Source organism: Brachycentrus maculatus, unplaced genomic scaffold (assembly GCF_059751285.1).
Source record: "Brachycentrus maculatus isolate JH-2025_06_01 unplaced genomic scaffold, ASM5975128v1 h1tg000633l, whole genome shotgun sequence".
Lineage (NCBI taxonomy): Eukaryota > Metazoa > Arthropoda > Insecta > Trichoptera > Brachycentridae > Brachycentrus > Brachycentrus maculatus.
In genome coordinates, this window is record NW_028281369.1 from 94105 (window position 1) to 166193 (window position 72089).

At 32.1% G+C, this 72089-nt stretch overlaps 1 long non-coding RNA gene across 1 annotated transcript; it reads right to left on the minus strand.

Moving 5' to 3' along the window:
- Window positions 1–12174: 12174 nt before the first annotated feature.
- LOC148300917 (uncharacterized) lies at window positions 12175–53024 on the minus strand. The gene is made up of 3 exons (XR_015838874.1): window positions 52913–53024; window positions 43932–44212; window positions 12175–12697 (listed from the first exon to the last, which is right to left on the minus strand). It is a non-coding gene; the product is annotated as an uncharacterized LOC148300917 (long non-coding RNA).
- Window positions 53025–72089: the final 19065 nt, after the last annotated feature.

Below are 72089 nucleotides of genomic sequence, written 5' to 3' on the forward strand. Positions count from 1 at the left end.
CTACCCCGCTCACCTACACACCCTATTCACAGTGTGCTGTCTCCATTTGACATTTGTCAGAAAAGCGGCGTAACTCTATACCCAGTGGACTAGCGGCAGATGGTCAGTTTGGTTGACAGGAATGCGTAAATGGACCGTAGGAAAAAACACAATACCGATGGTTTAGAACATAGATTCCCAAACTGGGCTATATCGATGATGAAGGTATCTTGGTGGGCAGCGCAGTTCATTCCATAAAGACTATATGTTAGACATTAATTACCTATGTTTGTTTCGATTTAAAATTTTGCTTAAATTATTTATTGAAAAAACAGATCTAAGTTCATTTTTCTTTTAAACGTATAGCTCATATTTTCATTTTTATCTTCTTGATTTTTTTGTTTTTTGTTAAAATCAAATATTTGTATTTCTTGAATGTTTTTCGCAGATGCTTTGTAGCACATTTTATAAACTTTATAAAATAAAACAACTTTGTTTTAACCACTTTTATTGGTACACTTTTTCCAACCGGTTTCGGCAAGAACCTTGTCATCATCAGGATTTATGTACTAATTCTAAAACATTGAAATACTCATAGTTAGGTTATAATAAATTACCCTTCCCTTACGATACCAAAAACTTCCACACACTCCGTACACCATTTGAAAACATGATTTAAAACTAACTAACTAACCATCACGCCGCTTCCCCGCAGGGGTAGGCAGAGAGAATAGAGCGCCACACCACTCTGTCCTTGCAAACATTCTCGCCACTTCCACGTTCATGCATCTCCTCATACATACCCGCCGATTGTTACGACTCCTAACCTGACCACTTTCAAGTATTTGTCATACCTGATCGTGCCATGTTTTTCTCGGTCTTCCTCTGGTTCTTTTCCCGCTAACATTCGCCTCATAAATTTGTTTTACCGTTCTTTCCTCACTCATTCGTTCTACATGTCCAAACCATCTCAACACAACTTTCTTAATTTTATCGATAATGCTTATCTCAGCTATGATTTAAAAAAATCCTATATATTTCTATTGCTGCTTATCTCAGCTATGATTTAAAAAATTCCTATTTATTTCTAGTTTATATTTTGTACATTAAAAGTATTGATAACTTTGTAGTATGGTTATAAAACACTCAGTATTTGTAGTTTATATTATCACTTTTAATCTAATTTTATTTCTGATAACATCTACTGTATTCTTGCCAGTGCCCTTTAGTATAACCTAAAATATAATGTATACACAGGCCATGCCTTTATGGGATGTTTTTTTTATATTTTTTGTACTTGTATTTATATTATATTGTGAAATGAAAATGAATTTAAGATAAAGAAAAAAAAGATACTGGGTTTTGCACTAGCCTTCAAAAGTGCACAGTCCATAGAAAACGGAAAGGTGAGATTCTTTTTGATTTCAGTTTTTTTAAGGCGGATTCTCCGCGCGTGTCTGTGGCGCCCGCAGGTGGTCGGAGCCGAGCAAGGCTGCCATAAATTAGGCCCTTTTCACGTGCACTATAGTGCCTTTCCTTTGTAATGCCATCCCTCGTGCGCCCTACAGCCAAAGAAGGACTAACGCGAAATGACCAGTGTGTACAAATTGTTGAGCTGTTTGGTTATGAGAGAAACTTAGGCTCTTTTTATACAATAAAATTAAAAATAAAACATATTATTTGTTGACATCTCAACATAGACGAAGAAGAATATGGAAATCTAGGCATTTATGTGGCTGATGATCGTCATATGCTGTTCTCCGTGCTTATATTTATTCAATATTACCCTTGACTGGTACCTGAAGCGGAGGGCTGATCACCTTTCCTTCGTGTGTTAACTATCATGATAACACTGCGCTTATAAGATGCAGTGCCCTATGCACCATCGGATGCGGAAAAAGGTTTTTTTTAAAGTGGTATTACACAAAGTGAACGATGAATGATAAGGAGAGTGTTATATTACCACACCACAAAGTAAACAATGCTTTTAAAATACAAAATATTTTATTTGATGCATTGGATTTGTAATTTCATATTTTAGTCCCAAGAATTAACAATAAATATGGGAGTCGAACACTGCAATATATCGTTCCGGACATTTTTAATTTGTTGCCGACGGATGTTAGAGGTCAAAATAAAATATGGAACAAAGGCAAAATAAAGGAATGGGTAAATGATCAAGAGTTAATTTTATGAAAATTGTAAAATGTTTATATTCTTAATTTTTTTTCTCTTTTTTGTGTGCACATTAGGTTAAAATCGTTTGAAACAATTAAAAAAAGTATTAAAAAGAACTCCACCGACAAGACACACAAGGTGGCTTGGTGGGTTTCTGCAAAAAAAAGTTCTAAATTTGGAAATATTGTGATTTAAATAAAAGTATACAAATAAAATAATAAAAAAATAAAAAAAGAGAATGTTTAATGAATTTATTCTGTATTTTCTCAATAATTTAGCTTCTATACCCTCCACACTATCATTCCTACCCTTCCTCGTCTCGCCATCGTCTTCCATTCGTCACATTTCCTATTATTAGTCAGTTTGTTGAACCCTTCGCGTTTGCTGGTCTCCTAGACACCGAACCACTCCGAGTTATGCATTTCAATATCATGGTTCCTTTTATACTAGGAAAACATACAACTGCATAAAGCGCGCTGCATTCTACAGGGTGGCGCAAAATAAATCACCCTATCGGAAGATGTTGTAATTTTTGCAAATGGTGTCGTACGACAGTCATATTTGACACAAGCTAGGACACAAAATGACGAACCCTCTTCTAGTGGAACGGAAGGCCTGTTGACGACAGTCAGGAGTCTGGCTTCTCTTGAGGAGTGCAACGTGGTTTCCTCCCAGCAATGAGCAAATGCTGACAAGGTCCTGATTGGCCCACAACTAGATTATTCTTCCTATTTATTTAGTTAGAAGAAACAAAAATCCACTTAATGATCTATAAACCTTAATAATAAATGCAATTAAACTAAAAGGTTATTTGAACTAAAATATTTGAATTTAAAAAAAAGTTTATCTTCGAGATTCTTAAATGATTTTTAAACTCCAAAATGCAATATTAAGCAATTTCAACAAAACTTCAAATATTTGGGAATTAAATATTTCAATAATAATAATAATAATAATAAAACCCTTATCCACACCCCAATGGTGCATAGGGCACTGCATCATATAAACGCAGTGTTATCTTGATCGTTTTACACATGAAGGAAAGGTGATCAGCCCCCCGTTTCAGGTACCAGTCCAGGGTAATATTGAATAAATATGACAGTGAAAAAATCACTTATATTTTTTTTACCCCCCTTGGGAAACGAACCCGGGACCTCCAGAACGGTAGCCGAGCGTGCTGACCATTACACTACGGAGGCGGACCTTTCAATAAACCCCCTTAAAAATTAAAAAAAATAGAAGATCTTGATAGATATAAATCTTGAAAAAATATATATTTAAAAAGACTTTTATACCATTAATTTTATAAAACATTTAACCTTGAGTGTGAGTCCCTCTCCAAGCACAAGAGCTCAGTCTCTTTTTTGGAGAGGCACAGCGAATCTAAAACTATAAGTTTGACATATGTATAAATGTTTGGAAAATGTATTACTTAAAAATGTAACTATATTAAATAGATCAAAAAAATCCTTACTCAAAAAAAAACATTTTTGACAATTGCATCATACAAACAGATTGATAAAATGAGTACAGATGTGTATCAACACTGGCGGCAGCCACTTTATGGATATCATATTTTGCACTTAACAAAAAAATATATAAAGGTTCTCATAAATATTTTCACTACTCAAAAACTTTTTTTTAAATTTAGTAAAAAGGTTATTCAAAAACAAAATTGAATGATTATTTTTGCGCCACCCTATACTAGGAAAATACACAACTGCATACAGCCCGCTGCATTCAGTATGCGAGTGGCAACTGTACAAATATATCGCTCCACAAATAGAATTCCAGCGTAGTGGACAATGAAAAAATTACGAAAAACCCAACTAATTTTAAGTATTCAATTAAGATTTTAGACTACATTTTCATGGGGCCAGGTCCTGGCATAGGCTGGATCAAGTGATCACTTTATACACTTAAAAATATATGAGTAAGGGGTAACAAGGTAAGCGCCCATGAGGTAGTAATTTTACGAAAATATATTTTTTTAATTGACTCTGAAATAACGTCCAATTGACTCTGAAATTTACCTACGGCTTACGCAACACTCATTATTATTTTATCGATCTGATACTTAGTTCCGTATTTTATAAACTTGGTAAAATAAAACCCAAACATTGGATTTAATGACTTGTATTTTTGGTATATATATATATATATATATATATATATATATATATATATATATATATATATATATATATATATATATATATATATATTTATATATATATATTTATATATACACACATAGTATTACTATAATAAATTTAATGCCTTTTATACATGTCAATTGAAAAAAAAACAATAAAAAATAATAAGAGAAAAAAAAGTATTATCATTAGTTAAGAATAAACAATAAACATTGAGTGTAAGTCCCTCTCCAAGCACAAGAGCTTAGTTATGTTAAAATAGAAATGTCTAGTAAATGAATATATGAATATATATATATATATATATATATATATATATATATATATATATATATATATATATATATATATATATATATATATATATATATATATATATGTATGTATGTATGTATGTATATATGTATATATATATATATATATATATATATATATATATATATATATATATATATATATATATATATATATATGTAAACCATATAATTGATACGTTATTTCATGCACGAGTTCTTGGCAGCATCTATGATTGATTTGAGTAAGCTTATTTTTATTTTGATAAATAAAAAAAACCCTTATTTTTAAATGTTTGCAAAATTCTACTAAAATATTTGTAATCATCGATATTGAGATTTCAAATAAATAAAATAACTCCCAAGTGGAGAGACCGATTTGTGTACAAGGATTTGAACTCACCCAAAATGTTTTAAATTTATCGTGATTTACGACGTTTAATCAAAATGCATCTCTTAAGTGCATCTCAAATGCGTCGCTGAATTGATCAATAGTTAAGTATGTCCGAACAGCGCTTAGAGCGTCAATCATCACTTAACTCCGCTGACACGAGGGAGATTAGTTAAGTGAGTGATTAGTTAAGTGAAAGGTTTTGGATAAGAAAACGACTGGATGAAATCGATCAATAAACTGATTAATGTGGATATTACGATACCTCAACATAGACGAAGAAAATATGAATGCCTTGGTAGTTACAGGCCTTTGACGACTTTATCCTTTATTTACCACCTGTCATAGGCTGGTTACGTTAACACTTTACACACGTGTAACATTCACCGTTCTACCCATGATTCTTACATATATGATAAATCTCATGATGTTCCATGATCGAGTCTATCTATCCAAATTTTTAGTCCGCCTCCGTAGTGTAACGGTCAGCACGCTCGGCTACCGTACTGGAGGTCCCGGGTTCGATTCCCAAGGGAGGTCAAATAAACATAAGTAATTTTTCACTCTAATATTTATTCAATATTACCCTGGACTTGTACCTGAAGCGGTAGGCTAATCACCTTTCCTTCGTGTGTTAACGATCAAGATAACACTGCGTTTTCTTTCTTTTTCTTTTGTTTAACGGAATAACCCGCAAAGCTTTTGAAGGCTTGTCTGCAGGTAGGATTGGGAAGGCAAATGTGAAAATGACATCACAAATACTCAAACCAATTGAAAAATTATATGGTGCATTGCCCTATGCACCATCGGGTGCGGATAAGGGTTTGAAAATGACGGATTTGGCCACACTCAAAATGTTTTTTTTTGGTCAAATATTTTTTTTAAATCCTTTTTTCAGGCGGTTCTCGGTATGTAAAAATAATCCAGGGTTCGGATATTGCATGCATCTAAAAAAGGGGTCTCTGCTAAATAAAGCTTTCTCAATCCAACATAGATGGCTGTTGTGAACTCATGTGTACTGTGTCATGAGATTGATCAACATATATAGCAGTTCCGAAAATTTGAGTAGTGTGGTTGTCAATCATGGGTAGAATGGTTAATAAGTTTTGTATATTAAAATATAACGAATAAATAAGTATGAATGATAAGGAGACTGTACGAATGGTGAATCTTACACGTGTGTAATGTAGATCACTCAATCAGCCTATGATAGATCATAAAACCTGTAAATACACAGACTTATTATTATTTTCAATCCTATAATTATGCAAATAAATTTGTAAAACATGGTTTAATTAATCAAAATCGTGTTCACACTAAGAGAAATACATATTTTGGCGAGTGACACTAATTGCATAGGATATTTTGAAATCATAATATCAATTATTCAATTATCTCACGAGTTCTCACCAAAAGCAGTCGTAATAACATGTTATTATTCTCAAATAACCGTTTCGCACACATCAAACGACTATTGAATTGTTATTAATGCATTTTCAGATACCGTTTGCGTAAATATTTAGCTAAGACCGGAATATATCAAGTTTTTTAAATGCAAATAATGCAGTAAATCTCAGTTTTTCAAGGTTTAAAATGGCTATTTTTGTTTTAATAACTTCCGCATTAAGTGTAGCAGTTACCACTTTTTCACTTAATGACATTATTGCTAGAACGTAATACATTTTACAACATTTTGAGTATGTCAAAATACTTGTTCGCAAATCTGGATTATCTCCAATTACAGAGGCCAACACATATTTTGGTGCTCACGTTTTTTTAACTGTTCCTAATTAATTGGCTGGAGAATCCTAAATAGCCCTCAGATCTATTTTTTAAATATACTACATTAAATAATAAAAATTTTCAAATTTTGTACATACCTGTATGCGGAAGGATATAAGACCATTCCATAATAACAAGTTTCAAGAATTAATGCAATATCGATGTACAATAATGGGCAGAATGGTGAACGTTACACTTGTATAAAGTGATCGCTTAAGTCAGCCACATAACAAGTCATAATCCATCGGATAATGCTTAGAATCCCATCTTATTTTACACCTTTAAAATGGACATATCATCCGTAGGGTGAATAACCCAGTGCCCGATATAGTAAATATATTAATATTGTTGAACATATTTTTCTGTACTCGATACTATTTTCTACAATTTCAGCGATTTTTACTACACATAAATCGCTCACTCCTTTCAACAACGTCATATATAATAAAAACCTTGGTTTTTCGGAAGATCGTTTTTAAAGTTTGAAAATATAATAAAATGTATTAAAAATAAATATCAAGGCACTTATAGAACTTTTAACTGTGCAACAGGTGATTTTAGGTTAAACGCGAATGTTTTTTCTTCATTTGAAAAATATTTAGTATATTTGAAAAAATAATTAAACAATACCTTTTCTTCAAAATGCAAAAACAACACTTTCTGCCCTGTAGCGGGTAAAAATTAAGTTAAAAATATGTCGCCTTTGCTGGGGTATAGAACATTTTCTGAGCATTCGTAAAACATGCACAACTGAAAATTGATGTTTTTTTTTTATATATATGACGTTGTTGAAAGGAGTGAGCGATATAGCACCTCTGATAACGTATTGTATTGAGTCACCGTTCGTATATTTAGAAGTCGGGTTTGGCGAGGCAAGCTAAAAGTGTTTGTGCTGATCAAATAAAAAAATGTTTTCATTCTCATAGCGCAAACTATGACACAATGAAAGCAAATAACCGCAATCTTTCCGAGTAATATGCAAACATAATATTTGTTTTGCTTCGATTTACAGGAAGATGAAAAAAACGAGTCATTTTTCTGTTGATTCAACCAAAAAAACTCGCAAAATATGTGCAGAAGGACAGTTTTAAATTAATGTATTATATATATATATATATATATATATATATATATATATATATAACATATATATATATATAATATTATATTATATATATATATATATATTATTATATATATATATATATATATATATATATATATATATATATATATATATATATATATATATATATATATATATATATATATATATGTCGTCCGCCTCCGTAGTGTAATGGTCAGCATGCTCAGCTACCGTTCTGGAGGTCCCGGGTTCAATTCCCAAGGGGGGTAAAATAAATATAAGATATGAATAAATATGACAGTGAAAAAATGATTTTTTCACTGTCATATTTATTCAATATTACCCTGGACTGGTACCTGAAGCGGAGGGCTGATCACCTTTCCTTCATGTGTAATCGATCAAGATAACACTGCGTTTATATGACGCAGTGCCCTGTGCACCATTGGGGTGCGGATAAGGGTTTTATTATTATTATTATTATATATATATATATATATATATATATATATATATATATATATATATATATATATATATATATATATATATATATATATATATATATATATATATATATATATATATATATATATATATATATATATATATATATATATATATATTATATATCATAGTCGTACAGGAGAAAGTGACCAACTAACGAAACGTAAAATGTTATGTTACATTTACGTTTAAGTCACTTTTGCTTGGCAAGAAAATAAACACCAATGCAGTTAGTCATTTTTATCAAATCAATATATTATACTTCCAAGTTTAAAATCCTTTGGGATTTTTTTCAGGGCAACATTAAGCTAGTAAGATATCAAATAGTAAATGATCAAGTTTTTGAAAAAAATGCACTGTATCACTTTCTCCTGTATGACTACCATATACGAGTATATATAAAGGAATTTTTACAATAGTAACTCTTGATCATTTACCCATTCCTTTATTTTGCCTCGATACACAAAAATACTCGGAAATATGTATGAAAAAGTTTTACTTCCATATTCATTGTTAGAATATGATTTTTTACCATTTTCAAATAGAGTATAAAGCGATATATAAATGCCAGCCAAATATCAGGTAAAAATTAAGAGAGAAAAAAATCGTTTTTTCGAGTTGTTGTATTCTCAAATTTGAGTGTGAGGTAGAGGTAGTAATAGCAGATATTGTATCATTTTCAAATATACTGATATCATATAAAACGATATATATATATATATATATATATATATATATATATATATATATATATATATATATATATATATATATATATATATATATATAAACCAGCCAAATATCATGAAGAAGAAAAGAAGAAAATATATAAGCTTGTAATATTCTCAAATTTGAATGAGGTAGTCGTTATTTGAAGATATTGTACCATTTTAAAAAAGTCCATAAAGCGATATATAAAAGCAAGCCAAATATCAAGTAATAACGAAAAAGAACAAATATTGGCTTGTAATATTCTCAAATTTCAGTGTGAGGTAGTCGTGATATTGTACCATTTTCAAATAGACTATAAAACGATATATATAAACCAGCCAAATATCAGGTAATAAAGAAGAAGAAAAAATATCAGCTTGTAATATTCTCAAATTTGAGTGTGAGGTAGTCATGATATCGTACCATTTTCAAATAGACTATAAAACGATATATATAAACCAGCCAAATATCAGGTAATAATGAAGAAGAAAAAATATCAGCTTGTTATATTGCCTAGATGCCCAACAACCCTTGATGTTGAGTAACCAGCGCATCGAAAGGGTCGAGAGTTTCAAGTACTTGGGAGTGTACGCGACTGAAAATGGCAGCCTTCAAAAGGAGCTAGGAGTGCGATTAGGACTCGCAGGGTCCGCATTTAACGGTATGAAGGCTGTCTGGAGATCGGATTTATACTCGGTGAAGACCAAATGCCGCCTATACAATGCCTGCATTGCTCCTGTTCTCTTATACGGCTGTGAAACATGGCACCTTACAAGGGCCCAGAGCAGTCGCGTACTAAGCTTTGAGAATAGGTGTTTGCGGAGAATTTTAGGCGTGCGGTGGTTTGACTTTGTGAGTAATGAAGAGATAAGGCGTAGGACGCAGCAAATCTTGGTCACAACTGTCGTCAAGAAAAGGCGATTCAGTTGGCCATGTACTCCGCATGCCTCCTGAGAGCCTTAATCAAGCTTGCCTCTTTTACAAGGCATCAGGTTCGCGCCGCCCAGGACGACCACTGCTGACAATTCGTCGGCAGTTCTCGTCAGAACTTCGGGACGTGGATCTGACTTGGGAGGATGCAAGGGAGCTGGCAGCCGACAGAAAAGCCTAGAGACAGTTTGTGGACTCCATATGCTCCAACTAGGGAGCGGATATTGTTTATTAATATTATTTTTTTAATATTCTCAAATTTGAATGAGGTAGTCGTGATATTGAAGATATGTACCATTTTCAAATAGACTATAAAGCGATAAATAAAAGCAAGCCAAATATCAAGTAATAACGAAAAAGAAAAAATACTGGCTTGTAATATTCTCAAATCTGAGTGTGAGGTAGTCGTGTGTCCGTATTGAGATTTGGGTGTGGTATCGCGTCTTAAATTACGATTAAACACCCTCAAGCCCAAAAGAGGTGTCGGAAAACCATCCGTTTACATGTAACTCGACGCGTGACCATACACATTAAGGGTTTTAATTTTATTAATGGTATCCATGATTCGTTTTAATTAAAAATACTGTGTATGGCGTCCCTTCTTGCACGTGATGTATATAAATAAATATACACATGAATTATCTATACTACCGTGAACGTCGATAATAACTAATAACTTACAGTCGACCTAAGGAGAAAGCTAAATAAATACTTCACGAAGTTCTCAACTATCACTTTATACTTTAGATCAAACCCTTAAGAATAAAATAACAAATATTTAGTTTCTTCCACGTGAATTTTACTCAACCAGCAACCTGTTTTCGTCGTAACCGACATCATCAGACTGTTGAGAGGCTAGACAAAATTCTAGGTATATATACAATACATGCAGGGTTTGAAATCATTATTTCTTGTATTTTTTTCCTGACAATATTTATTTTAATTGAACGAGTTTAAGCATTGTCCTAAAGTAATAATTGCATGTAAATTATGGTAAATGTTTTAAGTATTATTTGATATAATATTATTTAAGAAGTGGATTTTGTAATTATTAAAATAATATATGGGTGAACCTAGAAACGTCGGTGGACGATCTCTTCTACTGCACTACTCGTGTATATATTTATATATATATGTATATATATATATATATATATATATATATATATATATATATATATATATATATATATATATATATATATATATATATATATATATATATATATGTCCGCCTCCGTAGTGTAATGGTCAGCACGCTCGCCTACCGTTCTGGAGGCCCCGGGTTCAATTCCCAGGGGGGTTTAATAAACATAAGTGATTTTTTCACTCTAATATTTATTCAATATTACACTTCACTGGTACCTGAAGTGGAGGGCTGATCACCTTTCCTTCATGTGTAATCGATCGAGATAACACTGCGTTTATATGAAGCAGTGCCCTATGCCCCATTGGGGTGCGGTAAGGGATTTATATATATATATATATATATATATATATATATATATATATATATATATATATATATATATATATATATATATATATATATACATATTTATGCCTATTCATTGTAATCGTTAAAGGGTCATTGACAGCCTAAATATAAATATTTTCCGACTGCATCTTTTAACTTCGAACCTCTAATTCCTATAAACACACTATCTGCGGGCGGATTCGCGATCATAATAGAGATAAACATCTCTGAAAAGAAGTGATAACATTTAACCATACTGTATACATCGATATGAGATCAAAAGATGCCGCAAAAGTCATGCGTAAAAATAAATAACGTCTAAAAAATGGCAATATCACAACTTGTAGAAAAATTCATTCTCTACAACGTTAATCCAGATCATTTCGCTCTGAGATCGATATTTTTCAACGCACACCTTTTAAAAGGGAGGCTGGATTCATCTGGTAAAATCGTGCGCTGACCACATCATTTTTTTTACAGACCTCGTCTGTGCGGGTGTCCGAGTATGTAGGTAGGTAGGTACCTATGGGGTACCTACCCGTCGGAACAGCAGGTGAGATAGAGTAGATATAATAGTTTCTCATATCCAGTTTCTTCTAGCGATGCACGCCCAGGGCATGTGCATTTGCTTCGGTATTACGACATGACAAAACGAATTAACGGAAGATATATTATAAATGGTTTACTTTGAATGAAAAAGATTTTTTTTTAATTACCTAACGTCCAAGTGACTTTGATATCTAGCTACGGCTTGTGCAACACCGTTTATCATGTCCCTACTCAGGCTTCAACTTTATAAGTTTCATAGCCTATGCCTACTTGTGAGTGGATTTACTCTTTACGTTTAAAGTTACTATAATTTCATGTCATTCTGTGATGATGATTTTATAATTCATGTACATAAAAATGGTAGCGACGGGGTAATAACAAAGAAGACATTGAATGTAATAAGTCAGAGTTTCTCGGTTCGAACCCACTCTACCACAATTTGATACCTATTTCTTATAATGAGCCGCTTAGGCTCACAGAAATAGTATGAAATTGAAATATTTGTGTAAATAAAAAAAAATAAAAAAATAATCTTTTCTTAAAAATTTTTTTTAAATTTTAACAAATATTTAGAATATATATATATTTTAATATGTACTTACAAATTGTTTTGTTCAGATGGACTGATGAAATAGAACACATGGAAAGTGATTCGCATACCTGAAAAAAATAAAACAAATTAAATAAAATTTAAAATCTCAAAAAAATGCTTCTGTACAAATAATAAAAATAAAATTAGGAAAATCATTTAAAAAAATTACATATAAATATCATATATTTTATTGTAATAACAGCCGTCAGTGTCTGGATTCAATACTCCTATACACCGAATGCAAAACCTCGGCAAAGATTTCGCGGACCATACCAATATCTGGAGTATGTCACTTCCTAACTATAAAGCGACAATAATTTCAGTATTTCAGGCTTATGCACAATTCCTTAATTTTAATATGTTTATCCTTGTTTATATAAGTACTTTTTTAACCAATAATATACTTTAAAAGGGGAAACATATTATTTCATCATAAAGTACAAATATTATGTATTCAACATGTAATATATTGTACAAATAAACTGTGGCCGTTAATAAGGGAAAGAAGGAAAAAAAATATATAATAATAAATATTAATTACTAAAACGTACGTTTGTTTGTTTTACATGAATTGGTTAATTATGGTTGTACAGTTACAAACTCCCCATAAGGCACGTCAAACGTTATAATAGAATAGTTAGAAAGATCTTTATCTATGGCTAACTATTATACGTGTCCATAGATGCAATCTAAAATATCTTTTGAACGATTGGGGGAATAGTGTTGGGCGAACAGCTGTTAATTAAACATACCATTCAATAAAAGTACTTGTAACTGAAAAAAACTCCGATATTAATGCAGTGTTTATACGTTTGTACATATGGGAATTTTATATCCCAGCAAAAGAGGCATATTTTTAACATAATATTTACCCGCTACAGGGCAAAAAATGTTGTCTTAACATTTCGAAGAAAGGGTATTGTTTAATTATTTTTTTAAATATACTTAATATTTTTCAAATGGAGAAAAAACCATCAGGTTTTACCTAAAAAGATCTGTTGCACAGTAAAAAGTTTAATAAGTGGCTTGATATTTATTTTTAATACATTGTATTATATTTTTAAACTTTAAAAACGTTCTCCTGAAAAATCAAGTTTTTTTTATTTATGACGTTCTTGACAGGAGTGGCAGTTGTGTTCGCCTCCGTAGTGTAATGGTTCTGGAGGTCCCGGGTTATATAAATATCAAATAAATATAAGTGATTTTTTTCACTCTAACATTTCTTCAATACTGTATTACCCTGGGCTGGTACCTGAAGCAGAGGGCTGATCACCTTTCCTTCATGTGTTAACGATCAAGATAACAGAGCGTTTATATGATGCCCTATAAACCATGCGAGTAGTGCGTCCGCCTCCGTAGTGTAATGGTTAGAACGCTCGGCTACCAGCCCAGGGTGATATTGAATAAATATTAGAGTGAAAAATATTTATCTGATCCCCCTGGGAATCGAACCCGGGGCCTCCAGTACGATAGCCCAGCATGCTGACCATTACACTACGGAGGCGGACAAGTGATCAATTAGTCCTGTGATTACCCAAACTTCCATATTCTCATTTATCTATGTTGAAATGTCAAAAATATGTACTTTTCTTTAAAAAATATATTCCTTGTAATTTTTTCCAGTCCCAATTCGCTCACTCCTTTCAACAACGTCGTATATCAAAATCAAAAAATTAAAACTACAATTTTTTTTAAAGTGAAATATTTGTGTTATTATTATTTACACAAATATTTCAATTTCATACTATTTCTGTGAGCCGAAGCGGCTCATTATTAGAAATAGGTATCAAATTGTGGGTTCGAACCGAGAAACTCTGACTTGAGAGTCCGCGACACTAACCACGGGACCACAGCCCGACAATATAACGTTGATATTATATTAAAGTAAATATTTTTTTTTTCAATATCGATTACATTATCCACCCTTTTGCTTGTCTCGGTAAGTACTCACTCAATCGACAATCGATCGCTTATCTGGCCATCTCTACGGGTGTCTAATTTTGGCGCCAGCTGTCAAGGACCTGTCGCCATTCTGTTTGTTTTCCCGCCGATTCTCACTTCTCCGTTGTTGACCTAATTGCGACCAATTAAGAAGACTAGACTGGGGTCGCGTTTCAAAGGCGGAAAACCCATCGACAAAAATTTTTTATTTCTGCACAATTCGCTCACTCCTTTCAACAACGTCATATATAAAAAAACTTGTTTTTTCAGGAGATTGTTTTTAAAGTTTAAAAATATTATAAATTGTATTAAAAATTAATATCAAGCCACTTATTGAACTTTTTATTGTGCAACAGATATTTTTAGGTAAAACCTGAAGGTTTTTTCTCCATTTGAAAAATATTTAGTATATTTAAAAAAAATAATTAAACAATACCTCTTCTTCAACATGCAAAACAACACTTTCTACCCTGTAGCGGGTAAATATTAAGTTAAAAATATGCCACTTTTGCTGGGATATAGTACAATTTCTGGGCATTCTGATAACATGCACAATTGAAAATCGCCGATTTTTGATATATGACGTTGTTTTTTATATATATCGTTAGCGATATTTAAACGAGGTATCTTAGCAATTCAACCAGCTGCCTGAAGAACCTTGTGATAGCAAAATAAATATTATGTTATTTATCAAACTATAAATAAGCTTATCATATTTCTGTTTTCTTTGCCTTTCGCGATACCTTTTTCTTGACTCAAATTGCATATTTTACCCTGTCTTGTTTATTTTATAATGTTATTAAGTCTCTTTTAGTCAATTTTACTGAGCTCCGAGTTTACCTCTTGAATATATATATTTTTTTGTCAGCTGGAGTGTCCCTTAGTGATAAAATAAAGAATTCACCCATTCGTGGAAGCTTGGCTGTAACAGGCATCAATAGAAAGGTATAGGAAATTGAGATGGTATGGGCACATAGGATGCAGAGAACCTGATCATATTGTGAACCAGGCAATCGCCATGGATCTCCCTCGAAAAACATCTAGAGAAAGACCAAAGAATTCATGGATGCTACAGAAAGATAACATGATTCGAAGCCATGGCCTAGGTGATGTTGTTCATGATGAAAGTTCCTACAACCTGAGAACGAGGAAAGCTGATCCCGACAGTATACAAAGACGATAAGATGGAGTTAAAAAGATATTCCGATCATTAACCAATTATTTTCTTCCATTTTTTTTATCAGGAAACACGTGCGTAGATAGCTGAGTAGGTACTTTTATAAAATCGAATAATTACACAGTACATTAAACGACCTGTCAATAGCCTAACGGTCGCTGCCGGTCCCGAATATTCAAAATTCAAATTTGAAATTCAAATTAATTGTAACAATGACGCAACGCACAATGGCGGGACAATACGGGTTATGTAGTAGGTAGGTACTCTGCAGATGTGGAGGTCCTCACCAAAACGTTACATTTCCATTATAAATGGAAAAAATCCATTATAAAGTAATTGGGAATTCTAGCTTGTAAAATTGTCACGTTTTGGAGCGATTTAATGATTTCATATCGGTTTAACACAGGATAAGTCACGTTTTGTCGCAACTTTAATTAGAATTTAGATAGAATACAGTAAACAGATCAGATTTGCATTTAAATGGTTTTTTTGTACATTATTAGAAATAATTTTTTTGGGTGAAGACCTCCACAGTTGTGGTAGAAGTTCGGTACTCAGTAGTAATAGTGGTAGGTAGGTACTTAGTAGTTTTGGTAGGTACTTGGCAGGCAGGTACATCACTAATTCTGCGTGGGATCCGAAATTTGAATTTACGAACGGTGAACAGAAAAACCGACAAGACAAAATGGCGGATGGGAAATTATCATTATCGCTTTCTCGGATTAGGGTTATTTGATGACATTATTTTCTCTCGTGTCGCATTAAGGAATGACTGGGCGTTAATAACAAAGGCGGTATCTAGATAGATAAATTAAGCGTAGATAAAATTGACTAGTATTTATACCTAAAAACGCTGGCATTTGAAAATCAACAATAAAAGTTTAAACTAATAAGCAAATTAACTAATCAAAACGCCACTGCCCGCAGAAGTAGATAGAGAGAATTGAAAGCCACACCAATCCATTAGTATTAGTTTTGGTATTTTAAAAAAAAATCTTTTTTGTTACTTTATTATTTGTGTTCTAGTCTTTTTAACCTTAATCCCATGTCCCAAAATGAGAAATAGAAATTACTCATCGGGAATATTATATGTATATATGATTTATGTATGTAATAAGTTTTGAAATAAAATTAAAAAATAATAATAAATAAGTCTTTGCAGACAATCTCCTCCATTTCCACATTTATGCATTTCGTCATACATACCGGAAAAAATTTAAAAATAGAAATACAAATAAGAAATTAAAAATTAAATCTTTTGCTTAGTAATTTATATATCAAACCCTATACGCGGCCGATGGTGCATAGGGCACTGCATCATATAAACGCAACAGTATACAAAGAAATTGATAAAACGGGCACAAATATGTATCAAGACTGGCGGCAGCCACTGGAAGAATATCATCTTTTCCATATTATTTTTTGACATCTCATCAAAGATGAAGACGACTATGGAAGTCTGGGCATTTACGGGGCTGACGACCGTCAAAAATAATATAAAAGATAACTCCTATAATTAATGATAATCCAGATTTGTGAAGAAGTATGTGGACACATAAAATATTTTAAATCATATTTTCCACTTAACAGAAAAAAAAATTAAAGGTACAAATTAAAATTTCCATCACATAAAAGTTATTAAAAAACAAAATTGGATTATTAATTTAGCGCTACGCTAAACCTGTTTGTATATTGCCGCTGTCTAGTACACTAATGGCAAATATGATTGACGTACGACGCCATTTGGAAAATTTATAAAATCATTTGATAGGGTGATTAATATTGCGCCGCCATGTATGTGTGTATGTATGTAGATCGGTGGAATTTAATAAGGCGAGGGGGTGGAAATGTGGCGCCACGTAGTCTGCACAATGTACACTTTATAGTATGTACATATATGGTATACTCAGGGTACGCTATGACCCAACATGACCCAGAAGCGAAGTTCTTCAACCCTGCACTGCTACTTTTATTACATCTGTTTTATAGTCTCCATCCACCACCCTCTGCGCTTCCTCATCTTGGCTCTTAGCTAATGCATTCTGTAATAATATTGACCCAAATTTACATGGATCAAGAAGTATTCCGAGAATACCTCTTCCGTCTTAAAATTACAGAAAACTCTACTCGTGAATGTGACGAGATGATAACCAGATAAGAAAAATTAAGAGCTTCACATAGAGCTCACTCCTTTTAACAACGTCAAATATCAAAAATGGTCAATTTTCAGTTGTTCATGTTTTCATAATGCCCAGAAAATGTACTATATCCCAGCAAACGCGGCATATTTTTAACTTAATATTTACCCGCTACAGGACAGAAAGTGTTGTTTTTGCATTTTGAAGAAAAGGTATTGTTTAATTATTATTTGCAATATACTAAATATTTTTGAAATGGAGAAAAAACCTCCAGATTTTACGTAAAAAGATCTTATGCACAGTAAAAAGTTCAATTAGTGGCTGGATATTTATTTTTAATTCATTTTATTATATTTTTAAACTTTAAAAATGATCTGAATAATCAAGTTTTTTGATATTTTATTTATTGTTTCGGCATTAACTTTGTGGTAAGACATGTTACAATGATTAATGAAAACACTTGTTTTTTACCACTTGAGTAAAAAACAAGTGTTTTCTTTAATCATTGTAAGTTTTTTTATGTATGACGTTGTTGAAAGGAGTGAGCGATCTCCTGAAAAATCAAGTTTTTTTTTATATATGACGTTGTTGAAAGGAGTGAGCGAAGTGTCAATGGCCTCCTACTGCAAAACGTAATACAAAGTAATAATGCGGTTACGTCTAAAAACACTGAATTGCGAGTTATGGTGGTATGCAGTTGGTTTTATGGGGTTACTAACATACATAGATTACATGTGAAATGCACCCTCGTAACCCAGATACCAGATGCATGGGTCATTTTCTACCCAGCCAACGGAACTCAATGGAATGCAATGTTTTGCATATTAATTCCACATCGTGACTGCATTGAATTTTCTTATTCTTCTTCGTAGTTATTTTTTTTAAAAAATCGGGCATTCTCTAAAATAATTATCTATTAAGTTCACAATGGTCAGTACTGATATCAAAATTATGTTTTTAAGAATTGTTTCCGCCTTAAATAGGTCGATTTTTTTACAAAGTCAAAGGTTATCTACGTTTATTTACGTATAATTTAAAAATTGTTAACCAATTTGAGTATTGCATAATAAGAAATATAATTAACTAACCAACTAACCATCACGCCGCTTCCCCGTAGGGGAAGGCAGAGAGAATAGAACGCCATACCACTCTGTCTTTGCAAACATTCAACGCCTCTTCCGCGTTCATGCATCTTCTCATATATACCCGCCGATTGTTACGACTCCTAACCTGACCACTTTCACGTATTTGGCATACCTGATCGTATTCCAAGTATACATATCATTTAAATATTTTAAATATTTGATCGTCCCAAGTTTTCCTCGGTCTTCCTATGCTCCTATCTTACTACATTCGCCTCACAAATTTGGTTTACTGATCTTTCTTCACTCACTCGACACCCGCCGTGGCATAGGAGTCGGAATAATCGGCTGTTATATGTTTATGCTATGTATGAATGTGGAAGAGGAAAAAATGGTTTTGCGAAGACAGAGTAGTGTGACGTTCTATTCTCTCTGGCTGCCCCTGCGGGGAGCGGCGTTACGGTTAGTTAGTGTAGTTGATTTACAGGATCGATTCAATAATTAAAAGCCAATTGATCGAACATAAGACTGAGCACTAACCCTCTTTGAAGACAACTAAATTACTGGTTACATAGACTCGTGACGCCATACAGAAACAGGGCTGCCACAAATGGCATTGAGTGTATAAGTTTTGTATTTTAGGGTCATACTTTAACTTAATTGACAAGAAAGTATTCTTTTACAACATTTTGAGTGTGTCCAAATACTTGTTCACAAATCTGGATTATCTCCAATCATAAATATAAATTTAAATAATAAATATTAAATCCCTTACCGCACCCCAATGGTGCATAGGGCACTGCTTCATATAAACGCAGTGTTATCTCGATCGATTACACATGAAGGAAAGGTGATCAGCTCTCCACTTCAGGTACCAGTTCAGTGTAATATTGAATAAATATTAGAGTGAAAAAATCACTTTTATTTATTAAACCCCCCTAGGAATCGAACCCAGGACCTCCAGAACGGTAGGAGAGCATGCTGACCATTACACTACGGAGGCGGACGCCAATTATAGGAGTTATTTTTCATTTAATTAACTGGTCAAATTATAAGCTAAAATGATAAAAATGAAAATAATATTTTCTGTCGTTTCTCATGTGTGTGATTATAATACAGGATTTGGACCTCACATACTAATATGTATAAGAGTTTCAGCTCAATAAAAAGCTTCTTTTCATCTCACCAATAGATGTTTTTTTAATGCAAAAACGATGTTTTAAAAAGAAAAAAAAATATTACGTAAAATGTGATATGGATTTAGGGAAAAATTACGAATACCGGGCTTTTCCGAGAGTATGGACGTAAATGAACGTCGGTCCGAATTTTCTTTAAAGAAGTATGGATGTTAATGAACGTCGAAGTCCGTCTGTCAGTTAGTATGATGTAACTTGTATAGCACGGCTGTCCAAACTCAAAACACAGTAAGGGACTTTTTTTTTGTAGTACGTTTTTTTGCATTTTTGGACTAAGTAGATTCTACTTAGTCCAAAAATGCAAAAAAACGTACTACAAAAAAATGTTCCTTACTATGTTTTAAGTTAGAACAGCCGAGCAATGACATGACTGTGGATATGTCTGTAATTTTGTCAAAATTTAAAAATATTTCGAAGAGATGTTTTTTTTAATATTTTGACATAGTTTCTATCTTCATAATACATCAATTAAATGAAGATATATTTTTTCATGCAAAAAGAACCCATTTCTCAAAGAAAGTCGGACATCAATTTTTGTAATCCCGAAAAGGTTAAATGCGTATGTAAGGTCTGTTTAGGCATATATTGTAGTTTTTTTACTGTCATGAGTTGTAATTTGATGAATATTTCTCTAAGGAAAGTCTGCGATTTCTTTAAGCTTTTTCGTTGGCAGCCCTGAACGCAAAGCTATACGAAATGTCTCAATACGCTCGGAGTCCGGACAATGGGTTTGAGTAATTTATCGAGAGGTGGAAGGGAACAAAGCCTCCATGCAACACAATCCTCCGACAACTCGGACTTTTATTGCTTTCCACATTCTACATTATTCGTGTGTGAATTACGACCCGACTGCGTCATACGCGGACGTGTATGAGGGTCCTACGATCCGTGCTGTACCTCTAAAGCATATAATATAAACATATAGTCATTGTTTTCGGGGTTTTACGACAAGCGGACGAACATTCTCCGAAGCATACCATCTAGAACAAAGGAATGACGAATTCATTATGAAAAGCAATAAAGTATACTATTTGACTACCAATTTCCAATATGCAGAATTTATTCTCAGCACCTAATATAAATATGTAAAAAAAAAAAAGATTTTCAGAAAATCGAAATTTCCTTATTATATTTAAACATGGAAGTAATATATATTATAAGTGTAAAAAATGACTGAATGCATTTATGTTTATTTTATTACCAAGTAAAAGTGACTTAAATGCCCCCCTGAACATTTTACATTTATATATATATATATATATATATATATATATATATATATATATATATATATATATATATATATATATATATATATATATATATATATATATATATATATATATATATATATATATATATATATATATATATATATATATATATATATATATATATATATATATATATATATATATATATATATATATATGTATAAATATATATATATATATATATATATATATATATATATATATATATATATATATATATATATATATATATATATATATATATATATATATATATATATATATATTAGAATTTAATAAACCCTGATGATGACAAGGTTCTTGTCGAAACCGGTAGGTTAAAGTATATCTTACTTATAATAAAAAAGTGGTTAAAAAAAACTTCTTTAATTTTATAAAGTTTATAAAATGTGCCACAAAGTATCTGCGAAAAACATTCAAGAAAAGGGTTTTTAATATTTATTTTATTTTTATTTATTATAATTATTTATTGTTATTTAAACTTCATGTACAGAAAATACAAAAGTACATTGGAGGGCTTATTGCTAAAAAGCAATATCTTCTAACCAACCAAACCAGTTAACATGAATACAAAATATCTTATAATATAAGATATTTTATATAAATATATTATATTTATCGTCTGAAAATTGTTATGTTAAATGCTGAATTGTATTGTTATCTCATCAATGATAAAGAAATTTTTAACATGGAAGCATGGGCTTAAGGACTGTCATTGTTATGTAATAAAATGTTGATATATAATGTGTATCGGTATTTTATTACATAAAAATGAATGTATATTGTACATAGCTCGCAAGTAGATAGAAATCCATTATTTCTGAACCAATTTTTGACATAAAACCGATAAGATAAAACATATCATATCAGACACATAGATATATTGTATCGATTTAGTAGATAATATATAAAAATATCTCATTTTTTGTTTCGGCATTAACTTTGTGGTACAATGTTACAATGATTAAAGAAAAAAAAATCCAAAAAACACGAATTCTAATAATAATTTATTGAATAATATATTGTTTCAAAATTCTTCACCATTGCTTTCCATTTTTCTTTTGTTTTCAAACTCCGTCCCTTGACTAACCCCTTCCCCTTACTTTCCCCTCTCCTTATTTATAGAACAATTTTATATTTTATATTTTAGTTACTATACAGACCTGAATAATGGAAGTTTAACTTCTGAAACATGTAGTCTATGATAAAACTCAAGTGGTAAAAAACGAAGTGTTTTCTTTAATCATTGTAAAAATATCTAATTTATACCGTTGCTGGTTTGTTTATCAAAAGACCCATTACTTAAGTGAAAACCTCTAAATGGAATGTAATTTTTTGTAATATTATCATATTTTGTTATTTTTGTTAAATATTCTGTTGGCATTCCAGTAAAATAAGGAATGATATAAAAAAAAATATTTACAACATTTTGAGTGTGTACCAAATACTTGTTCACAAAATCTGGATTATCTACAATTACAGGAGTTATTTTCATATTATTTTTAACATCTCATCAAAGATGAAGAAGAATATGGAAGTCTGGGCATTTACGGGGCTGACGACCGTCATAGACTGGTTTAAGTGATCAATTTACACACGTGTAACATTCACCAATTCTACCCATTATTGACAACCACACTACTCAAATTCTTGGAAGTTCTATATATATATATATATATATATATATATGAACCAATTTAGAAACCTTGTTCTTGAATCACTAGAACTTCACTAGAGACATCTATTGGTGAGATGTAAAGAAGCTTTTTATAAAGCAGAAACTCTTATATTAGTATGTGAAGTCCGAATCCTGGATTATAATCACACACATGAGAAACGCCAGAAAATACCATTTACATTTTTATTATTAAGCTTATAATTTGACCAGATAATTTATTTACAACATTTAAGTGTGTCCAAATACTTGTTCACAAAATCTGGATTATCTCCAATTACAGGAGTTATTTTCATATTATTTTTTGACATCTCATCAAAGATGAAGAAAAATATGAAAGTCTGGGCATTCACGGGGCTGACGACCGTCATAGGCTGGTTGAAGTAATCACCTAAATGCCCAGACTTCCATATTCTTCTTCATCATTGATGAGATGTTAAAAATAAAATTAGATAAAACGAATTTTTAAAAAAGACGTGTCGAAATTTAAGATTTAAAATGATCTCTTTAAAGTGCATTATTGGACCCATTTTCCCGCGTTTTCCGCCGTTGTCTGAGCGAGAAGGAAGACGGTTTTGTTGAAAATTTACAAAAGAAGAAAAGAGAGAGAACTATGACCATTATAGAATCCAAGATGTCTGTCGCATTCGTGTGCTATTTCCAAATAGTTTACGAAAACATGCAGCGGAATGTCTCTGCGTTTGTTCCGCATTCTTCTATTAATAAAAAATAAAAAATAAACTAACTAAATAAATTAGGTGTGGGCAGAGAGAATGAAACGCCACACTAATTTGTATTTGCAAACAATATACGCCTCTTCCACATTCATGTCCGCCTCCGTAGTGTAATGGTCAGCACGCTCGGCTACCGTTCTGGAGGTCCTGGGTTTGATTCCCAAGGGGGGTAAAATAAATATAAGTGATTTTTCACTGTCATATCTATTCAATATTACCCTGGACTGGTACCTGAAGCGGAGGGCTGATCACCTTTCCTTCATGTGTAAACGATCAAGATAACACTGCGTTTATATGACGCAGTGCCCTATGCACCATTGGGGTGCGGATAAGGGTTTTATTATTATTTTATTATCCGCATTCATGCATCTCCTCATACACACCCGTCGATTATCTCGACTCCCGACCTGACCACGCTGAACAAGTATTTAAAATACTTGATCGTGACAAGCTTTCCTCGGTCTTTCTCTGCTTATATTTTGAACTAAATTCGCATCATAAATTTGTATTACTATTATTTCTTGTTATTGTCCGCCTCCGTAGTGTAATGGTCAGCACGCTCGGCTACCGTTCTGGAGGTCCCGGGTTCGATTCCCAAGGGGGGTAAAATCAATATAAGTGATTTTTTCACTGTAATATTTATTTAATATTACCATGGACTGGTACCTGAAGCGGAGGGCTGATCACCTTTCCTTCATGTGTAAACGATCAAGACAACACTGCGTTAATATGACACAGTGCCCTATGCACCATTGGGGTGCGGATAAGGGTTTTATTAAAATTATTAATTATTATTATTTCTTGACTCATTCGATTCACAGGCCCAAATCATCTCAACACACCTTTATTTAATTAAAATGTAACTTTGTTTTAAAATCACTTGTATATTTTATTATAACTTAATTATTATCGGTTTCGAAGCTCGATAAAGAAGCGATTAGCTTCGAAACCGGTGATAATTAAGTTATAATAAAATATTTATAATGATTTTAAAACGATGTTACATTTTAATTATTAAATGGAAAATCACAAAGTTAGTGCTTCAAATATAAACAACTTTATTAATTTAATATTTTTAATGTGTCCAAATACTTGTTCACAAATCTGGATTATCTCCAATTATTTGAGTTATTTTTCATATAACCAATAGATATCAAAGTTCTAATGATTCAAGAACAACGTTTCGAAATTGGTTCATATATCGTTCACTCCTTTCAAGAACGTCATAAATCAAAAAACTTGATTTTTCAGGAGAATGATTTTAAAGCTTAACAATATAATTCAATGTATTCAAAATAAATATCAAGCCGCTTTTTGAACTTTTTATTGTACAACAGATCTTTTTAGGTAAAACCTGAAGGTTTTTTCTCCATTTGGAAAATATTTAGTATCCTTAAAAAAATAATTAAACAATATATTTTCTTCAAAATGCAAAAACAACACTTTCTGCCCTGTAGCGGGTAAATATAAAGTTAAAAATATGCCTCTTTGCTGGGATATAGTACATTTTCTGGGCATTCCGAAAACATGCACGACGATTTTTGATTTATGACGTTCTTGAAAGGAGTGAGCGATATGTGTATAGAACATCCAAGAAATTGAGTAGTGTGGTTGTCAATAATGGGTAGAATTGGTGAATGTGATCACTAAACCAGCCTATGACGGTCGTCAGCCCCGTTAATGCACAAAATTCCATATTCTTCTTAATCTTTGATAAGATGTCTAAAAATAATATTAATCAATTATGCTTATCTCAGCCTTGCATTCTTTCCTTATATCGACATTCGTACATCTATCATACATCGTTTTGCCGCACTGAGAGATCGCATTACGACTGCACTCAGTCTACTTTCATCCTACTTTTCCCAACTCCATACTTCACTTCTATACATCAAAAACTTATGAAAGTTTCATTAAATGATTCGGCAGTTACTTTGTAGTAATATCTATGCATTTTAATCTTAAGCATTACTTGGTAATTCAATATTTCTTTAAAAATCTATTGGGACACGTGTTTCATTGCATTCTGCATTATTTTCGGTGTTTAAAAACGATTCGAAATGCATTGAGACACGTGTCATAATACATTTTAAGAAATACCGGTATTTATCAAGTAAAAAATAAATAAATAAACTTATCTTAATACATTTCGGACGAGTATTTTTTACATCTGCGGACTGCTGGTGACTGGATTTGATAATTATGTACATATAGAAAAGACCTTAATAACGAGATGGGTATTTAATAATCATATAAAAACATTGGATAATTCCTTCTTTTCTGCTTTTGAAACAAGGCTGGCGTAGAAGGTAAAAATACCCTTCCCGTCCTTAAGCATCAATCGACCGAACGGATAGAAATACCTTTCCCGTCCTTAGTATGAAAAGTATGACTTGTCAAGTTTTTCAAAAGCTTGGTAATTTTGTCTTGGTATGAAAAGTATGAATTGTCATTTTTTTTAAAAACATCGACAGATTATAGTGGTTATTTTGTACGTACGCTTTGATATCCGGCATTGAATTGGCGACACGCTGTCCCCATATCCGCATCAAATAAAGTCAATAACTCAAATAAATCCGCATACTGCAGGGTGCAAGCAATTCGCTTTGCCAAGTTAAGCCATCGCATGCCCTCCCCGCGTTGGCTTACTGACTTCTCCCTGCGTAACGAGGGATGGTTTTGCAACCATAGTTATTAAAATATAAAGTGCTGCTTTAGAAACACAACCCTTGATGGTAACTAGTTATACGAACTAAGAGTTGTGATATTTTAGGATAGAAATGTTAGGTAAGTTGAGTGTGTCCAAATACGTGTTTAAAATTCTGGGTTTTCGCCATTTTGAAGCTGTTTTTACATTTACAAATGTAAAAATAACAGATATAATCTAGTATTCGGACCTCACATACAAATGAAAGAGTTTCTGCTCAATAAAAACTTCTTTCATCTCACCAATAGATATCTCTAGTGATGCAAGCACGATGTTTCGAAATCTAATTATATATATATATATATATATATATATATATATATATATATATATATATATATATATATATATATATATATATATATATATATATATATATATATACATATATAAAACTTTTAACAATTTGAGAAGTGTGGTTGTCAATCATGGGTAGAATTGGTGAATGGTACACGTATGTAAAGTGATAACTTAAACCAGCCTATGACATTCATAAGCACCGTAAATGCCCAGACTTCCATATTCTTCTTTATATGTTGTTATGTCAAAAAATCATATGAACTAAGATTTATGGCTAAAATTAGAAATTCGGGTTCCAAATTAAACGAAGATTGTTTGCAAAGACATTGGTGTGGCGTTTTTTTTCTGCCTACCCCTGCGGAGAAACAGCGCGATGATTGGTTAGTGTTTGAAGTATCGACAAGTCAATTAATTAATTTAATTTTAAAAATCTATAATTGAACTAAATTTTAAGGCTAAGAGTAGAAATTCGAGCCCCAAATTATAAACTGTTCCCTCGGTGAGTAATAAAATTAATGGATTGTACATTTTGGGGGACCGTGCCGGGATACGAGTATGTGGGAGAGGCATGGTGACCCCGTACGAAAATCGTATTATTTTTTATATCACTTATGCATTTCCATAGAGTACATTTGTATTGTTGACTGAAGGAGAGTCATGTATGCAATAAAGTAAGTGAACTGAGATCGTAAAATACGGAGATTGATCGTAAACTGTTATTAATAGAGTCGTTTAGAGTTTTAGAGTTATGGGTATGAAAAAATATTCGTATTACTTAGTAAACTACATCAGTGGTAAGCAAACTTATTAGATAAAAAGCCTAATATATTTTTTATAAATTTTTTCAAATATTTTTTTTATCGATTTCGCGTTTGATTTCTAGAACTCCATAATTTATATTTTAAATGTTAAAATCGAACACTGATTTTTTAGGGTAAGTTGTACATTTTATACAATTAACTTATATTTTTATAGTTTGATAAACTAAGTCGTATATTTTTATACAATTTACTTATATTTTTATAGTTCGATAAACTAAGTTGTATATTTTTATACAATTTACTTATATTTTTATAGTTCAATAAACTATATTGTATATTTTTATACAATTTACTTTTATTTTTATAGTTCAATAAACTAAGTTGTATATTTTTATACAATTTACTTATATTTTTATAGTTCAATAAACTAAGTTGTATATTTTTATACAATTTGCTTATATTTTTATAGTTTAATAAACTAAATTGTATATTTTTATACAATTTACTTATATTTTTATAGTTTGTAACTTTTTAATTTACTTATATTTTGAATGTTTTTTCTCCATTTGAAAAATATTTATTATATTTGAAATAATAGTTAAACAATACCTTTTCTTTAAAATGCAAAAACAACACTTTCTGCCCTGTAGCGGGTAAATATTATGTTAAAAATATGTCGCTTTTGCTGGGATATAGTACATTTTCTCGGCATTCCGAAAACATGAACAACTGAAAATTGACGATTTTTGATACATGACGTTGTTGAAAGGAGTGAGCGATATGTGCATTCCACTATGACTTTCTACTTCCGAAATAGCTCCCCCAAATTAATTAAAAATATATATTACAATCGGAGCAATTATGAACAATTTCCGAGTGCCATAAATGATACGCATGTAAATTCATAGCCGAAATTTAAAACAGTAACCGCAATAAAGTTCTGTGAGATAAAATGGAGATATAATCGTAATAAAAAAAAAATTATCTGTCTACCCCTGCCCCTACTTGATGGTAGAAGAAATAGTAGCAGTAGTAGTAATAGTATTAATATATATATATAGTTTTTCAAACCCTTATCCGCACCCCAATGATGCATAGGGCACTGCATCATATAAACGCAGTGTTATCTTGATCGTTAACACATGAAGGAAAGGTGATCAGCCCTCCGCTTCAGGTACCAGTCCAGGGTAATATGGAATAAATATTAGAGTGAAAAAATCATTTATATTTATTTGACCCCCCTGGGAATCGAACCCGGGACCTCCAGAACGGTAGCCGAGTGTGCTGACCATTACATTACGGAGGTGGACATATATATGTAGTAGTAATTGTAATCATCTCACCAATAGATGTCTCTAGTGAAGTTCTAGTGATTCAAAAAAAATGTTTCAAAATTGTTTCATATATATATTTATATAGAACTTCCAAGAAATTTTATTAGTGTGGTTGTCAATAATGGGTAGAAATGGTGAATGTTACACGTGTGTAAAGTGACCACTTAAATCAACGTATGACGGTCGTCAGCCCCGTAAATGCCCAGACTTCCATATTCTTCTTCATCTTTGATAAGATGTCAAAAAATAGGAGTAGTAGTAGTTTTACTAAGTTTGATACTTTCAGTAACTTTATGCAGTTTGGGCGACAGTCCATAGTTAACTTTCGTTTTGAAATCTTTCAACCCATTGTTTCTCTGCATAGAAAAAATAACGCGTTTTCGTCATCTATGTTGAGATGTATAAAAATAATATGAAAAATAAATAAAAAGCATTATAAATTTGTGGTATGCTTTGTATGATATAAAACTCTCCTTACCTACATTTCAAATGTGTCCAAATACTTTTTAATAAATCTGGATCATCTCCAATTATAGGAGTTATTTAAATAACTTCTATAATTGGATATAATACAGATTTGTGAACAAGTATTTGGACACACTCAAAATGTTGTCATCAAATTAACTGGTAAAATTATAAGCTAAAAATAATAAAATGAAAATGATATTTTCTGTCGTTTCTCGTGTATGTGATTATAATCCAGGATTCAGACCTCACATACAATTTAAAGCATTTCTGCTTAATAAAAAGCTTCTTTCATCTCACAATAGATGTCTCTAGAAAAATTCTAGTGACTCAAGCACAATGTTTCGAAATTGGATCATATAAATAGAGCTTCCAAGAATTTGAGTAGTGTGGTTGTCAATCATGGATAGAATTGGTGAATGTTACACGTGTGTAAAATGATCAGCCAGCCTTTGACGGTCGTAAGCCCCGTAAATGCCCAGACTTCCATAATATTCGTCATCTGTGTTGAGATGTCAAAAAATAATATTTATTTATTTATTTTATTTATTTATTTATTGAACGGCTGAAGCCTTTAAAGTAATACATATATACAGTATCTAATATGAAAAATAACTCCTATAATTGTGAGATAATCCAGATTTGTGAACAAGTATTTGGAAACACTCAAAATGTTGTAATTAAATAACGCGTCGCTATATTCGCTTCACCCACGTCATTTAGCCCTTTCAAATGCTTAAAAAAACAATTTCTCCAGCCGAAAATTGACTGAACAAAAAAGCCCTGTAAATGGGCATTAATTTGTTGAAAAATGTTTGCTTTTGGAATTCCCCTACAGCGTTCCGCCCTCTAGCATAGACAAGGGTGTGCCTGCGAAGCGCTAGCCCTAGACCTTTATATTTATTAGTGTGGCACTATGAAAATAAATGGGGCCCTTCCCACAGCAAGCACGCCGAATTCCAGTCTTGTCAGTATAAATTGAACCATGACAGAACACGGAACAGACTAATGCTTTTGCTGTGTCAACTATACGGCGAAGAACTTGTACTAAATTTGTCTGTATTGAGTTTCTGCCTCCCTGTGCTATCTTGAACAGCTCCTGAACACTTTACATTCGCAATCGGACAGTTCGCTCACTCCTTTCAAGAACGTCACATATAAAAAAATCATCAATTTTCAGAATGCCTCGAAAATGTACTGTTCCCCAGCAAAAGTGTCATATTTTTAACTTAATATTTACCTGCTACAGGGTAGAAAGTGTTGTTTTTACATTTTGAAGAAAATGTATTGTTTAATTAATTTTTTCAAATATACTATATATTTTTCAAATGGAGAAAAAACATTCAGGTTTTACCTAAAAAGATCTGTTGCATAGTAAAAAGTTCAATAAGTGGCTTGATACTTATTTTTAATACATTTTATTATATTTTTAAACTTAAAAACGATCTCCTGAATAATCAAGTTTTTTTTAAAATATATGACGTTGTTGAAAGGAGTGAACGAGTTGTCATCTCTCAATGCCTAATCTATTGTAACTCTAAGAATTTTATAAAATAAAATAACTTTGTTTTAACCACTTTTTATTGGTACAATTTTTCTAACCGGTTTTGACAAGAACCTTGTCATCATCAGGGTTTATGAACTAATTCTAAAACACTGAAATACTCATAGTTAGGTTATAGTTAATTACCCTTCCCTTACGATGCCAAAAACTTCCACGCACTCTGCACACCATATGAAAATATTTTATTAAACAAAGTTATTTTATTGGAATCGTCCAAAAATAGTATGAAGTATAGTTTAATATACTTATGTTAAAATAAAACAAAGTTGTTTTATTGGAATCGTCCAAAAACAGTATGAAATATTAGTTTTTAAAACAAAGTAGTTTTATTTTATAAAGTTTATAAAATGTGCCACAAAGTATCTGTGAAAAACATTAAGGAATCTCTAAGAATTGACTGCATACACGAATAAATGTGGGGTGGATGAAATTCCGATCCGTGATGGGAATCCTTTGCGATCCAAAAATCCCATCCAAATTAAAGGGAAAAGTCTACCAATAAATTGTCAGACCCGCACTCCTATACTGCTCCGAATGCTGGACGATATATAGCACCTTCTCTAGGCAACTAGAATCCGCTGAAATGTGAATGCTTAGATGGTCAGCGGGATTGTCCCTTAGAGACAAAATAAAGAGTTCACGCATTCATGGTAGCCTGGGTGAAACAGACATCAATAGTAAGGTAGAGGAAAGGCAATTGAGATGGTATGGGTATATAGGACGTAGAGAGCCCGAACATGTAGTTAACCAGGCAATATAAATGAATATTCCTTCAAAGTTATCTAGAGGAAGACCAAAAAAATCATGGATGCTGCAGAAAGATAACATGATTCGAAGGCATGGCCTAGGTGACGTTGTACAGGACAGAAAGACATATAACCTTAGGAAGAAGAGAGCTGACCCCAGCAGTCTACAGGGACAACAAGCTGGGATGTAGCCAGGAAGAAGAATTGACTGCATATATGGTATTTTTCATAACATACATCACCCATATAAAACATCTACTCAAATTTGTCCAGTTATCCTCTACTAAAGCCAGCCTTCTACAGAGCAAAAGGATTGGAACAGTGTATGGAAGATGTTCCTGCAGTCGGAATGAGTGTAAGGGAGCATTATTCATAGCATGGAGGTCAGACTGCTCCCTGAATGGTAGAACATATCGAAGTCAAACAGGAGAAAGTGACCAAGTGCATTGTTTTACAAAAACGTGATCATTGACTATTTGATATCTTACTAGCTTAATATTGTCCTGAAAAAATCCCAAAGGATTTTAAACTTGGAAGTATAATATATTGACTTGTTAAAAATGACTATCTGCATTGGTGTTTATTTTCTTGCCAAGCAAAAGTGACTTAAATGGCCCTGCTGAACATTTTACGTTTTGGTAGATGGTCACTTTCTCCTGTACGACTACGATATGTAGCATCGGCATTTATGAATGGATTCTGCTTATCTTTTATTACATTAATTTAACATGTAAAACATGTCATATCGAATGTTTCCAGCTAGTAAGATTATTTACGTTCTTTGCAAATATTATATATGGTAACACAAACACCGATAATAGCTTATTATTTCATGTAAACACACCTAAACCAATAATAGAAGAGATAACCTATGACATTCAATTGCGTGGCGTTACATCAACGTCAGGAAACAAACTTATCGTAGACACCATATTGCGTATTTAGTAGTTCAGTAAATAGGACAAAATATTCGTAAGGCTTCGTGAATGAAGACATGATATTGAATTTTTTTAAAGCTTATAATATAATAGTTTATATTTCTTGAATATTTTCCGCAGATACTTTGTGGCACACTTTATAAACTTTATAAAATGAACAACTTTGTTTTAACCATCTATTATATCGATTCCATTTGTAGCTCACAAGTTGCCGTCCGGAGTGGACGTGTTCGCTACGCAATGCTAAATTAAAAGCAACATTCAGGATTTTTAACTACAACAAAAAAGCAACATTTAGGATATGAACTACAAATACTGAGTGTTTTATTACCATACCACAAAGTTATCAATACTTTTAATGTACAAAATATAAACTACAAATATATAGGAATTTTTCAAATCACATTTTCATATGGTGTACGGAGTGCGTGAAAGTTTTTGGTATCGTAAGGGAAGGGCAATTAACTATAACCTAACTATGAGTATTTCAATGTTATATAATTAGTACATAAACCCTGAGGATGACAAGGTTCTTGTCGAAACCGGTTGGAAAAAGTGAACCAATAAAAAGTGGTTAAAAACAAAGTTGTTTAATTTTATAAAGTTTAATATTATATAAGCCCAAGAAATAACACTTTCCATTCCTCGCCATAACACATCATTCTTCAGTAAATCCTTCTGTATCCAAATGGACAGATTATGGAATGAATTGCCTTTCCTTGTAAAAAATGCACCTTCTCTAATTAATAACTTTTAAGAAACGTCCGAGACATTACTATTTATCATTAGAATCCTAACTAACTATCAAACCTCCCTTATCCCTTAGTTTTTCCCTCTACCTCCTTCCCTAAACTGCCTTTTTACTTTGCCCTCCTTATTATCATATTTTGTAATTTATATTTTCTTTAAATGTCAATTTGTAATTTATGTTTTATTACAACATTTTGAGTGTGTCCAAATACTTGTTTACAAAATCTGGATTATCTCCAATTACAGGAGATATTTTCATATTCTTTTTTGACATCTCATCAAAGATGAAGAAGAATATGGAAGTCTGGGCATTTACGGGGCTGATCACTTTACACACGTGTAACATTCACCAATTCTACCCATTATTGACAACCACACTACTCAAATTCTTGGAAGTTATGTATATATGAACCAATTTAGTAACCTTGTTCTTGAATCACTAGAACTCCACTAGAGACATCTATTGGTTAGATGTAAATGCCCAGACTTCCATATTCTTCTTCATCTTTGATGAGATGTCAAAAAATAATATGTTTTTTTAATGTTCAAGTACTATCTACCCTCTGATTGCAAACAGCTATATATGGTATCAAACGTTTTGATCAATATCACTAGTCTGTTTTTGGTTGGTTGAAAGATATTGCTTTTTAGCAATAAGTCCGCCAATGTACTTATTTCTTTTCTGTACATAAAGTTTAAATAAAATTAAAATAACACTGGCCAACAATGATTTCGTAACTGAAATTTTGATGACTGATTTGGACTAAGTTAATCGTTCTTATTCAAAGTGTATATGGTGACAAGCTTGTATCGCGTCAAGTTTTGATTTTACAGTCATATTATTGTTTGTATGGACCCCATACGTTGAAACCGTAATAGTGGTTGGTATCTAGACATGTTTTAGTCTAAGGTCTAAGGGATTAAAAAAAAATATTGGTAATTATGGAGTAGCAGTGGAAATATATTAACTAATATATGTAAAGTATATTAATACAGTTTTTTACCATATTTATTTTATTTATCCAGTGTTATTTATTCGTGGTTACCGACACCATCAGACAGGGTGATGTCGGTAACCACGAATATAGTTATTTTATTACATAAAATTCAGTTCCACCAAGAAATGTCAGTAAAAACTTATATATTGTAGTCGTACAGAAGAAAGTGACCAACTAACAAAACGTAAAATGTTCAGGAGTGCCATTTAAGTCACTTTTGTTGGCAAGAAAATAAACATCAATGCAGTTAGTCATTTTTACAAAGTCAATTTTTTATACTTCCAAGTTTAAAATCCTTTGGGATTTTTTCAGGGCAACATTAAGCTAATAAGATATCAAATAGTCAATGATCACGTTTTTTGTAAAAAAAAGCACTTGGTCACTTTCTCCCGTATGACTGTATGTACATTTAAGGAAATATGAATATAACGAAAAATCCCACATGGAAAATTTTTTAGAATTATTTTATACATATCGAAGATATTGCAGCTGCCCATAGGTTTTGAATGTTTGCTCGAGTTATGTAGTATTTATAGCTATGAGTTCAAGCAGTTCAAACTTGGTATTTTAAACTAAGGTTTTAAAAATATCTCCGTATTTCTAGCTTTGTTTTCAAAAAGCATTGCAATGCGTACAGCTGCATTATATATATATATATATATATATATATATATATATATATATATATATATATATATATATATATATATATATATATATATATATATATATATATATATATATATATATATATATATATATATATATATATATATATATATATTTATTTGGTACTGTTTTGATATTATCAATCATACTTTCATCGTTTGACATTAATAAATTGTGTAAACAACAATTTGAGTGTGTCCAAATACTTGCTTCCAAATCTGGACTATAATAACATAAGAAGAATATGGAAGCCATATTCTTCTTCATCTTTGATGAGTTGTCACAAAATAATATGAAATTATGTTAATTCGAAGTAGCTAAGGTGTTGATCATCCATTAAATTTCTCTTTCACATGCTGACGAAAACAGTAATTACGTCAAATTAAAAATTTAAAGTGACGCGTATTTTCGAGACGTCGGTCGTCCTTTAACGACTTTATCCGACTGTTGATTGAACCAAATTATGACAATTGTGAAGGATTAATTACTCTCCTCTTTATGACAGTGGAATAATTTCATAATTTCACCACGGGCATTTTCAGACGAGCAATTAAAAATCGCTTTTGAGATATTTTTACGAGTCTAACCCTTCACTCCAAGGATACACGTTTTTCTCAGTTTTTGGGTACATTTAGACGTACATACTTGACAGGCCAATGACAGCTAAAAATGTCCTTCAAATACCCAGACTTACATACTCTCTTTCATCTGTGTAACACACTATCTGCGGGCGGATTCGCGCTCATAATAGAGATAAACATCTCTGAAAAGAAGTGATAACATTTAACCATACTGTATACATCGATATGAGATCAAAAGATGCTGTAAAAGTCATGCGTAAAAATAACTTACACGCAATTTACGACAAGTCGAGTGAAAAGGTAAAATCACCCTTCCCGCCGAACGCCACCAGTCGAGTGAAATGGTAATTAAGATAAATATAATTAAAACATATTTGCGTGCGATTATTTCCTGTAAAGCTTTACATATACAAGTATATACCATATGCATTCAATCGTTATTATGAATTTAAATTTGTAGTCATAAATTATCCGTTTATAGAATGAATTATGGATAATACATCACAGCAGTTAGTGCCATAAAAGGGAAACATGCATGATGTATGATGTAATGTATGAATTATGATATTTCTTTCAAAATACATATCGCTAAGAACATTTGTACAATGTAACATAACAATAGTTTGAGAACAGCAACTTTATAGAAAAAACTGTTTTATTTTTTGTTAGTTTTTATTTATTTAAAATTTTTTAGCAAAGCACACGTTTTCGAACTATAATATTTATTTCATAGATACATACATTTTTATTTTTTATTTTTTACCATATGTATTACGGCTCTTTAGGTATGGCCTGTGTTGAGACGAAATACATGTTAATACAATTTTTATTTTTTTATTATTTGTTTTTTTTTAAATAATTACATTATATACATTACATACAATATATATAATAAATCCCTTACCGCACCACAATGGTGCATAGGGCACTGCTTCATATAAACGCAGTGTTATCTCGATCGATTACACATGAAGGAAAGGTGATTAGCCCTCCACTTCAGGTACCAGTCCAGTGTAATATTGAATAAATATTACAGTGAAAAATCACTTATATTTATTAAACCCCCCTGGGAATCGAACCCGGGACCTCCAGAACGGTAGGCGAGCATGCTGACCATTACACTACAGAGGCGGACAAACAATATATACAATAACAATTTACAACATAAAAGTTTTACAATAAAATAATTACACCTGGACTTTGTTTAATTCACTTTCTACCTTGTCCCTTCCAACGAGAAGCAACCATCGACGGACACTGTTCTTAAAGACCTATGTAAATACAGTATCTACTCAATGAATTAGGGCCACGCAGAATTTCGCGCAATTTCTCAATTCAAACAGGAATAACTCAGAGAAAACCTTGAATAAAACAACCTTGAATTTTATTTACACATGAACACTTTATTACGCTTAAATTATGCATACACTTTCATATAAATATAGTTAGTATTTAGTATTTCCACCTTTGGCAGAAATAACTGCCTCAATTCTTTTTGGCATACTTAAAATGCACTGTTTTATCATGTTTTTTATTTCTTCGTCTTCTGACCAAATTTTTTGAATATTTTTTTTTAGACAGTCTACTGTCAGATTTGGAAATGAGTATACCTTATTTTTTAACATGCTCCATACGTTTTCTATAGGATTAAGGTCCGGAGAATTTCCAGGCCAGGGGAGCAAAGGCAGATTTTTGTTAGAAAAAAAATTATTATTGATTTAGCCCGGTGGCAAGGTGCCCCATCCTGCATGAAGGTGTATGGACCTTCTGTTGGGTCGAGTGTATGGTAGAAAGGCAATAAAATTCGTTCGAGGACCTGCTTATAGGAATTTTGGTTCATTGTTCCTTCCACGAAAAACAACGGCCCAGGTAAATTGTTAATAATACATGGCCATATCATTGTTGCAGGGGGTGTTTGATAACTTTTACCACACAGGCCTCATTGTAACGTTCCATTGGTGTTCTCCTGACGAATCGACGGCTCTCTGTCACGGCTTCTAACCGGCACTCATCACTAAAGATGACCTGAAAAATAATGAAAATTTAAGTTTAATTCAAATATATAAGTTTATTTACTAAAATGATATGTTGAAAATTACATTTAAATAAATACCTTTTTCCAATCATCTACCGAGTAATTTCGATGTAGCCTGGCCCTTTTTAATCGATCCGCTTTCATTCGTGGTGTCAATTTTGGTACTTTTACAGGGCGCCTGCATTTCAGATTTACTTCGTAAAGACGTCGCCTCAGTGTTGATACCGATATATTTATACCCTCTTCTTCCAATTTTATTTTTAATGTTTTTGCTGATGCACTACGGTTTTCTAAGGCACTTTGAACGATTTTTCGATCAGTCCTCGGTGTTGTTTTTCTAATCCTACGACAGTTCTTTCGCCGATTGCTGGTGGCGGGTGACTGATTTTTTATTGATTTTGAAATTCTGTCCACTGTTTGACGAGAAACGTTTTCTTTTTTTGAAATTTCTCTATTAGATAGTATTCTTAATTTCAGTAGCACTATAACACTAGACTTTTTTTCCTCAGAAATGTCTTTACTTTTTCCCATTTTGTCCTTTTCAAAAAAAAACACTTGTGTTTACAAAAAAAAATTATAATTTATGAACTAAAATTAAAAATTAAGTTTTTTTCACAAGACACGATAGCTATATAACCTCTCTAAACAAAGCAACAACCAGAACTGAAGAAACTTCACTAATAAATGAGATAGGACTATTTTTTGAACTTTCAACTATCTGTCTACCTGTGCTAATTAGGGACCTTTCTCAGAAAAAGGGTTTGAAATTTTATAAAGGCTTAAATTATCCAGGTTTATTTTACATATTATTGAAGGTAATATACATGATATTAGATGTCAATAGAAAACTTAAAGTATTTATGTAAAATAAATATAATAATCCAAAAGATTTCAGAGTATTCAAAAAAATAATGGGTGGCCCTAATTCATTGAGTAGATACTGTATGTCCTTAAGACCTATATACCTTAAATACATATATGTATGTACCAAATACAATATAAGAAGGTTTTATTATTTCATTGATAATTTCATAAAAATACATATTTACTAAGTTAATTATTGTTTTTGTCATCTTACGAAAGATAAATTTAAATGAGGACCAACAGGATTTAAATAATTTCTCAAAGTCAAACAATTATTTTTTTTAAAAATGAAAACAGTACTTGGTTCTAGCCCTTTAAAGTAGAATTGAAATAGCAAAAACATTTAATATGTAAAAAATAATAACGCCATATTAATTAATTATGGAAGATCAAAGAATTCACGGATGCTGCAGAAAGATAACATGATACGAAGGCATGGCCTAGGTGACGTTGTCCATGATAGAAGGACCTACAGCTTGAGGACGAGGAGAGCTGATCCCAACAGTCTACAAAGACCATAAGTTGGGATGGACCCAGGAGATTAACATTTGCAATACTGTCATAGTTATTCATATTTATTACCATTCGAACATCTATCATACATCATACCGCTCACTCCTTTCAACAACGACATATATATATCAAAAATCGACCATTTCCAGTTGTACATGTTTTCGGAATGCCCATAAAATGTACTATTTCCCAGCTAAAGCGGCATATTTTTAACTTAATATTTACCCGCTACAGGGCAGAAAGTGTTGTTTTTACATTCTGAAGAAAAGGTTTTGTTTAATTATTTTTTTAAATAAACTAAATATTTTTATTATGGTGAAAAAACATTCAGGTTTTACCTGAATAAAACGGAATTTGAAATACAACGCTGTTTTTAAGTATTTTTAGCAGGGTTTTCAAGTATATAATTAATTTAAACAATACCCCACAATTGGCATTCCGATAGAGTAAATATTTTAAAATCTTATAAAATTGAAAAAATGACACATACATATAGATTCATTTTAAAGTTATCATAGTTATTTTAAAAACGATTTAAAATATTTTTTTCTCACGAACGAATAATTAAAATAATCTTATCGCTCGTAAAAATAAATTATGCTTATTTTTAACCATCCAATACCCGTATAGAATGGCACAAAACCATTAACACTTTAGTTTTGGGCATAGCATTCTTCTCCTCTGATTGGCTGACTTATTCCGTAATAAATTATGCGGGCTACAAATTAAGAGGGTGTTTCCAAACCAAAAGTCGTTTCAATATTCTTCGCCTGATTCATATCTGCCTTAAATGGTGCATAGGGCACCGAGACCTACTCACTCATGCTTTCCAATTTTGAATAGCTCTTTTATACTTATATACAGATTTTAAACAGATTTCTAGACTGTTTGATCCAGATTTTTTGGTTTGGCATATCGCTCACACCTTTCAAGAACGTCATAAATCAAAAATCGTCATTTTTCAGCTGTGCATGTTTTCGGAATTCCCAGAAAATGTACTATATCCCTGGAAAAAGCGGCATATTTTTAACTTAATATTTACCAGCTACAGAGCAGAAAGTGTGGTTGAGCATTTTGAAGAAAATGTATTGTTTAATTATTTTTTTAAATATACTAAATATTTTTCAAATGGAGAAAAAATCTTCAAGTTTTACCTAAAAAGATCTGTTGCACAGTAAAAAGTTCAATAAGTGGCTTGGTATTTATTTTTAATCCAATGTATTATATTTTTAAACTTTAAAAAGTTCTCCTGAAAAATCAAGTTTTTTTTATTTATGACGTTCTTGAAAGGAGTGGCAGTTGTGTTCGCCTCCGTAGTGTAATGGTCAGCACGCTTGGCTACCGTTCCGGAGGTCCCGGGTTCGATTCCCAGGGGGGGTCAAATAAATATAAGTGATTTTTACACTAAAATATTTATTCAATATTACCCTGGACTGGTACCTGAAGCGGAGGGCTGATCACCTTTCCTTCATGTGTAAACGATTGAGATAACACTGCGTTTATATGAATCAGTGCCCTATGCACCATTGGGGTGTGGATAAGGGTTTTATTATTTATTTATTATTGAAACGAGTGAGCGATATGGCAACACTGCTTGGCCACTTTCTCCTGTACGACTACGATATATTTCATGAATCGATGTAAGAGGGTCAATTCGTGTGTATATGCGATGTAGCCTGATGTAATGAAATTGGTATTTTTACCTCATTTCGTTCAAAACGATGAAAAATGTTTCCTCACACTAACATCTACCTTAGACAAACGCCAGGAAATTAAAGCTATCTAGGTCATTAGAGTACAGAATCGCATGACAAGTCGCCGTTTGTTCGACGGGGTTTATGGCACAAAGCGAAGGGGCGCGCCCAGGGGATTATAGCACGTAAGGTATTCAAAATATTTTTGCATTTTTTTCTTCTGTATATTCGCTAACACGAAATGCGGCGTTCAATTCGTGATGACTATCTATAAAATATCTGGAAATAATGTTGTCCGCTGTTTTATTCGTTAATAAATTAGATAATAAATTAATTTGGCCATTTTTATGTAGTAAAACATAACTGAAATTTACAATATGACTTAGTTATAAAATCACTATATATATCTTTTTACAACTTCATTACGATTCGACCGAGCGAGTGTTTTTGCCTAGAATTTTCACTCATGAATTACATGAAATAATAGTAACTTTTAACATTAAAAGTAAATCCACTAACGAGTAGGCAAAGGCTATGAAACTAAAAAATTTGAAGCCTAAGTAGGGTCACGATAAGCGGTGTTGCATAAGCCGTAGCTAGATTTAAAACTATATATATTACATATATATATATATATATATATATATATATATATATATATATATATATATATATATATATATATATATATATATATATATATATATATATATATATATATATATATATATATATATATATATATATATATATATATATATATATATATATATATATATATATATATATATATATATATATATATATATATATATATATATATATATATATATATATATATATATATATATATATATATATATATATATATATATATATAAATTTATATTGATCTCCAAGGGCATCTGAACTGACTCATCCCTTTTGGCCATGAATCTGATGACTCGATTGGACCGTATTATTCATTATCTAGAAGGCACTTATGTATGACTTCAGTAAAACTAATATTTCTTATCAGTGTTGACCTTATAAAATGCGTCGGCTTAATCCGCAAAGCATCCATCTCCATTTGGGATACTAGAGAGCCAAACGTAAAAACATTTTTTTTTTTACATCTCAACATAGATGAAGAAGAATATGGAAGTCTGGGCATTTACAGGGCTTACGATCGTCGTAGGCTTGGTTAAATGATCACTTTACACACGTGTAACATTCACCAATTCTACCCATGATTGACCACCATACTACTCAAATTCTTGGAACTTCTATATATATGAACCAATTAAGAAACCTTGCTCTTGAATCGCTAGAACTTCACTAGAGACATCTATTGGTAAATTTTGAAACTTTTAGGTATATTGATCAAACTCGTAACACAGTATACGCGAGTTCACAATATCCATCTATGATGGGATGTGGAAAGCTTTTATTAAGCAAAAACTCTTTGCTTAGTAAAAATTGGTTGCTATGCAATGAATAATAAAAATAACATTTATGATTTTTATGGAGTGTGTGGAAGTTTTTGGTGAGTATTTTTATGTTTTAGAATTAAAATAAACCCTGATGATGACAAGGTTCTTGTCTAAACCGGTGGGTTAAATTGTATAAAATTATATATATTGTAAAACAAAGTTATTTAATTTTATAAAGTTTATAAAATGTGCCACAAAGTATCTGCGGAAAACATTCAAGAAAAAAAACTCTTTCCATTTGTATGTGATGTCCGAATCCTAGATTATATTCACATACTTGAGAAACGCTTGAAAACGTGATTTTCAGTTAATTTTAGCTTATATTGGAAAGAAGGATTATTAGTACGTCGTATACCTGAAACATGAAAAAAGAAGCAAATGCGTTGATGGTTGGTCCTCTGAAGGAGTTCGACACTTTACACGTAGATTTCAATATTTTGTTTGTATTATATCACACTTGAAATGATAAACTAATATACGTAGATATACCTCTTGCGATTACCGATTGTGTAATATGATAACCTATTTTTCGAGAAAATGATTGTGTAATATTTACACTAAATAAATTGTTTCCGTAGCGACAATGGTATAACTGAGCTAACTACATATAATATAGAAGAATAATTTTTTATTGTTTTGGCGTTTAATTTGTGAAAATCCATATTTATGTTTTAAAAATTAAAATCAAATGATTAGAGTCTACTCAATTGTATATACATACATTTATATATGTATATATATTTATATATATATATATATATATATATATATATATATATATATATATATATATATATATATATATATATATATATATATATATATATATATATATTAAATATAAAAAATCAAGACAATTGATTGACAATGCTTTAACAAGGCGTAACGAATTGTTACAAATTTTTATTTACATGTTTTTAAAAAATAAATATAGTATGCAACTTTTGACTCAAACAAGTGTTTGATTTTAATATTTAAAATATAAAATATAAATAATATTTAAAATATATAATATAATTGATTTATAATACAAGAAAAAAGTACCTCTCCAAGCACAAGAGCTCAGTCTTTTTTTTGGAGAGGCTCAGCGCAACTAAAATTGTAAGATTGCATTAAGTAGAAATGTGTAGAAATTGTATGAAAATATGTCAATAATAATCCCTTTCCGCACCCCAATGGTGCATAGGGCACTGCTTCATATAAAGGCAGTGTTATCTCGATCGATTACACATGACGGAAAGGTGATCAGCCCTCCACTTCAGGTACCAGTCCAGTGTAATATTGAATAAATATTACAGTGAAAAAATCACTCATATTTATTAAACCCCCCTGAGAATCAAACCCAGGACCTCCAGAACGGTAGGCGAGCATGCTGACCATTACACTACGGAGGCGGACATAATGAAAATATGTTGCTATATCAAATAAATAAAAATTACAAAAAAAATAAGTACAACTATAAATAATGATAAAAAATATTTTAAAAGATCTATCTCATTGATTCGTTAGTTAATTAGTAACCCACACGATGGACCGATCAAGTTAAGGCAGCAGCAGGCACCTCGGTGGTTGGAGCGCTACGTGCAGCGCAGTCAAGGGATAACTGGAGAAGAGTCATTGCTTCCACAAGGGTCACGAGCCTCAGTAATGAAGATTAAGACGGAGAATAAAGATTTTTTTTCAATAAACCTTACCTGATAATGCTTGCAGAACACCGATCACCAGGAACGCCATAAAAACCGCCCCACAATTTTTCCGTAACAACAGCACCATTTTTAATCTCTAACCGTTATTATTTTGTCACTTAACACAAACACTTGTCACCTTACAACTTGGCTGCTGTGACCGAATTCACCGAATTGACCGAATTGACCGAATCGATCGAACTGACCGAATTGGCCGAAAGAGAGTAATCTGGGTCTCACTCGAACTAAGATGAAATGGTCTTCAAAATATGAAAGGCACTTCTTCACAGCTGAAAAATATAAAAAATTGATTAATATAATTAAAATATAACTTCGTTTTAAAATCATTATAAATATTTTATTATAACTTATTTATCATGTCTACCGGTTTCGAAGCTAACCGCTTCTTTATCAAGACTGATTAATATCATTTCATTAATTGATTCGGCAGTCACTTTGTGGTAAAATCTATCCATTTTTAATTAATGTTTTACTTAGTAAATACCACTATTTCAAATAGTGGTATTATCTATTTGAAAAAGTGGTATTTACTAAGTAAAACATTAATTAAAAATGATTAATACCATTTAAATATATTTATAGATAAAAATACTTTTTTTGACATCTCAACATAGATGAACTTCTATTGCTTCAAATGATGCGGAATGCATCGAAACACATCGCTCACTCCTTTCAAGAACGTCATAAATCAAAAATCGTCAATTTTCAGTTGTGCATGTTTTCGGAATGTCCAGAAAATGTACTATATCTCAGCAAAAGCGGCATATTTTTAACTAAATATTTACCAGCTACAGGGCAGAAAGTGTTGTTTTTGCATTTTGAAGAAAAGGTATTGTTTGATTATTTTTTTAATTTTACTAAATATTTTTCAAATGGAGGAAAAACCTTCAGGTTTTACCTCAAAAGATCTGTTGCACAGTAAAAAGTCCAATAAGTGGCTTGATATATTTTTTTAATACATTGCATTATATTTTTAAACTTTAAAAACGTTCTCCTGAAAAATCAATTTTTTTGATTTATGACGTTCTTGAAAGGAGTGAGCGACATGTCACAATAGATTTTGAGAAATAGCGGTATTCACCGAGTAAAAATTAAATTGAAAACTGAGTATTTTAGTTTTAAGTACATAAATGGGAGAAGATAAGTTGGAACATAATAAAAAAAAGGTTATTTTCATATATGTGGATAACAACATACGCAATTGATGATTTTATGGCCTTAATTAATTACTGTTAAGTAAAGATTTGAATATTTAATTGAAAATTAATTACTATTGAACATTTTAACAGCCAATATTTTAGCGTTTAGTGGGAAAGCGGCTTAAAAGGTTGACTTGGGAATTTATTCAAATTTTAATTGTCAATTTTAAAATCAAAGGTCAAATACTGTTAATGGTATATTGTTAAACACTTTTAGTAACTGTTAATTTTTAAAGCAGTGTTAGGTCACAAAATACTCAGATGTATAGGTGTTTTTTTTTAAATATGCAAATTTAAATTGCCCGCAATTTTTCATATTTATATATTTATTTCTCTTATTTTCTTTAACAATATTCCTTTTCTTTTTATTAAAACATAAAAACTATGAAAAAATACGTGTTTTCTTGAATATACATACTATTACGTAAAAATTGGTGAATATCGCGTTTTGAGGACAAAATATATGATCAGTTTATCTCAGCACCATTGGGGTGCGGATAAGGGTTTGAATAGAGTCTAATCAAATATTTCCAATACGAAGTAAATTAAGTTAAATAGAGATATTTTGAGGTTAGACGTAATTTATTTATGTCGGATTGTTAGTGTGAATCCGAATGATCTTTTCTTGGAGAGATTTAAGCGTGTACAAAGTTAAAAAAGGGAAATCACCGTTGGCCGTCTGGCCTCAAATTTTTCGAATTCCGTTACCGCCAAATCACACAGGCGGCCATTTGTATTTCAAACGCGGGAAAAAAGTGTTTTGAGATAATTTAACCCTTTTGCCACCCATTTGTTAAATATTTTTTAATTCAATATATATCAATTTTTATGGATATATATATATATATATATATATATATATATATATATATATATATATATATATATTTATATATATATAAATATATAAATATATATTTATATATATATATATATATATATATATATATATATATATATATATATATATATATATATATATATATATATATATATTTAAATGATGCATTTATAAATATGATTTAATTAATGTAGATCAAATAATTTATTTTATATTTTCCTTAATTTCAGCTAATTTTGCATGTTGTTTACTTTTGTATTACTATCACTTCTTGTATATAGTTTTTTTTACATTTGGTAATTTTTACAATTACCTGGATAAGACCAATATTTCCTATTAACTTGGTACATACTACTATTATTAGAAAAAGTGGTATTTAACAGGTAAAAATTAAATTAAAAATTACATAAATTAATTAAATTAGAATACAATACATTACAAATGTATGTATTTGTTTTAATCTTATGTTAATTACATTAGATAAAACAAATTAAAGTAGATATTACCACAATGCGACTGCCGAATCAATTGATAAATGAATTTATTATGTTTGTACGAGGCAAAATCACTCGCAAACGAGTAAAGAGGCTTATAAAAAAATATGAAAAAATAAATAAAATTTTAAAATTAAAAATCACGAAGAAGCGTTGAGATTCCCATAAATGTTTATGTTATTATATGTACAAATATAAAGTAAAATACATCAGCAGATGTTTTCAACTAACCGCCATGCATTACGGCAATTATTGACAGCTGGTAGCGACTTACGTCGACAATTGTAGCGAAATGTACCACGCACCCCTATGTTTGCAACTCAAATACAAATTTAAATTAGAAATTTAATTTGAATTGTTTGAGGGTTTAGGAAATAACGAGGCACTCAAATGTCAACAAAAAAAGTCGACAAACCGATGTTTAGTAATGAGATATATCGGTTATAACTCTTTTTTAGTTGCCTTAGAAAATATCCTTACGTGTAGAAGGATGTATAGCATATTTAGTTTATTTGTATTAATAAAGAAAGTGGATGTGTATAGTTCATAAGAAATTAATAAGGTTGATCCCTAAGAATAATACAATAATGGATAAATCGCTCACTCTTTTCAAGAACGACATAAATCAAAAAACTTGATTTTTCAGGAGAACGTTTTTAAAGTTTAAAAATATAACACATTGTATTAAAAATAAATACCGAGCCACTTATTGAGCTTTTTACTGTGCAACAGATCTTTTTAGGTAAAACCTGAAGGTTTTTTCTCCATTTGAAAAATATTAAGTATATTTAAAAAAATAATTATACAATACCCTTTCTTCAAAATGTTAAGACAACATTTTTTTGCCCTGTAGCGGGTAAATATTAAGTTAAAAATATTCCTCTTTTGCTGGGATATAGTACATTTTCTGGGCATTCCGAAAACATGCACAATTGAAAATTGCCGATTTTTTATTTATGACGATCTTAAAAGGAGTAAGCGAAATATCTCATATCAATCAACAATTTTTGTCAACTAAATACCTTCTTTTGCACATTCTGTTTCCAATTTTTATTATAATTCGGCGTTCTATCCTCTCAGCCTACCCCTGCAGCATAGACAGAGAGAATAGAACGCCGTACTCATTATTTCTTTGCACACATTATTTGCGTCTTTCACATAGATGCATCTATCTCTTCATACATACCCGTCACTATATCGTAGTCATACAGGAGAAAGTGACCAAGTGCATTTGTTTACAAAAACATGATAATTGACTATTTGATATCTTACTAGCTTAATATTGCCCTGAAAAAATCCCAAAGGATTTTAAACTTGGATGTATAATACATTGACTTATTAAAAATTACTAACTGCATTGATGTTTATTTTGTTGCCAAGCAAAAGTGACTTAAATGGCCCTCCTGAACATTTTACGTTTTGTTATTTGGTCACTTTCTCCTGTACGAATACGATATACCCTTATTTAAAGACTTCTGAGTCTCTTTTAGATACTTCTAGTGATTTTTCGTCTGCCGATGTGAAACTAGTGCGAAATGTCTCAATTTCCTGTGTGGTGAAGAAGATCGCTAGCCGTTTTGATAAATTTGAATGTAAAAATAGCATTTAGTACGCCGACTGCCAAAAATAGCGACGCAGGCCCGTCGAGTCTTGTCGCGTGAATCTGCAGTGTGTAACTAACTCACAGTACAGTAAAACCGCGATATAACGGACTTATTGAGGGAGGGTTGGCCATTGAAGGGTTAAAGTAATGTTAAAACCCATCATATTTGTACCCCACTGTCGTCATGCTGTGTCGCATACATTACGTTTATAACCCATAGAACTTTCGAGTCTCGTGTACAGTAAAACCACGATATTACGGACTAATTTTAGGAAGGGACAGTAAAGCTGAAAGTCCGTTGTACATAAATAGGCTTAAAATAAATAAATTTTAAAAAATGTGTTGTTTTTGACTTGAGTCAGAGTTTCTCGGCTCGAACCCACTTTACCACAATTTGATACCTATTTGTAATAATGAGCCGCTTAGGCTCACAGAAAAAGTATGAAATTGACGTATTTTTATAAATAATAAAAACACAGATAGGCGCCGTGGCTCTCGACTGTGAAACTGGCGTCGCGGGTACGATTCCCGCCAATTGTAATATGAATTCAAGAAAGATTTATTTTCAATTGGTCTGGATGTTTGTGATGTATTTTTCACATTAACCTTCCCTATCCTTACTATCCTCTCTGCAGATAAGCATCTTAAATAGACACTTTGCGGGTTATTCCTTTTAATAAAAAATACTAAAATTTTTTTTTTTAAATTCTCATTTAATTTTTTTTAAACATATTTGGCAGTGTTGTTGTTACTCCGGTTAGGTGCAGACTACGAACAGGAAGGCATTATGTCCCAAAATCTAATGCTAGAAGTATGACGTGATTATCATGACCGCTAAAAATTGTTTACATTTTTTGCAGTATTGTTTCTTCTTCTTTGCTATCTTGAATTTCATCCTCATTCTTTACGTACATAACTTCATCTCCTATTTCACTTTTTTGTCCGCCTCTGTAGCGCAAAGGTCAGCACGCTCGGCTACCCCTCTGGAGGTCCCGGGTTCAATTTCCAGAGATGAGGTCAAATAAATACGTGATTTTTCATTTTAATATTTATTCAACATTACCCTGGACTGGTACCTGAAGCAGATGGCTGATCACCTTTCCTTTATGTGTTATGTAAACCCTTATCCACACCCCAATGGTGCATAGGGAACTGTTATCTTGTTAGGCAACACATGAAGGACAGGTGATCAGCCCTTCGTTTCAGGTAATATTCAAGAAATATTAGAGTGAAAAAATCACATTTATTTATTTGACCCCCCCTGGGAATCGAACCCGGGACCTCCAGAACGGCAGGCAAGCGTGCTGAATATTACACTACAGAGGTGGACAAATCATTCATGTGTTAACGATCAAGATAAAACTGCGTTTGTATGATGCAGTGCCCTATGCACCATTAGGGTGCGGATAAGGGTTTGAAGAAATGAAGAGCATTCTTCATCTACTTGGATTATTTGTCCGTTATATCCGAAGTTGGTTAATAGAGGTGCGTTATATCGAGGGTGTACTATAGTTCTAAGCGCGGAGGGCGTATCTACATTCTATGCAAGCCGGAGTTATGACTCATCAATATTCAACATGCGAGAAGCGTCAGAATAAACATACTGTATATGCTTTTCCTCGTATACATATCGCTCACTCCTTTCAAGAACGTCATAAATCAAAAATTGTCAATTTTCAGTTGTGCATGTTTCCGGAATGCCCAGAAAATGTACGATATCCCAGCAAAATCGGCATATTTTTAACTTAATATTTACCCACTACAGGGCAGAAAGTGTTGTTTATGCATTTTGAAGAAAAGGTGTTGTTTAATTATTTTTTTAATTATACTAAAAAAATTTCAAATGGAGAAAAAACCTTCAGGTTTTACCTAAAAGGATATGTTGCGCAGTAAAAAGTTAAATAAGTGGTTTGATATTTATTTTTAAAACATTGTATTATATTTTTAAACTTTAAAAACGTTGTCCTGAAAAATCAATTTTTTTTTATTTATGACGTTCTTGAAAGGAGTGAGCAATATATGTATGTACAAATAAAAAGCTTTCTCAAATCCACATTGATGGCTGTAGTGAACTTACTATTACTGTACTATGTCATGAGATTTATCATATATTTTTTAATTTATTTAAACTTCATGTACAGAAAAGAAATTAGTATATTGGCGGGCTTATTGCTAAAAAAACAATATCTTCCAACCAACCAAAAACAGACTAGTGATATTAGTCAAAACGTTTGATACCATATATAGCTGTTTGCAATCAGAGAGTATATAGTACTTGAACATGAAAAAAAACATAAATTTCAAATTGACATTTAAAAAAACATAAATCACAAAAGGTGATAATAAGGAGGGCAAAGGCAAAAGGGAGTTTAGGGAAGGAGGTAGAGGGAAAAACTAAGGGAGGAGGTTTGATGGACAGTTAGGATTATATGTGGGAGTAACAAAATTTTTAGTAGTGTGGTTATCAATCGTGGGTAGAATGGCAAGTGTTACACGTGTGTAAAGTGATCACTTAATAGCCTTTGACAGGTCATTCTTCTAACCTTTATTCGCACCCAATGGTGCATAGGGCACTGCATCGTATTGACGCAGTGTTTTCTTGATTGTTCCTTACATGAAAGCAAGGCGATCACTCCTGAGCTTCAGGGACCAATCCAGGGTAATATTTAATAAATGTAAGACTGTAAAATCACCAATATTTATTTTCACACCCCTCCACTGGGAATCGAACCCGGGACCTCCAGCACGGTAGCTAAACACGCTAACCATCACACCACGGAGGCAGAATTATATATCAAGGAGTTCCAAAAAAAATTTGCAGTGTGGTTGTCAATAATGGGTAGAATGGTTAATATTGCACGTGTGTAAAGTGATCACTTAACCAGCCTATGACAGATCATAAGCCCTGTAAATACCCAGACATATTCTTCTACATCTTTGTTGAGATTTTAAAAAAAACTCCTTAATGGAAAAGCGCAGATTTGTGAACAAGTATTTGACACATCCTAAAGTGTTGTGAATACAAGTATGCAGCTCCGAGTGACCAATGCTTAAAATGCGTTCTCTCAGACGAATGTACGGCAAAACTATATATCAGATATGTTCGAATGGTGATATAAGAAAGAATGCAAGGCTGAGATATGTATTATTGATCAAATTAAGAAAGGTGATTTGAGATGGTTTGGGCGTGTGTCGGGTTGTGGTCCCGTGGTTAGTGTCGCGGACTCTTAAGTCAGAGTTTCTCGGTTCGAACCCACTCTACCACAATTTGATACCTATTTCTAATAATGAGCCGCTTAGGCTCACAGAAATTGTTTGAAATTGACTTATTAAATAAATATTAATATCTTTTATAATTCCAATGTTTTATATATGCAATATATTTGGTGTGCGTGACTTTGGTGTTGCGTGACCGATGGCATGGAATGCTCTTCCACCAGCAGCTAGAAATATTGAGAGTGAGATGATGTTAAGAAAGAAACTAAAAACGCAATTGTTTGCTAAATCATTTCCACTATCTCCTTTTCCTAAATCATTAACAGTGAAGCACACTTGCGGTAGTATTTTATAAATTATCCAAATTTATTATCATTATGGTTAAAAAGGATAATAACAGCACAAACTAGGACGCTCGGAGTTGCATACTTGTATTTTGAGTAGCAACAACAACCGACACTCATGTTCGGTCAACTCAAAAAATTATTTATACAGTCCCGGGTTCGATTCCCAGAGGGGGCAAATAAATAAAAGTGATTTTTTCACTCTAATATTTATTTGATACTACCCTGAACTGGTACCTGAAGCGGGGGGCTCATCATCTTTCCTTCGTGTGTTAACGATCAAGATAACACTGCGTTTGTACGATGCAGTGCCCTAGGCACCATCGGGTGCGAACGAGGGTTGACAAAAAGATTTTTGGTAGGTTGGAACATATTGTTTTTTAGCAATAAGCCCGCCAATGCTATTTCTTTTCTGTACATGAAGTTTAAATAAATAATATAATACATCGCTCACTCCTTTCAAGAACGTCATAAATCAAAAAACCTGATTTTTGAGGAGAACGTTTTTTAAGTTTAAAAATATAATTAAATGTATTAAAAATAAATATCAAGCCACTTATTGAACTTTTTACTGTGTAACAGATCTTTTTAGGTAAAACCTGAAGGTTTTTTCTCCATTTGAAAAATATTTAATATATTTAATATATTTAAAAACATAATTAAACAATGCCTTTTCTTCAAAATGCAAAAACAACATTTTCTGCCCTGTAGCGGGTAAATATTAAGTTTAAAATATTACATATTACAAATTACATTTTCTGGGCATTCCGAAAACATATACAACTGAAAATGGACGATTTTTGATTTATGACGTTCTTGAAAGGAGTGAACGACAGGTAAAATGTACAAAATATTTTTTTTTAAACTACAAAAAAATCACTTAAAAACGTGAAGCAATGCAACAATAATATGAAGGAAAAATGGATAAAAAAAATAAATTAACGGGTTATTTTTCTAGCCCTTGATACGCGATTATCGAAATCTAAATATAATTATGAAACCGGCTTATAAAAATAAATGATAAAAGATAAAAAAAAATATCTTTGCTCAGGCCGTATACGATAACAAAAATGCATAACAATAATAGAACTGCACAAAAATCACGTAAAAACTCAAAGCAATGCAACAATAATCCCTTATAAAAAAGGCTTAAAAAATAAACCGAAAAAAACTGCAAATTACTTATTTTCCCGCGTTTAAAATGCTTTAAACACGAGGTTAGTGTAAAAATAAAATAAAATAACATCTAAAAGAAATAAAGAGATGACTAACTTCAAATAACTTCACGCCATGGGCCACGAAATCCGAATTTTATATGGCGAAGGGTGTTCAAAACTTCTCAGCGGACAACACAACCACGCGCGACCGAGTACCGGACTAGACTGAAGTTTTTGAATTGTTTTTTTACGAGCTGGCGTTGTTTGATGGTATTAGTGCGCTTATAGCACGTACAAACGGGTGAACGCAAAATTGTAATTTAATAATAATATATATACTCGTATAAACACACTTTTTGCTGATATGATTTGAATAATTGAATACGTCAGCTGATATTGTGTTAATATTGGGAAAATACGAATTTTGTTGCTGTGTTTGTTATGTCGAAATATTATTTGCATAGTTAGAAAAATCACTGTGTTTTTTCATGTATTTTTTAGATCATGTTATATTATTTCTTTATCAGACATATCTGTTTTATGTATATATATATATATATATATATATATATATATATATATATATATATATATATATATATATATATATATATATATATATATATATACATATATTTATATGTGTGTATAGGTGGAAGTGAAGCACGGAGTACGCAAAAGTACTAGGAATGTCAACAAATGTCGAAAAAGAAAAAGTTTTATTTTTCAACATAACTAACTAACCATTGCCCAAGAGGGGTAGGCAGAGAGAATATATCGCGACACCAATCTATCTTTCCATATTATCTTCGCCTCTTCCACATTGACTTCTAACCTTACCATGACTATTTTGAAATACTCGATCATGTCAAGTTTTCCTCGGTCTTACTCTGCTTCTTTTGCAAACTAATAAATTTGTTCAACTATCCTTTATCAACTCAATTGATTCACATGCCCAAATCAACACACCTCTCTTAATTTTATCGATAATGCTCATCTCAGCCTTGCATTATTTCTTTAATTGATTCGGCAGTCACTTTGTGGTAAAATCTATCCATTTTTAATAAATGTTTTACCTAGTAAATACCAGTATTTCTTAAAATCTGCTGTGACACGTGTTTCGATACATTCCGCATCATTTTCAAACACCGGTGTTTGAAAATGATGCGGAATGCATCGAAACACGTGTCACAGTAGATTTTAAGAAATAGTGGTATTTACTAAGTAAAACATTAATTAAAAATTGTATTATTTCTTTACATTACCATTCAAACGAAATCATCTACCTGTTTCAAAATTTCCCACTCACTACTATTTTGTACATCCAGATTTTAATTATTCTAATTAATTTAGTTTTTTTTTTTAAGGCCCGGTATTCGTTAAGTCGCAACTTAATTTTCTGTAAATCGAGGCAACATTTTACGTAATTATATTTTTTTAAACACCATTTTTGCATTGAAAAAATAAGATTTTCTTCGAAATAATTATGTGGTTTTAAAAAGAAAACGGTTATTGAAAGGTGAGGTGTTAAAAAATGTATATTTTTTTCGATATATTCTATAAAAACAAAATAAAGACCTATCCGGTGGTCTCCGGTGGAATGAATTCTCTGTTTGCGAATATCTCCTTAATATTCTACAGGCGGAATGATCGATAGTTTATGAAAATATCAAAAGTCACAGCACTTTCAATAAAACAGACTATAGCGTACAGCTTTTTGTATACACACACGTCTTCTTACATGTATTGGTAAAAGCGCTCGTTGAAGCTCGTAGAAAGTGTATTGTACAATCGTGAACAATAAATTGTACCCAGTTAGCTAGGAAAACATTACACATATCATAAAAGTTTTTTTCGAAATAAATATGATTTTGAAAAGAGTTATTGAAAGATAAGGGGATTAAAATATTTTTTCCATACACTTTATACTCTAAAATATAAAAAAAAAATATGAAATATACTTTCTTTAAAAAAAACGTGTTACCTCTCCGACGGTCGGCCGTTAATTGGCCAAAAATTTATATAAAATATTTTTTCAATATATATCCTAAAAAGCAAAAAAAAAATCAATATACATATATTCTACTACTACTACTATTACTACTACCATCACGCCCCACGTTTCCCCGCAGGGGTAGGCAGAGAGGATGGAACGCCACACTCTTCTGTCCTGACGTACATTCCTCGCCTCCTTCACATCCATACATCTAGTCATACATGCCCTCCGATTACGCAGAGTTATACATATATTCTCTTAAATGATTGGGCATGAATTGACGTCCGAGTCACAGCGCTGCCGGGCGCTAACTGAATTATTTTATTGATAGTAAGGCCTTAATTCGTTCTTGAATTCGATCATTTGAAGGTAATCATCAAACCAATCAATTGCATATATTCGCTTTTTTTTATTTATTTATTTAATATAGTAACATTTTTAAGTACAACATAATACAATTTCTAAACATTTATACATATGGCAAACTTTAAGTTTTAGATTCGCTGTGCCCCTCCAAAAAAGAGACTGAGCTCTTGTGCTTGGAGAGGGACTTACACTCATGGTTTAATATTTTGTATAATTAATGGTATAATAGTCTTTTAAAAAACTAAAAAAAAACTAAAAACTTTGGAAGCTAAACTGGCAGTACACAATGGAGTTCTGGTTCCAACCCTTATGTATGGAAGCGAAGCATGGGTTGGCAAAAGAAGGATGAAAGCAGACTGAATGCAGTCGAAAAGCGATCCCTCAGACGAATGTGTGGCAAAACGATGTTTGATAGATGTTCGAATGATGAAATAAGGAAAGAATGTAAGGCTGAGATAAGCATTATCGATAAAATTAAGAAAGGTGTGTTGAGATGGTTTGGACATGTGGAGCGTATGAGTGAAGAAAGAACGGTTAAACAAATTTATGGGGCGAATGTAGTTGGAAAAAGAAGCAGTGGACGACCGAGGAAAACTTGGCACAATCAGGTATGTCAAATACTTGAAAGCGGCCGGGTCAGGAGTCGTAATAATCGTCGGGTATGTATGAGGAGATGTATGAATGTAGAAGAGGCAAAGAATGTTTGCAAAGACAGAGTGGTGTGGCGTTCGATTCTCTCTGCCTACCCCTGCGAGGAAGCGGCGTGATGGTTAGTTAGTTAGTTTTTTATAGTCTTTTTTATATTACAATAAGCTAGAGCCGAGGTAGGATCATGATAAGAGGTGTTGCATAAGCCGCAGCTAGATTTCAGCATCATTTGGACAATAGATAATTCCAAAAAAACGACAAAGAATTGTTAATTTTACGACTGACTTAATCTAAGTGTTACACAGTAAATTTATGAGTGTCAAAAAATTTACCTTTTTGCTGTTGGTACCTACTTGACGTGTTAAATGACAATAATGTGCCATTGTTCCCGGCTTACGCCACCTCTTGTTACGACCCATTGTTTAACGACGGCCTTTTTGGCAGAATTATATTTAGGCAGGTAGAAATCCGGAGTAGAACCCGTTACTTGAGCTGTTTAGTGCAAAATAGGGACCATTTTTTTTGGCATCTCAACATCGATGAATAAGATATGATATGGAAGTCTGGGCATTTACGGGGCTGACGACCGTCATAGGCTGGTTTGAGTGATCACTTTACACACGTGTAACAAACAAGTATTTTGATTCAAAATAAATTAACTGGCCTAATTATAAGCTAAAATAATACAAATGAAAATGTAATTTTCTGGCGTTTCTCATGTATGTGATTATAATCCAGGATTACATACTAATCAAAGAGTTTCTGCTCAACAAAAAGCTTCTTTTCATCTCACCAATAGATGTCTCTAGTGAAGTTCTAGTGATTCAAGAAGAGTATTTCGAAATTGGGTCATATATATATAGAACTTCCAAGAATTTGAGTGGTGCGATTGTGAATAATGGGTAGAATTGATGAATGTTACACGTGTGTAAAGTGATCACTTAAACCAGCCTATGACGGTCGTAAGCCCCGTAAATGCCCAGACTTCCATATTCTTCTTCATCTTTGATGAGATATTAAAAAATAATATGAACTCCTGTAATTGGAGATAATCCAGATTTTGTGAACAAGTATTTGGACATACTCAAAATGTTGTAAATAAATTATCTGGTCAAATTATAAGCTTAAATAATAAAAATGAGAATGGTATTTTCTGGTGTTTCTCATGTGTGTGATTATAATCCAGGATTCGGATCTCACATACTAATATAAGAGTTTCTGCTCAATAAAAAGCTTCTTTACATCTCACCAATAGATGTCTCTAGTGAAGTTCTAGTGATTCATGAACAATGTTTCTAAATTGGTTCATATATATAGAACTTCCAAGAATTTGAGTAGTGTGGTTGTCAATAATGGGTAGAATTGGTGAATGTTACACGTGTGTAAAGTGATCACTTAAACCAGCCTATGACGGTCGTAAGCCCCGTAAATGCCCAGACATCCATATTCTTCTTCATCTTTGATGAGATATTAAAAAATAATATGAAAATAACTCCTGTAATTGGAGATAACCCAGATTTTGTGAACAAGTATTTGGACATACTCAAAATGTTGTAAATAAATTATCTGGTCAAATTATAAGCTTAAATAATAAAAATGAAAATGGTATTTTCTGGTGTTTCTCATGTGTGTGATTATAATCCAGGATTCGGATCTCACATACTAATATAAGAGTTTCTGCTTAATAAAAAGCTTCTTTACATCTCACCAATAGATGTCTCTAGTGAAGTTCTAGTGATTCATGAACAAGGTTTCTAAATTGATTCATATATATAGAACTTCCAAGAATTTGAGTAGTGTGGTTGTCAATAATGGGTAGAATTGGTGAATGTTACACGTGTGTAAAGTGATCACTTAAACCAGCCTATGACGGTCGTAAGCCCCGTAAATGCCCAGACATCCATATTCTTCTTCATCTTTGATGAGATATTAAAAAATAATATGAAAATAACTCCTGTAATTGGAGATAACCCAGATTTTGTGAACAAGTATTTGGACATACTCAAAATGTTGTAAATAAATTATCTGGTCAAATTATAAGCTTAAATAATAAAAATGAAAATGGTATTTTCTGGTGTTTCTCATGTGTGTGATTATAATCCAGGATTCGGATCTCACATACTAATATAAGAGTTTCTGCTTAATAAAAAGCTTCTTTACATCTCACCAATAGATGTCTCTAGTGAAGTTCTAGTGATTCATGAACAAGGTTTCTAAATTGATTCATATATATAGAACTTCCAAGAATTTGAGTAGTGTGGTTGTCAATAATGGGTAGAATTGGTGAATGTTACACGTGTGTAAAGTGATCACTTAAACCAGCCTATGACGGTCGTAAGCCCCGTAAATGCCCAGACTTCCATATTCTTTTTCATCCTTGATGAGATATTAAAAAATAATAGTAATAATAATAATTCTTTATTCATCTTTGATGAGGTGTCAAAAAATAATATAGAAAGTAATGTTTTAGTATGCTTACCCATCACTTCTGTGTTGAGTGAAGTTCAGAATGTGTTGTATTCGTCACCGATGAGAGGTGATCAGTCATGATATCTTAATAATATTTAATCAGTGCTTACTCATACGCATCCTATATGGTTTTATGCTTTCTGGTAGACAACAAAAGTGCATTCCTTGCATTTATCACGCCATGGCATTAAGTATGATGGAAATATCTAAATTATCGATGCATTTTACATATAGTTAAAATGTGCAATCGAGTAAAAAAGTGAGAGGATAATGCCTGTGTAAGATCTACATAGTATTATTGAAATTTGCCTTTTTAAGAAGATGCTGGTACTAATATAACACTAAACCTAAGTTCATCTCGAAAGGGTCAACATATTAGTGAGATCGGGTTTATTAATAAAAGTTACGGAGTTTCACGATGTTTTACGGGAATGCCCGAAGGTGAATGTGCCAAGAGATGGTTTATAATCTGAAGGCTTTAATTAAATTATATATTTTTTAAAAACATATTTTAAAAGTGATTATTTTTAAGACTAATAGTAATCATAATAAAAATAATAATAATAAACCCCTTATCCGCACCCCAATGGTGCATAGGGCACTGCGTCATATAAAAGCAGAGTCATCTTGATCGTTTACACATGAGGGAAAGGTGATCAGCCCTCTGCTTCCGGTACCAGTCCAGGGTAATATTGGATAAATATTACAGTGAAAAAAACACTTATATTTATTTGACCCCCCCTGGGAATCGAACCCGGGACCTCCAGAACAGAAGCCGAGCGTGCTGACCATTACACTACGGAGACAATACAAAATAAATCAGAAAATAATTTAAAAAACGTATAAACACAATATACTAAAAATCTTTGTACATAACAGGCAGTGAGACTTCTTTAAGGCAACTAATAAATATGCATTTTTTAAATACTTCTGAGAAAACTGGGTTTTTTGCAAAAAAAAATTAAATGTGGTGGGTTATTTCTTTATCTTAGTCATTACTCATTACCTATCCATACCTTACACCATTGGTATTCTTATCACCATATGATTTAGGTGAAGGATGTGAAATTGGATCAACCAAACCACATACATTCATTTTTCTCGTGATTTATTTATAAAATGTTAAGTCTGTGGTCAGACATTTAAATAAAAGAGAAAAAATTATTAAAAAATTGCATAAGCATAAACTAAAAATGACATAAATTGCAAATAATCCTTTTATATAAATGAACAGATAATTCAAATATTATTAAAATATACCTCGGAAGCAGGATCTCTCGGGATGGCCGGTCAAAAGGCGAGATTGACAGTCGCATATATCAAGCAAGACTTGCGTTTCACAGTAAATCAGTAATTTTCCCATCAAGTTACATAGATCTGAAACTACGCAAACTTCTTGTCAAAACATATGTATGGAGTGTGCTACTGTATGGCTGCTAGACATGGTGCCTATCTGAAAGAGATAAGAATAGGCTGAATATGTTGAAATGAAATGTGGATCTTTAGAAGAATGCTCGGGATATCCTGGAGAGATCACATCTCCAACACGAGGTGCTACGATTTATCAAGGAAAAAAAGCACCTACTCGCGACTATCTTCAAATGGATCGGCCACGTGCTAAGAAAAGAGGGTTTCCTGCATAAAATTATAGAGGGAACGATCGAGGGAATAAACTCCAGAGGACGCCCACGCCGCGAATACCTAAGCGACTTTTACGAAGACATGGGCTACTCGACGTATGAGGAGCTGAAGAGGACTTCCGAAAATAGGTGAGAATGGCGAAAGAGATGTCATCTGTTGCTACAGACCAATCCGCAGGATTGAGACCAGAGAGAGAGAGAGTAATGTATGGAAGTGAAGTATGGAGTCGGAATACGATCTCTCAGTGCGGCGAAATGTTGATGTTCTAATAGTAAGGAAAAAATGCAAGGTTGAAATAAGTATTGTCGATGGAATCAAGAGAGGTGTGTTGAGATGGTTTGGATATGTGGAGCGAATGAGTGAAGAAAAAAACGGTAAAAAAACATGAGACAAATGTTGTAGGAAAAAGGAGCAGAGGAAGAACGAGAAAAAATTGTCAAGATCAAGTATTTCAAATACTTCGGCGTGATCAGGCCAGAAGTTGAAATAATCGTAGGGTATGTATGAGGAGATCCGCGAGAGGTGAATGATGTTTGCAAATACAGAGTTGTGTGGCGTTCTAATCTCTCTGTCTACCCCTGCGTGGAAGCGGCGTAGTGCTTAGTTAGTTATTAATTCTGTATGTAATGAAATAAAAATATATTTTTAATTTAAAGAGAAGTACTTTTGTTTTTATTTTTTACAAAAATACTTCAATTTCATACTATTTCTGTGAGCCTGAGCGGCTCATTATTAGAAATAGGTATCAAATTGTGGTAGAGTGGGTTAGAACCGAGAAACTCTGACTTAAGAGTCCGCGACACTAACCACGGGACCACAATCCGACACAAGCAATGTAAAAACATATTAGGAATGTATGTATTAATTCATTATTTAATTATTTAAGGACCGTCAGTCCATTTAATCTTCACATTTGTTTGAAAATGCCATAAACAATTGTCAAAACATTAAGTTTTATGTGTTTTTTAACAGTAAAAAAACATAGTTTAGTCATAAAATCTGTGTTTGATTTTACAATTAATACATAAATTAAAATGAAGTTCTAAATATAAATAAATAATAATTAAAGAAAACACTTCGTTTTTTACCACTTGAGTTTAATTATAGACTACATGTTTCAGAAGTTAAACTTCCATCATTCAGGTCTGTATAATAACTGAAATACATGTCTTACCACAAAGTTAATGCCGAAACAATAAATAAATAAATAATATTAGAAATGTGCTCTTTCTTTTGTCTATCTATTCCATTTGATCAGACTTAGCCTCAGCACTGAGTGATTGGGTAAAATTAGTATATTAATAAATAACCTTTGCATGTCCTGTTATGTCACGCACCAATGAGATGTCAGCACATCATATCCTGAGGAATGCTGACCGCAAATTTGTCACCTTTTTTGCGTGATTGAAAATCCATCACATTTCTATTTTTACCTTATTACAAATTAAATGATATCATAAATTATCAATTATTTATACGCCAGGGCTGTCAACTTTCACGAAGTCGGGACATGTTGACGTCATTGATAGTAGTGTCCTAGAAAATGTCCCAATAATAAATAATAATAATAAACCCTTATCCGTACCCCAATTGTGCATAGGACACTGCGTTATATAAACCCAGTGTTATCTTGATCGTTTACACATGAAGGAAAGGTGATCCGCCCTTCGCTTCAGGTACCAGTCCAGGGTAACGTTGAATAAATATTAGAGTGAAAAAATCACTTTTATTTATTTGACCCCCCTTGGGAATCGATCCCGGGACCTCCAGAACGGTAGCCGAGCGTGGTGATAATGACACTACGAAGGATAATAAGTCGAAACAATGTGAATTCAATGTTTACTATGATTGAAGTTTAACGAAATATTGTGAAGTATTAAGTCTTAAAAAATATATTTTGTGTGGTGATATGAACGGGTATTTCGGATTCGGTTGTTTATGAACGACTCACGTTTACTGCACTGTTCAGAATAGTTGAAAATAACGAGGAGGAAGACCGGATCTCTTAGGTCCCTAGGGAATCATTGGAAAACAAGGTATCCCTGTGTTATAGTTTTTTTAAACAAATTCCTGGAATAACCACCGACGGGGAATTTTTATTTTTTTCTTACTTATGAATAATAATTAAGTTCAATGCCATCAGAAAAATAGGTGATTCTAACCAACTCACCAACACGTAGCTTCCCCGCAGGAGTAGCAGAGAGAATAGAACGCCACACCAATCTGTCTTTGCAAACAATCTTCGCATCTCCAACATTCATGCATCTCCTCATACACACCGACTCCTGACCTCCACTTCCGATCTTTAAGTATTTAAAATACTTGATCATGCCATATATATGTTTTTAGATAGGAGTTGTACTTGTTATTTACCTTGCTTAATATATACAAAGTTTATAGATTATCAAGTGGATTTTTGTTCCTTCTAGCTTAAAATGTTTTATTTGAATCTGTGTTGGGAATAGGAGGGATAATCTAGTGTGGGCCAATCAGGAACTTGTCAGCATTTACTCATTGCTGGGAGGAAACCACGTTGCACTCCTCAAAAGAAGCCGACTGTCGACTGTCGACTGTAGACTCCTGACTGTCGTCAACAGACCTTTCGTTCCACTAGAAGAGGGTTCGGCATTTAGTGTCATAGCTTGGTTTATTTATTTATTTGTATTTTCACCTGTTGATGAGAACATCTGTAGTTCTTAAAACTAGTAGTGTTTACAATACATGTATTTCATTTTTATACCGTTTTTTTCTTTTCATGTTTAACTGTGGTTTTTGAAAATCCAGCTGTAAAATATAAAACTAGTAATTTTGATTTGAAAAAGTCAGAAAAATGCATATGAAATTCCGTTAATTGTTTCAGTTGTCACTTTTTGATAATATCTATTCATTATTAATTTATTTTTCATTTGGTTAATACCATTTTTTCATTCAATATATTGTGGAATGCATCGAAACACATGTAACAATACATTTTTAAGAAATATTGGTATTTAACAAGTAAAACTTATCAAAAACAAAAAATGTATGTAGCATTTCTGTTTGAAAACGTCAAAAATGCCCTTTCTCTTACAATTTAGTTCGGCATTTAGTGTCCTAGCTTGGTTTTTGGTACCAATGTCCTTCTGTACTTTCATCATGTATGATACCACCTCTCGTGACAGTTCCTTATGAACTAATACAGATCCGATGTCGTATAGGTCCTTACCCAGGCTCCTGCAACGCGCCTCCAGCTGTTGTCTTTGAAAGCTGAAAAGGGTGCAAAGCATCAATAGGTGAGGGACATCTTGAGGTGTCTCATCATCACACGTACAGGTGTCGATCTTGAAACGATGCAGGTAGCTCATAAACCCACCGTGACCCGTAAAGATTTAGGTAATATTCTCAATATTCCATGTTCTCTCCGATTCCGCGGCTTCACATGTTAGCCAATACTTTTGAAAGTATAGATTTATTTAATATATTGTTATCCACCTTGGAATCTGTACTTTCTCAGTATTTCTTCTCCATGTTATAGTGGATAAATTTAAACGTTGTGTTTACTAGTGCTTATGTTTATGTTTAAGACTTTTTGTTTCTCTATTAGTGTATTCATTAGTGTATTTTTTTTTAAACCCTTATCCGCACCCCAATGGTGCATAACGCATAAACGCAGTGTTATCTTGATCGTTTACACATGAAGGAAAGGTGATCAGCCCTCCGCTTCAGGTACCAGTCCAGGGTAATATTGAATAAATATTACAGTGAAAAAATCACTTATATATTTATTTGACCCCCCCCTGGGAATCGAACCCGGGACCTCCAGAACGGTAGCCGAGCGTGCTGACCATTACACTACGGAGGCGGACGGATTTTTATATTAGATAATGTATATATGTATTATGTTAAAGGCTTTAGCCGTTCAATTAATAAATAAATAAATAAATATCATTTATATTTAAAGCATTTACTTTGTGGTTAGTCATTTTTTTAGGTAAGCTCAAAGCTGCAGTTTTCTGAAAATAATCTACGAATTAATTGTCCGGGCCACGTATAAAATATTTTCATTACATAATTATGAAGTAAAGGTGACGCAATGAGGTACCACTTCCTTTGGTTTCTCGAAGATGTTCGCTAGCCACACGATTCAGACTGGCCAAAAATGAATCACAAATGACATTTGACATTCGATCACGTAAACCAAGCTGTCTGACGATCATTTTACTCATCTTTACTTTTTGATTATCGTGTAAGTCGATACCTTCCCGGCAAAGCAATCGTATAGTAACTATTATATATGCCTATTTGAGGAGAATCCTTATGAATAATTATTTATTCAGTTTTTATTTTAATTGTGAAAATTGTATTATTACTTTTTATTCTTACCTTGTTTTCTTTTCTTGTGTGTATATTGTCTGTGTGCTTCTTATCCAAAATAATATTCAAAAAATATGAGACTGAAAATAACTTACTTTGACCCCCTGAAACAGCTGAAAGTACCTGAAAAAATAGTGTGTGTGTGTTTATGTATATATATATATAAATATATATATATATATATATATATATATATATATATATATATATATATATATATATATATATATATATATATATATATATATATATATATATATATATATGTCAATTTTCAGTTGTGCATGTTTTCGGAATGCCCAGAAAATGTACCATATCCCAGGAAAAGCGGCACATTTTTAAATCAATATTTACCCGCTACACGGCAGAAAGTGTTGTTTTTGCATTTTGAAGAAAATATATTGTTTAATAATTTTTTTAAATATACTAAATATTTTTCAAATGGAGAAATAACATTCGGGTTTTACCTAAAAAGATCTGTTGCACAGTAAAAAGTTCAATAAGTGGCTCGATATTTATTTTCCATACATATCATTATATTCTTAAACTTTAAAAACGATCAAGTTTTTTGATATGTGACGTTGTTGAAAGGAGTGAGTGATATATACAAGTACATTCCCTAACGTTCAATGAATGAATGACTCATAAACCCCTAGATCGTGAGTTCCCCTAAATAATGTCGACATTAAAATTCTGGTGATACGAACAACTGTCAAAATTATCAAAACCTCAAACTCAAACGTCTTCTTAGAAGTTTGCCATACTTAAAATTCAGGAAGAGTAAAATCCATTCCAGAAGCTTGACCTAAACTATACCGTTATAGCAATTACGGCAAAGCTCAGGTCAAGTAACTTTTGAATAAAAATATAAAAGTAAAAATAAAGTAAAACCACAAAGTAAATATGTTTTGAATATTGAAAGCATTTACTTTGTGGATCATATTGATATATTATTTCGAGAAATAAATATACTTTGTGTTTTGATCCAATCACATTTTTAATAACCAACTAGTTTCGGCAACAACCTGTTGCCCTCTTCAGGGTTTAATAATAATAATAAAACCCTTATCCGCACCCCAATGGTGCATATGGCACTGCGTCATATAAACGCAGAGTTATCTTGATCGTTTACACATGAAGGAAAGGTGATCAGCCCTCCGCTTCAAGTACCAGTCCAGGGTAATATTGAATAAATATTACAGTGAAAAAATCACTCATATTATTCTTACCCCCCCCCCCCTGGGAATCGAACCCGGGTCCGGGTGGTCAGGGTTTAATTTAAATTAATTAATTAATTAATAAACCCTGAAGAGGGCAACAGGTTGTTGCCGAAACTAGTTGGTTAATAAAAATGTGAGTGGATCGAAACACAAAGTAAATACTTTAAACATTAATAATATTGAGAATATGATAAAGATATTTTTATTTGATTACTTTATTTATTTAATATAATTACATACTTTGTACAATTTAATACAATTTCCATACATTTCTACTTAATACAATCTCACAATTTTAGTTGCGCTGAGCCTCTCCAAAAAAGAGTCTAAGCTCTTGTGCTTGGAGAGGGACTTTTTTTTTAAATATAGTATCATGTTAGACATTTTTTTAAAAATATTACAGGGAAGATACATACATACATATATACTTAGTCTGTATATGTCAGTAGTGAGTTTTCTTTATGTTTCTTTTTAGAGTATTTGTGTATTTTATATTTTTAATTTCTAAAGGGAGGCTGTTGAAATTTTTTCTTCCTAAGTATTTGTAATTTCCGCCTCTGTAGTGTAATGGTCAGCACGCTCGGCTACCGTTATGGAGGTCCCGGGTTCGATTCCCAGGGGGGGTTAAATAAATATAAGTGATTTTTTCACTGTAATATTTATTCAATATTACCCTGGACTGGTACCTGAAGCGGAGGTCTGATCACCTTTCCTTCATGTGTAAACGATCAAGATAACACTGTGTTTATATGAAGCAGTGCCCTATGCACCATTGGGGTGCGGATAAGGGTTAATAAAAAAAATATTGTAATTTTGTTGGTACTGTTTTGTGTTGCATTTGGGTATTTTAAAATTATTTTTATATCTTTGGGATTAGTTAATTTTTATATCTAATTTTGAGTGATTATTTTCTTTAAGAAGTTGTTAATTAGATGTTTTTGTAGATATATTATATTCTAAGTACTGGGAATTTCAACCCTAGATAACTAAACATTCGTCCACGCGACGACACCCTTCTGGGTGCAAGTCAAGTGCACCTACTTCCCTGCACCCCGCACCCGCCAGGCTTTGTTTACGGAAAAGTTATTTATTGTTAAATGTCTCTTACATTCATTCCTAATAAACCAAACTTAAGTGTCATGTAACCAGTTACTATTTTTAACAAATACTTTTGGTAATTTTCTAGTTTTTAATTGCGCAGTCAGCCTGCAAATGTTAAGTTACTATGTATCATCTACAAATATAGTTTAGTTATCTAGTTAACTCATGTTTTAATCCACAATATTATAGCCCTACTAACGTCATGCAGTGTCGCATGAATCACGTTTATAACCCATAGAATTTTCGAGTCACATATACATAGTTTGAAAATGCAAATTTGGACCTTTAAAACGGGTACAGAGTGACCCGGAAAGTTCAATGCGAAATGCCTCACGATATCAGATTATTATTTCTAAAAGATAGTTTCGACTGACCATGAGTCTCTGTACACACCCGTTGTTCTTGAATGGTTTAATTATATGAAAATCCAAAAATATACAGCGTATTTTCTATATTCGTCGTGCTCCGTTATTCGTCACCAAACAAATTTAATCAATCAAATCGCCACTTTTTTTAAATGCGCATAAAATGTTGGTAGATTTATTCAAATATTTCATGGTTGGATTTTACAAAAATTTAATTGCGAGCTTTTAATTGTTGGGCTTTAATGGATTATTATTCTTTTAAAAATAATGTTATTTTATAAAACACCGTGTCATTTTTTTTGTTTCATATTGTACATACTTATTTTAATAATGTTTTTTAAATGATATTTTACATTAAAGTAGCAAGAACGAGATATGGCTACATATGTTAAAAAAAATATCAGGTGTTGTTTGGAAAATGTTTATCTGGTATAAAAAAAACACTAATTTGTGAGTCGAATGTAGTTGGAAATAGAAGCAGAGGACCGAGGAAAATTTGGCTTGATAAGGTACGTCAAATACTTGAAAGTGGTCAGGAATCGGAATAATCAGCTGGTGTAATATGAGGAGATGCATGAATGTGAAAGAGGCGAAAAACAGATTGCAAAGACAGATTGGTGTGGCGTTCTACTCTCTCTGCCTGCCCCTGGGGAAGATACTTGATGGTCACATATACATTTATAAGGGATAGAAGAAGAAAAATACATCACTAGTAAGGCAAATTATTTTATAACTACAACTTTTATATTTATTTAAAATACTAATCTATTAAAAATGCACCATTAGAAATGAAGAAGACGACAGACAATGTAATGTGATTTTGAGACGTGAAAAGATTATTCCTTTTAAAACATACTTTTGGAGTTCACTTTTTTTATTTTTTTTTATTTCCTTAGCTTGCTTATATTAAATTTAATATAAACTATTATTTACACTTAATTTTCATCATATGTATATACTTATTAACAACTTCTTACAGTAAAAAAAACATTTATTTTTAAATTCTTTCAGACTCTTTTCATTCTTCATACATTCAGGCGTCTCATCATACATTTTCGATATATAGATACAAAATATCGATTCGATATTCGTACATTCGTCAGGAGCGGATTAATAAAGAAATTCTACCCCCACCATCGACTAGATTCTTCTGATTGATGACAGTACAGAAAAAATGATGTCACCTGAGTGTGTCATATTGGAAGAGGAATGTATCAATGGGTATTGAACATATGTAGTACGCTAACATATTGCTCACTCCTTTCAACAACGTCATATATCAAAAAACTTGATTTTTCAGGAGATCATTTTTCAAGTTTAAGAATATAATGTTATGTATTAAAAATAAATATCAAGCCACTTATTGAACTTTTTACTGTGCAACAGATCTTTTTAGGTAAAACCTGAAGTTTTTTTCTCCATTTCAAAAATATTTAATATATTTGTCCGCCTCCATAGTGTAATGGTCAGCGTTCGGCTACTGTTCTGGAGGTCCCGGGTTCGATTCCTAGAGTGGGGTCGAATAAATATTACTGATTTTTTCACTCCAATATTTATTCAATATTACCCTGGACTGGTACCTGAAGCGGAGGGCTGATCACCTTTCCTTCGTGTGTTAATGATCCTGATAACACTGCATTTATATGATGTAGTGCCCTATGCACCATTGGGGTGCGGATAAGGGTTCGAATGAAAATATTTAAAAAAAATATATTAAACAATACCTTTTCTTCAAAATGCAAAAACAACACTTTCTGCCCTGTAGCGGGTAAATATTAACATCATTTTGAGAGTGTCCAAATACTTGTGACACAAAATCTGGATTATCTCCAATTACAGGAGTTATTTTCATTTTATTTTTATTTTTAACTTTACTTATTATTTTTTTTTTTTTGAATTTGAGTTGTGTGGTTGTCAATAATGGGTAGAATTGGTGAATGTTACACGTGTGTAAAGTGATCACTTTAACCAGCCTATGACGGTCGTCAGCCCCGTAAATGCCCAGTTTTCCATATTCTTCTTCATCTTTGATGAGATGTCAAAAAATAAAAGGTAAATATTAAGTTAAAAATATGTCGTTTTTGCTGGGATATAGTACGTTTTCTGGGAATTCTGAAAACATGCACAACTGAAAGTTGACGATTTTTGATATATGACGTTGTTGAAACGAGTGAGCGATATGATAACTATTTATTAATACGTATGTGACTTGCATCGTAAACGTGTTTAGAACGCATAATACATATTATCATTGAATCACACATATAAATCACAACACACTCGTCACCATTTCCCATTCGGCATTTTTGCTATCCGCGATTGTATTATTTATCATCGTGTACAACACTGTAAAGGCCTTTTAAACGTAAAATAGCAACTAAACTTTCTTTAAACCCAGGTAACACGCTCATCCTTGAAAGGATTCAAGAACGTCATAAATCAAAAATCGTCAATTTTTAGTCGTGCATGTTTTCGGAATGCCCAGAAAATATACTATATCCCAGAAAAAGAGGCATATTTTTAACTTAATATTTACCCGCTACAGGGCAGAAAGTGTTGTTTTTGCATTTTGAAGAAAAGGTTTGTTTAATGAGTTTTTTTAAATATATTTAATTTTTTTCAAATGGAGAATAAACCTTCAGGTTTTACCTAAAAAGATCTGTTGCACTGTAAAAAGTTCAATACGTGGCTTGATATTTATTTTTAATATATTGTATTATATTTTTAAACTTTAAAAACGTTCTCCTGAAAAATCGAGTTTTTTTATTTATGACGTTCTTGAAAGGAGTGAGCGATATGACGTAATCGATTAGTTTCTTAAAATATCGTTTTTTATTGAAAAAATAAGTTTTTCTTCTGAAATGTGTGCCGGGTTCTAGTCCCGTGGTTAGTATCGCAGACTCCTCGGCTGTCCAAACTTAAAACACAGTAAGGGACATTTTTTGTAGTACGCTTTTTAAAACGTACTAAAAAAACGTACCACAAAAAAATGTCCCTTACTATGTTTTGAGTTTGGAAAGCCGTCCTGAGTTGGAATTTCTGAGTTCGAACTCACTCTACCGCAATTTGATACCTATTTTTAATAATGAACCGCCTAGGCTTACAGAAATAGTATGAAATTGAAGTAATTTTGTAAATAATAAAACCACAAATATTACTCTTAAAAAATATTTAAAAATAAATGGTTTTGAAGAGAAAATAGTTACAATGATTAAAGAAAACACTTCGTTTTTTACCACTTGAGTTTTATTATAGAAAATAGTTATTGAAATAATAGAGAAGTCACTTTATTGACATCTTAACAAAGATGAGGAAAAGAATATGGAAGTCTGGGTATTTACAGGGCTTATGACCCGTCATAGGCTTAACCAGCCTAGATCACAAGCCCTGTAAATACTTAGACGTCCATATTCTTCTTAATCTTTGTTGAAATGTCAAAATGTTAAAATAACTGGTAAGCGGATAAATTCTCCTGATTTGTGAACAAGTATTTGGACACTTTCAAAATGTTGTAAATAAATTAACTGGTCAAATTATAAGCTTAAATAATAATAATAAAAATGATTTTTTCTGGCGTTTCTCATGTCGCTCACTCCTTTCAAGAACGTCATAAATAAATAAAAAACTTGATTTTTCAGGAGATCGTTTTTAAAGTTTATAAATATAATACAATGTATTAAAAATAAATACCAAGCCACTTATTGAACTTTTTACTGTGCAACAGATCTTTTAAGGTAAAACCTGAATGTTTTTTCTCCATTTGAAAAATATTTAGTATGTTTAAAAAAATGATTAAACAATACCTTTTCTTCAAAATGCAAAAACAACACTTTCTGCCCTGTAGCGGGTAAATATTAAGTTAAAAAAATGCCACTCTGGCTGGGATATAGTACATTTTCTGGACATTCCGAAATCGTACAACTGAAAATTGATGATTTTTGATTTATGACGTTCTTGAAAGGAGTGAGCGATGTATTTGATTATAATCCAGGATTCGGACCTCACATACTAATGAAAGAGTTTCTGCTCAAAAAAAGCTTCTTTTCATCTCACCAAGTATGCTAATCGTGATTGGTGTGCTTTGCTTTGTTTTCTTGTGATATGTGTGAATAATTCTTTAACGCTTATGGAAAAACCGTTTGTCGAATAGTAATAAGTTGAATATTTTCTCTGTATTTTGCGCTTCAGGTCCAGGGTGATTTAAAATAAATATTAGACTGAAAAATTACAAATATTTATTTTGACCCTCTTGTGAATCAAGCTCGGGACCTCCAGCATGCTAGCCTAGCTCACTAACCACTACACTATGGGGCCGGACAATATAATGAAAGAAATTTATTTTTTGCAATCTAATACGACATGGGCAAATAATACAATACGAGCTTTTTCGAGGCTTCAAAGAGACTTTAAGAGATTACATCGCAACAAAGCTCCGCTTTTAATAAAAAATTTAAAAAAACATGTGTTATGTTCCGAAAAAGGCAAAATCGTCATTTAAATCCTCTTACTAAGTTCAAAACTTACCTTATAATTATTAAAAACATATTTTTGCAGTGCCCATTTGAAAACAAAATAAACTAATCGGTCTCTAAATCTATGTATGAAACTGAATAGGTAGGTACTCACTAAGTATTAATTGAAAAAAATATCTAAAAAGCACTCGGTACGATACGTAAACATGCGCTCTATCCTCCATTTGAAGTACATACATCAAATACACATATTTAAAAGAAAATCTGTCTCCAAATCTATGTTTGCTCTAAGTAGGTAGGTACTGAATGTGTTTTAATTCCCTAAGGACGCTTGTCCACTACACGGGATTTCACCGTCCGGCAGTCAGATTTTGAAAAATGAAAACGCCTACGACAATTTAGCGTAACCGAATTTACGCGCAACGTGTTCACGCACCGATCAAGAGCTCCGATCCGAAGAAAGATGGACAAAAGCACTAGCCAATCTCCGTGTAAATTTCCGTGTAATTCCGTGTAGTGGATAAACGCCCTAATATTTAATAATAAAATAATAAAATCCTTATCCGCACCCCAATGATGCATAGGGCACTGCGTCATATAAACGCAGAGTTATCTTGATCGTTTACACATGAAGGAAAGGTGATCAGCCCTCTGCTTCAGG